The 72,089-nt window shown below is 36.2% G+C and overlaps 2 protein-coding genes across 2 annotated transcripts; one reads left to right on the top strand and one right to left on the bottom strand.

Annotated features, from left to right (window-relative positions):
- The first annotated feature begins 11,834 nt into the window (after nucleotides 1–11,834).
- Nucleotides 11,835–55,529, top strand: LOC128202863 (uncharacterized). The gene is made up of 18 exons (XM_052904024.1): nucleotides 11,835–11,993; nucleotides 13,353–13,433; nucleotides 17,428–17,587; nucleotides 20,458–20,549; nucleotides 21,859–21,931; nucleotides 23,753–23,825; nucleotides 28,092–28,185; nucleotides 29,565–29,645; nucleotides 30,024–30,169; nucleotides 35,452–35,489; nucleotides 36,770–36,878; nucleotides 47,585–47,752; nucleotides 49,031–49,151; nucleotides 50,327–50,446; nucleotides 51,798–51,849; nucleotides 52,664–53,152; nucleotides 54,285–54,974; nucleotides 55,012–55,529. Exons 1-18 carry the CDS (start codon nucleotides 11,835–11,837, stop codon nucleotides 55,527–55,529), a joined length of 3,264 nt encoding a protein of 1,087 aa, XP_052759984.1.
- A 236-nt stretch (nucleotides 55,530–55,765) lies between these two features.
- On the bottom strand, nucleotides 55,766–71,292 carry LOC128203003 (cation-dependent mannose-6-phosphate receptor-like). The gene is made up of 6 exons (XM_052904238.1): nucleotides 71,118–71,292; nucleotides 68,365–68,540; nucleotides 66,807–66,928; nucleotides 66,066–66,217; nucleotides 62,102–62,228; nucleotides 55,766–59,642 (listed from the first exon to the last, which is right to left on the bottom strand). Exons 1-6 carry the CDS (start codon nucleotides 71,258–71,260, stop codon nucleotides 59,517–59,519), a joined length of 846 nt encoding a protein of 281 aa, XP_052760198.1. The 5' UTR covers nucleotides 71,261–71,292; the 3' UTR covers nucleotides 55,766–59,516.
- Nucleotides 71,293–72,089: the final 797 nt, after the last annotated feature.

Genomic DNA, 72,089 nt, shown 5'->3' with positions numbered 1-72,089 from the left:
GTTCCGAGATTATTGGAGCATAATCGAATAAACTCCAACGTATTCCGAGATTATTTGAGTATATTTGTATAACATCTGAGATATTCCGAGATTATTTGAGCATTATCGAATAGACTCCGAGGTATTCCGAAATTCCGAAACTCCGATGTGTTCCCACTGCATCCTTTTAGAGTGTAAACTAAACTCCAAGCGTGTTTTAAGCACCGAACCCAATCAAAATGAAGTATTTATAAATTGTAAACTCAACTTTAAGTAAATAATTTGGTCCTTAGAAGTAAGACACTTTACTAAAACTGATGCCGGGTTAATTGTGTAATGGTTGGGAAACCGTCTCGTCCGCTTGTATTAGTAAAACTATTTGATACTCTACTAAAACAAATGAGATAAAAGCTCTGATTATCGTCTTATTATTGTTTCTATAGGAAGAGGCTGTGGGGCCCTTTCTTGGTGGCGATGCATTACAACCGTACCAAGGTGACGCGCATAGAACCTTGTCTGCCTCCTTGTAAACAACGATGATCCCTCTCTCTTCATTCGGTGTTGTAACATGAAGAAGTCCTTCATTAAGAACAACCTTTCGGGGTTAACTTATTATTTCTGTATTTATACCTCAAGTATCAGGGTAATTTCTCCCTTGGCTTTTTATGCCATTTTTAAACTGCATGGGAAATACCTTGAGGTCAAACCAAAATCCAGCCGAAAGATTCGGGCAGACCTTTGAAAACTTTACTTCTAGCTCCCCTTGCAATACAGTTCTCCATACTTCAGCACTTTATTTAATGAACTCATTCCTGAGATTAGTAATTTACATTTCGTGCTGATAATCTCTGCAAATGGAACACAGATTTTTTTATAAATAAAAACATGGAGAAACATTCTCTCTGTAACTGCAGCATTTGCTTTGTATAAACAACAAATACCATGGCTCAAGTTACCCTGAAGGGACCTGTGTGCGTAGGAGATAGCTTGAGCTGTAAAAGCATATTTCCTAGACACAATCTCGTTAATTATGTATCGTTTTGGAACAAAACATGTTTCAATATTTGCCACAGCATTATGATTTATGCATCTAATACGTTTAAGTAGTAATTTTGTGTCTTGCTGTCTATATGTTACGCCCAACGCACCAAAAATCGAACGACCGTCATGTTAATCAACTCAGTTTTCCGAAGTTATTGAGGGGAAGCGTTAACCTCATCACTATTAATTTTGGATCACAATTTACTGCCATTAGTTGCAAGAGCAAAATGCTATTATGTAATTGATCCCACTAAACAAAAAACCGATTCATAACTTAATATTTTCTAATTCATGACAATCTCATTTCGAAATTTAATTTTCTTTGAATGAACGAATTTTTGTGTAAGTCACAATTCCGTCTCTGTTTTTCTTTCGAATTACACTCTTGTAAAAAGAAGCTGTAAAACAGAGAAAAGCAATGTGCGTTATAACAAAACGAAATAAACTAGAGAAATTTTTCAACACATATTCACAAAACAGAATGAACGCCTCATTTCCATTGGTCGGCCAAGACTGAGAAAATATATATATATATATATATATATATATATATATATATATATATATATATATATATATATATATATATATAAAATACACAAACATGTTATCGTTTTGTTTTGTTTTTTAAATTGTATCTAAACGTCTTGTGCTACGCATTCATCAGCAGATAAATAATAAATAAACAATGATAGAAAGGAAGTGATGATAGCGAGATTTCCAGTCCTTCGGTAGAACAGTTGTAAAGCATTCCCTATTAACGCTCAACGCAAGACTGTCGGATTTCCATACATTCGATGGAGTGACGACTGCCTAGAAATGTGTAGTTTATTATGTTATTATCTAATTGAATATTGTCATAAAATATTCATGAAACTCTTATGTGTGCATCAAAAGAATAATGTAAATTAAACTGTTTTACTAACTCAAATGGAAACTACATTTAAGATGACAATATTCCAACGCAGTTGCATCAGGAATTTTCATTTGTGTAGACTGCAATGCTTCAATCATTCCCAAACAAAAAGAACACGACTTTGCTTTTATAATTCGAAATAATTTCTGTTTAATGGCTGTCAGTACGAAATATATAGCAATATTTTCAAATACAGATATTGGTTGCGATTTTTTTTGCCTAGATAGACGAGCACTTTGTTGAAATGATTACCGCAAAGAAGCAATTACTATAACCGAGTATTTACTGAAGGTTTGCTGAAGATTCCTAGGGTACAATACATAAACCATCATGCTCTTTGTAATTTGAATCAAGTAGTTAAACACGCCATGTGATGTCTAGATGTTATTTTGACTGACTGAAAAAGGACAAGTGTTTTGCTGGCAAGACAAGAAACAGTTCTACGTGTTATTTATTTCAGACGCCGATACTACATTTTCGCCTACTCTCATCGATTTGTCGATTTGCCACTCGAATCTACATTATTTTGTGACAATGCACCTAAAACCTCAGAAGTCAGGAGCAACAATTGTATAACAACAAAAAAGCAACAAATAAAATGCTGTGTTATGATATCGACATGTTTTTTTTAACACTTGGAGATTATTTATAGTATGCAGTTTTTATGTTTTCATCAAATTTATACTGGCTTCGATGAGGCTTTCCTATCATTTTACTTTACCTTATCCATACATGTATGCACACATCTGAGATTGTAGTGAATGAACACTGGAGATCAAACACCTTTACAAAACAGCAATAATTATTAATGAAACGTAAATAATGCCACAAAGATCCCAATTTGTGTTCATGGACTGTCAGGAGCCTGCTTTATCATACAATCTTTGTTCAAGGAAATCGAGGAGCCTGTTTACGATACAGTCTGTGTTCAGGGACACTCAGGAACCTGTTTTACAATACAATCTGTGTTCATGGAATGCCATAATCCTGTTTTACACTACAATATGTATTCATACTGCCATGAGCCTGTATTACAAAACAATTTGTGTTCACTACAGGGAGCCTGATTTTCAATATAGGCGGTGGTCATGGACTGCCAGGAAGTTTTTTACAATACAACCTGTGTTCATGGAATGCCATAAGCCTGTTTTTCAATACAATTTGTGTTCACGGACTACCAGGGTTCCTGTTTTACAACACAATATGTGTTCTTTGAATGCCAGAAGCCTGTTTTACAGCATAATCTGGTGCATTGACTGCCAGGAGCCTGTTTTACGATACAATCTTTGGTCATGAGCTGCAAGGAGCCTGTTTTATAATATAATGTGTGGTCTTGAACAGCCAAGGGGACTGTTCTACAATACAATTTGTGTTCATGGACTGACAGTAGCCTGTTTCAATACAATATGTGTTCGTTGACCGCCAAAAGCCTGTTGTTGTGCATATACCGCCATGAGTCTTTTGTTGTTCATAAACTACCATTCGCCTGTTTTTTAATACAATCTTTTTTCATGGACTGCCAAATAACAGTCAACAGACTCACCTTGACTAGCCCTGTGAAATAGATAAGTTGATCAATGGAATACCGCAATAGTGTGTGTGATGACACTTTACCTGAAATTTCATCCCTGAGGACCTTCTGCTTTATTTCTTGGAAGAAAGCAATGTGCGTTATTACAACAAAAAGATACTTAAGAATATAATAAGGAGAGTTCGTCACAACAAAGTACGGTGTCTGCCCTTTAAACACAGCACTAAACAAATACGTACATAATGTCGGTGCTTATTTCAATTGTTGTTAACAATGACTATATATGTAATACAAAAATAGTCAATTACATTAACATTTTTGTTTAAAAGAAAGATGTCTACCGTTCCTGATATATGTTTATAGCAACCAGTTTAAATATTTGAATATATCAAGACACCGTTTTCGACTTTCAGGACAAACTAAATCCATTCCTGGCAAAAAAGGTACATATTGACAGATTGAATTAACGCACATTCCATGCAAATTATGGTGTTTAGAAAGAAATCGATAATCTTTAAAATGCCCTGATGTGATCCTCGAAATATTAAATAGTATAGCCGTAAATAATAAGGCTAGATTCTTCGTCGTGTTTCCTATAAATTTGTAATGAATCCCTTGTCAGATTGTTTTTCTTTTGCGTCAATAATTTAGACGAAGTAAGTTTACGATAATGGTATATGGAATTATATTGTTTTAGTATTCGATAAAAGATTAACACTGCTCAATTTACAGTCTTGAATGGTTCGAACAAGTTAATAGCATAACATTGTTGGAATTATATTCCCTCATCGATTATGTTGATATATAGTTTTGCAGAACTGTAATTAAAGCCTGATAGTTGCATTATAATTGATGTTCAAGGACAACTCCTATAGTTGCATAGAGTAATATATCCAGGTACTGACACACGGTCAATTTGGCTTTTATTATGCATCAGTCAATTGTTACCACGTCCCCCCAGGTCCGGAGAATAGCGGGGACTTTGACTTTCCGTCCAGCAAAGTCCGTGTAAAATCCCCGCCCTGTTGGAGCGAACTGCTGGTAAAATCCCCGCCAAATGCCCCCGCACCCCAGGGACCCTAGATAAGGCACATTCACTGCTATTTTTTGGCGCGAGACAAAACCACCGCATTTACCTGGCACTGCAGGGCCACCTGGAAGGTAAAAACACGGCCCATTTCCCCGGCTATCTCCGGACCTGTTAAATGGAAGGAACAGAACTTGCATTGGACGGCGAATCACTCTTAAGATTAACTTGCATAAATATGCAAGCCGAGATCATAAGATATCAACAGAGTCTGACCTGACTTTTCGCTCAAACAATATAGGTGTAAAGTTTCCCTTTTATACTTTTAAAAATATAGCACTTCGAAAGCAGTGCTGTGAGGGCAGCCCATAATGTCTGCAACGCCGGTGGACATTAACAACGCCAAAACCACCTCTATCTTACATCGCCGGATATGAGCTGGTTGTTTTTAGAAACGCAATACCATAAAAAGTTCCGTCATTGCTCTTAAAGCACAAACTAACAAATATATTTAAAGAACTGTTTGTAAGGGTCATTTTTGTCGACCAATAGTATGAAAATACAATATATAGACATACAAGACCGCGTGCGATTGACACTATACCTGCCGTTTTATTAACGAGTCATTCGAACAACATTCATTTGTACTTGCTTATTGTAACTCTGTTACCATTTCGAAGCACAAAAAAATCAATAAAATATTATCATTTAAATGCAAGTTTTGTTTACTTTTTGTTCTGTCACAATTTAGACATTTGTATTACAGCTAAGTTGGGTTCATTTGAGTGTTCATTTTCTGCATTTGGTGAAACAATCCTAGTGACTCAAGGTTACATTCAACTATTATTTTTAAAAAAACGTATTTTAACAGAAAAAAAATACATTAATCTGTTTAAAATTGAGTCTTGTCTTGGCTTTAACTGTTTTTTGGTTGAATTTGCATTATGTCTGTCATTGCCTGTATTAAGTATTTCTTTTACCTTTTCGATTGCCTTAGATAAAGTATAAAGAAGCCTTTCAGATACCAATAGAACTACATTTAATTTAGTTTCTTTTATGCGGCCCTAAAATTGTTTTCAGGGGTATAAATGGATATACTCAGCGCGTTTTTGTTAGTCATTAACTGGTTTCGGTTTTATAACGGTTTTATATCGGTTTCACAAACTGGGTATTTGTTGTTACAGTTTTAAATAAAACCCAAACCAGTTTTATCGTATTTTTTTTATCGAAAACCGAAACCGGTTTTTAAAACTATCGAAACCCCTACCGGAGGCGGTTTCATCGGTTCGTTCCATCCGAAAACTAGTTCACTTTAAAAAAACAACATGGTGGACAGTGCTCCAACACGTGTGTTGAAACACCTTTTATATAAAACATGCACACGACCATCTGCTGTATCATTGTTTTGAAGAAGTCCAGATATAATGGCTACATGCAGTAGCGCTGCCATGTTGTTGAAACTGTACACCAAACCATGCATTTGTTACTTCAAGCAAAACTATCAAAACAGGTTTCGAAACTGCTGAAACTATTGAAACCAAGACTGAAACTGGTTTGGTATCAACAAAAACGCCCTAAATAGAAAACCCACCGGGTTGTACAGTATTATCATACATAGGGAATAAGATTGTTGTCGAGGATAAAAAAGAAACAAGATCTTTTTTAAGGACAGCTGATACAAACATTAAAAAGATTGACAATCTGTGATGCCCAAATAGTAATATTTAAAATATAAAAAATGATCATAGTGAGTAATATTCTTTCGAAAAGAATTATGTCTAATGTGAAGGCAATTAAGCTCAGAAGACAAAAATGACAGGGTTTAAAAAGACAGCTGGGGCTAATATTTAGAAGAATATTTAAAAAAAAATACTCATAATTTATGATCTTGGTCGTTCAAAGAAAATTAATATGATAATTAGCTTATTACGACTAATTTTTGGACGCAAAAAGGAAATGATATTAAAGTGAATGAGATATTGGTGCGCACGTGCGTCCCGATATGGAAACATATTGCGCAGTTACGTGCTGAAAAGGAGAGTCTAAGATTGGACGTATAAATCAGGTATAGAATAATTGATATCAATAACTTGGGTCGTTCAAATTGTTTCACTATTTGCAATGTGAACAGAGGGTCATAGAATTCGTACAATTCAATATAATGAACTTGGATGTCTCTGAACAATACTGTACAAATGATGAAACGTGCGTACTTAAGTCAAGTAACCAACAATCTTCAATGAGTCTGCTTAAAGTCACAAGGCTTACATTATTGCCACTAAACGAGAGATAGAAAACGTAGAACAAACAGGGACAGACAGACCTACTTTACATGAGTGTTTAATAAGAACTATGGATAATCTATCGATAACTTAAAAAACCCAAATGTCTGTCAATCAAAGGTTCTCAGAGGACATGGGGCATTCCATACCAAAATGAAATAACAGCGGGGAGTTCGGAAAATTGACATCAACCCAAATAGTTGCAGAAAAAAATAAGTCTATTAAGTCTTCGCAGGTATCTTTGTTTTGTTTTCCTCGAAATGCTTTAATGATATAATTGCTTAGCTTAATGTAATTAAACACACAAGAGATGCTCTGTAAGACATTTTGAAAGGAAAGATACCAATATATCAACACATGAAAACACTGGCGGGTTGAGCACGGGGCGAACCCGGCGCGCGCCCCCTCTAAAATCGTCCAAGTTTACCTTTTATGACAATATCGGAGAAAAAATAATCAGATTCGCTCATAATGCCTAATTTGCGACTACAAATTGTTAAGAAAAATTTGATGGAGTAACTTCTAATCCCCCTGCAAACAGTTTATGTCATATACTTTTGGTTCTGAGGGGGGCGCTTGGCAAACGGTTGCGCCCCTAAGCTACGCCCACTCTAACGACAATTCCTGGAGTTGCCCCTGAAAATAACCCATAAAATGTTCAATTTACAACCTAATATCATATCTGATATAGTGAAGAACTCATGAGTTAATAACCGCTTTGTGGTACACGAGTTTCAAGTTAAAGACGCAGGAGGTCATGCGAGTAAAAATGCGATCAATCGTAAATAGTTATTCATACCGATTAAACGTTAGAACTTTTTGCAGCTGAGTCTATCTATATCTTTCTATTTATTATTGTAAAAGTAAGGTCACCGACAGCATACTTGTGTATGGAAGGATAGCCGTAAATTGTAACGCCAGATGTCATTGGTTAAATGACATCGCGCTCATCCAGTCAAGACTCAATATAGAATGTAAAATTAAAAATGACAACATAAACCCACGCGGGTATGCAGCTTATGCAATACGAATGTCATGTTTGTCTCTATGCAATAGAATTGATGCATGTTAATATACAGAAATGCATGTTATAGACTATTGCTTTAAGTATGCATCTGCGTGAATTTACAAACGAAAAAAATAACTACAGTCGAACCCCGTTGGCTCGAACTCCTAGGGTTCCGGGGAAAATACCTCGAGCCTCGGAAAATTCGAGCCAAGCGGGATTGCTTACATTCAGTAAAAAGAAATGCTAATGAGGAATTTCTGGCCAAGCGAGTTCGAGCCAACGGGTTTCGACTGTAGAATATAATCAGTCTATGTTTGCTTTTTTAAACTGCGTGTTATTATTTGTCATTCTCATAAGGTTAATGATGTTTTCTGTCACAATTAAGTTTTCTCCATGTAACAGATTTGATGAATGTTAATATTTTATATTAATATGTTAAAAGTTTGCATCTCCGTGAATTTATTAACGAAGGTATGAACTAAACCAATCTATGCGTGTTTGTTTGATAATTGCGTGTAATTAATTGTCCTTCTCATAATGTTAATTCTGCCATATTATATCGCAATCAAATAAACGCAAAAAAGACGAACATAATTGTCATCTCACTCAGTATAAGTAAGTCAATGTTATTACAACTATCTTTAGTATGTGTAAATATGCCATACTGTTTCTCCGACTTTATTATTACTTCTAGCTTTTAAAGCTTTTACAAAAGCCCCGAGAAGACATGACACCGGCATCTTAAATTAACGTAATTTAATGTCTTCATTATAACAAACAGCCTACACGATTGCTTCGCGATAATCAAAAGATCTGCGTTCCTACGGCAACGATTACCTAGCGACCCGTTGAATTTTGCGTTCTCTGGCCCCCGGGCGCCGAACATTGTTTCGGTTCATTTGAGGGTATTGTTTTAATGGCCGACATTCACACATCTGGTTAGAGGGGGACATGTAGATAGGATAGAAGTATTTTGTACATGTTTTAACATCTTTTAAATCGTCGGTAAAAATCAATCGTTGGATACCATTTTACTTAAAATGATTTGGAGTTTTATATAAGAATGGCAAATGGTATTAACGTCAAAATAGTTTGCGGATGTGTGCTTCTTGTTCATGGAATAGGTTTCGCATTTCCCATGGAAGATGGTATGTTGTGTGTAAAAGGATTATTAACATTGTGTTGGTATTTGCATCTATAATTAATATCGCACCTTTAAATGTCACTCTTTAACCTTTAATTATTTTTTTTTTACTTCATATAATCACTTTGATCTAAATTGGCTAATATAGTATTGCATATATCATAGTTTACATACGTACACAATTTTGTCATGATCTCACATAATTGTAAGTTTTGTAGGACAAAATCCTTCCCCCCCCCCGGACAAAATACTGCCACTCATTTTTGTATAGAAGGACATAGCCTCCCTACCCCCCCCCCTCCCCGGGTCTTTTGTAAAATTGATGGAGGTGATTGTATCCGCCTTGTATAAATGGTGGGAGGGATTATGTCCGCCTTGTAAAAATGGTGGGAGGGATTAAGTCCGCCTTGAAAAATGGATGGGGGAATTATGTCCACCTGGACAAAAATGAGCGGGGTGGATTTTGTCCGGGGGAGTTGGGGGTGGGGGGTGGGGGGGTTCCGCCTCCCAATTGCAATTCACAAATAATTTCATGAAGCAAATAGTTATAAGATTACAACTTATATAGTCGACTTGTTTGTGTAATAATTTTTTTTCTTTAAAGCTATCAGCTATCCAGATAAACACATAGAATAAGTAAAACTTACATACAATACCCAACAATTTGTTCACAGAAACAGTATTCGTGCACGCAACACACCCACAGAAGTTGCGCAGAAGAAGATCAAACCTTGACCCCGACATGTTACCCCCGGGCCTTGACATGGAGTTCAACATGGGTCCCGAGGTTGTACAAATGACCCTGGTCCGGTCAGTGCACCCCAACAGAACAACGCCATCTTACATCATAGAGAAGAATGGGGTGAAACATCATCGTAATCTAACACAGGTGAGATACATGTATACATGGAGTCATCTTAACAACGACCGTACGACCAAATGTACTAAAGCTGCACTCTCACAGATGGACCATTTTTTCTTAACTTTTTTATATATTTTTTTGTCTTCGAATGAGCCAAATTTTGCTTAAATGTTTGACAACTAGTTATATAAGACTGCTGACAAAAGATCACTTCTGCGATTATCATATTTAAGTTCGAAAATTTATGTTTAATGCCGAAAGACTCATTTTTTAAAAAAAAAGATTTACCCTTTTAGTCATAAAACTTCAATTTTCGAAGGTAAATTATGTAAACAGCTTCGGTATATATATATAGATAGATAGATATGGTTCCGAGATATTTCCGCCGAAATGGTTTATTTCAAGACAAGAAATAGAAAAGTGTCAAAATGGACAATCTGTGAGAGTGCAGTCTTAAGGGTCAAACAATTCAGTTAAGTACGCTCGCATATTATGGGATGTCACAAATCAAAATGATAAAAATACTTGTATATTCCCGATTTTTTTTTGCCTAAACTGATCAAATTTAACTCATAGTTCCGGTCGTACAATGCGTGTATTGATTAGATAGCACACTGCTTAGTTACAACCGAATAATATTAGATCCAGTGTGACGAAATTAGCTTATAGGCCAAGCAATTCCGTCTCCGTGGCATTGGGGTTAAGGCGTCCACCGAAGGAGCGGAAGGTGGTGGGTTCGATCCCTGGCCGCGTCATATTAGAAGCAGCTCCCTTGCCTAGCGCTTGGCATTTAAAGAGTAGTACTTGAAAACAGGTTTACTCAGTGCTGGTTTAACCCAGGGTAGTTTTATCCCGTGTATCGGTGCTTTACACCAAGCACGTAAAAGATTCAAGGGGTCTTTTCGAAATAAGAGCTATGGTGTCGCACCTGGACTTCCTTATATCCTACCACTGTCTCTTTCACCTGCTGTCCCTTCAGCAAAAAAAACACACAAAAAACAAAACAAAGAAGGACCCCGTTGGAATGCACTTTCACGGGTGAACCTTAACCGTTACGTTTAAAGAAATACAAACAATACTGATTCATTTCCCTAAACAGTTCAATGTAATCAGGCAACACTTCAGATTGGAAAAAAAACGCGTTATTTACCGTTTCATGTACATGACAACCCAACATATCCCTTAAATTCATTTCTAAACAAATTGATTTAAACAATAACAAAGGTATGTCGCATGTCTCCTAAGAAAACTCCCTTAATTTTAACGGAATCCATGTTGTTGCATCAAACTGGAAGTAGGCGAAGTTCTTGTTCAGCAGAAAATATTAAATCTCTGAGAATTCATGTATTTTTTTCTTTCTGAAGGCAGGTATTGAACTAAATTTAAAGAATAGCAATTATAAAGTATGTGCGTTATTTAGACTGAAACAGATTTCCAATCCTGAAGAAGCATTCTCAATCTTTAACATAGAGAATGCATCCTGGACCACATACGGGTACTTAGACTTAAGTTATAACGGACCAATATAATCCCACTTGAACCTTGTGATAGAGCTGTAACCAGCTCCGGTGTTCGTGTTCAAACACTGAAAGGCCATGTGGACACGCCGACACTCCATGTTGACACGCCGACACGCCATGTTGACACGCCGACACGCCATGTTGACAAGCTGACACGTCATGTTGACACGCTGACACGTCATTGTGACACGCCGACACGCCATGTGAATACACCGACATGCCATGTAAATAACCCGACACGCCATATTGACATGCCGACACGCCATGGTGACACGCCGACACGCCATGTTAACAAGCTGACACGCCATGTTGGCACGCCGAGATGCCATGTTGACACGCCGACACGCCATGTCGATACGCCGATATGCCATGTTGACACACCGACACGCCATGTTAACGTTCCGATACGTCATGCCGATAAGCCGACACGCTGACACGCCATGTTAACAAGCTGACACGCCATGCTGACAGCCGACACGACATGTCGACACGCTGACATGACATGTTGACACGCCTACACGCCATGTCGATAAGCCGACAAGCCATGTTGACTTACCGACACGCCATGTTGACACGCCGACAAGCCATGTTGACACGCCAACACGCCATGTTGACTTACCGACACGCCATGTTGACACGCCGACACGCCATGATGACACGCCGACAGGAATTGGCACATTGTGTTGGGCTGTGAAGACTTTTAACAACATTTTCAGCATAAGTTTGTTGATTGTTACATTTTTATTCTATCACAACACATAATTAAAATTTAAAAAAAACAGACTAAATACAAGACATTTGCGACGTAGGAAGCACGTGTAATGTGTATCTATATTTGTTCTTTTGAGAATACAATTCTTTGCAGAAGAATATAACATACGATTTATCTTAAAGAGGGACACTTTAGTTTTACACTTGATAGATGCACAAAAGAAATGATTTCATTTAAATGCATTATTTTGTTTAAGTAAATTTAACTTAAATGATCAAAAAGCAAAACAATGTTTATATATTGGGTTTTCAATTCATATCTACAGGGTCACTAATTCCCCTGTTTTAAAAATGCCAAAATATCGCCTCTTTATGTGTACTGCACAACTCCTATGCTTTTTTGTTTTGATCACTAAAATCAAATATAAAATATAGTGTGCTCCTTTCAAATTGATTAAAAATACACCCGATGACTTATAAAGCCTTTGTTAATAGCGCAATAAATAAACGAACACAACAGACAATTAAATGATATTCTTTGAAGGTATCTCGGAGAGTTACTGTCAGCATTATATAGCATGGTGGTGTGTGCTATATTGACTTCTTTATTTAATAAAAGCTTATTATTTCATTAGGCAAAAGTTCTTTGTTATTGGTCTAACGGATGTTGAATTAATGAGGTTTGACAGACATGGCCATTAAGATGTTTTAACTAAATTATAAAAAGAATAAAAGCCACATTTCGCAAGTAAATTGCGGTGGTCAATAAAATATTTATGTTTCATAATTATTATGGCAGTTCGATGGTTCATTAAACATTTGCTATAAAAGCATTTTCGAACGAAATAGATCTGTAACAGTTGTAATTCCAAAAGCAATTATTTGAATTTGTTATAAAAAAACTTACATGTAATAAATATTTTTAAAGATGCACTTACACCCAAAAAAGCAGTACCACAATGATAACTATTGTTTTAATTTTCCGAAAAGGATGACTCAAAATCGAAAACAATGGTTCTTATGAAGGATACCGTGTTGAATTTGAAAGACAGGTGCAGAAAACAGTATTTCTACTTTGAAGTTATGAGATGATCGTTGATCACTGTAAATCATTTAGGACCCACCAGTCATTTAATATTTATGCGTTTTCAGCTATAAATCACCTCAATCACCCGGTTTGAATCCTGTTATCAGTAGTAAATAGTTTCCATAAATGCATAATTTAGTAAGTAGTTAAAGGTTTATTACTCAAACTGTATGCTTGTTATACATTTTTATGTAAAGATTTTATATACGAGAGTCACTTTAATATGTATGTTTTTGTTTTCAGGGTTCTTACGGCGTGTACCAAGATCCGTCTTTGGGGGCTTCCATCATTGTTCGGAACAACGACGAGGGACAATTTCACTTGGTAAAATCAAACATAATTGTTCATTCTAATGTAGTCGATTATTCAGCAAAGTTCGTACAAATCGAATCAATGCCATTATCATATACTCTAAGGCTATTCTTAAATTATTAGGAAATGTTTGTCGTTGTTTAATGTATTTGTATACATCGTTGCTACACGGTAATATTTTGAATGCTATATAATTTTCATTGGCTTTAAACTTCGTTCAATTATGAGGGTTTATCACAAATTTGATTCTTATTTCTTCTTTGAATTGCACGGGGATAAGGTGTTGTCATGTTTTGTCTGAGCCAATGTTAACTAGATTGTTGTAGAAACACTTAAGTGAAACTTCACGCATCTTATCTTAATACTTTAACAATCTAACATACATACACAACAGAAGATAAAAAAACAGTCAGAAAACAAACTTCCGGTGGCAGTGAAAACCTAGGGTCGGGCGTTGAAAAATATGCTCGGCCGGGAAACCGGAAACATACATATTTATTTATTTGTATTGCCTAAGCGGTTTTCAATTTTCTAGAATTATGACATATTTATGGGGTTGGATGGCAGGAAAATAAGCGATTACGCTCGTAGGCTGTGGGCGAACTCCTGCATCTCTCCTATAAGTGTTTCTTGTCACGACCGTTCTTCACGTCCGAATGCGTTGTATCCAAAATGTTTGATTTGTAACCGACATTTATTTAATGTTGATGGGTTTTAGCCTTTCTGCCATTCGTTATGAAGCTACTTTTTTTAGATCACAGACATAATCTTTTTCAAGAACTAGGCTTAGCGTAGGCGGTATAGGCTTAGGAAAACATTTTTTGAATAGTTAAAACATTGAAAAGTGAATTAACAAGGGGTCTGTTTATTTTCAATTAAATTTTATGCATGGCCTGGAATAAAAAAAAAAGTATTTTTCTGTAGCATGTAAATTCATTGTATCTAGACCATCAATACAAATTTTAGAGACAATTTCAAATCAACATAAGTATTTATTTCAATGAAATAAATCATGTGAGAAACATATATTAAAAAGAAATGTCTACAGGGACAAACCCAGTAACCAAACAAGAATAACGGAGATCCTGCAGGGGCTGATCCAGAATTTTACGTCACAGGGGCGTAACCTGACTTGCGCCCCCGTAATTTCTCTGTTTTATCATTGTTTTTTTGTTTTTTTGTTGTTTTTTTTCTCCTATTTGAAATAAAGAGCATACTTGGTCGATTCTGGGGAGGGTGTGCTCCCTGGGTCCGCTGGTAAACAACTTAGTAAATGCACATAACACGCGACATGAAGCAAAAGGCAGACCCCAAAGCACAATTACATTAGTTATAATTGTTCAGATTACAGCCTTAGAGCGGTCAGCGAGACAGGGTGATAAAACTAGTGTATGGGTACTCAACACTTACACTTGACACGTCACATATCAACAAAAACGGTAGCCCATGAAGCATTTGCGTTGGAAGTGATGCATGGTATACTCATACTCCTGAATATTTAACTTTAAACACATAACAGCATGTACTTAATCTATTTTTCTCTTTACTATTGGCGTTTTGTTGGTAATAAACTACATGTACATTTTGTTTTACATCTGTTTCGCGAATTGTGTATTTGATTTTACATCTTCAAATGAAAATCGTTTGTTTTACGAAAATCAACCCGGTTTATTAAACTATCGAAACCCATACCGTAGTCGGTTTCGTCGGATTGTTCCATCCGAAAACTAGTTCACTTTGTTAAAAAAAAAAACGACATGGCGGCCAGTGATCCGAAACGTGTGTTGAAACACCATTAAGTTAAACCAGGCAGTCGGCCATCTACGGTATCATTGTTTTGAAGAATTTCAATAATGGCTATATGCATTCGCTCCACCATATTTTTGAATCTGTGCACAAAACCATACATGTATTACTTCAAGCAAAACTTTCGATATTGAAATGGCGTTTAGGACAAACATGTGTCATATTTCCTGCTATCGTGTTACTCTGATCCCGACAGATGTGAATGGAATTAGAAAGTAAACTTTTTTCTTTAACCTTATGCCACGCCAAATTAATGTTTAGTTCCTCGGATTTTTGCCAAAAGAAATTGGAGCGAGCGAGCGAAAAAAAAATAAAAAATACTTTTGGTCATTTTCATAAAAACCGAAGCGAGCGAAGAAGCGAAAAATATATTTTTCCTTATATTCAATATAAATAAGAAAGATTGTTAAAAATGATTGCCCTTAAACCCATTTTAATGCCATCTTGAACTGAACCTCTAATGGACATTGGGAAAATGTCGGAATACATACTATTTATTCATCCGTGTTTAGTACAAACATTATATGGATAAATCTAATTTCTTATATAATTAAAACTTACTTTAATATGACGTTCATTCATAATAATAAATAACCCTGCTTTTAGTAAAAAGTTTGAAACAACTTATATAAATCTACCTGAATCAGTTTAACATCATATGCAACTGTATTTAGACATAACTAAGGATTGATTTGGGATTTGTAAAAAATGATCACTTACACAGGCATCATCAACCATCAGACTCCATATAACATAGACTAAATTTTGTTTTTATTATCACAGGAAATGCAATGGCATGTGCTTGTTAAAACAAAAAGAACAAGGGTATTTTTCAGAGTCCTTTTTTTTTGGTTATTTAGATGTTTATTTGCACCAGCCAATTGTTTATGCCCCGCCCCCCCCCCAAGTCCGAAATAGCGGGGACTTTGACTTCTGGTCTCTCAAAACCCGGGTAATATACCCGACCTGCAGGGACACACTGCTGGTAAAATCCCTGCCAAATGGCCCCGCAACCCCGAATACCTATGTGAGGACCGTTCCCGACTATTTTCAAAACCACATTCACTAGGCACTGCGGGGCCATCTGATAGGTAAAAACACAGCCCATTGCCTCTGTAACAAGGGCGAGGGGTGGGCGGGGCAATGGTTGCAATTGACAAGTGCATTACAATCCCGGATTGTGCTGCAAATAAAAACAAAATATAAGGTGATAAACTTAGGCTTACTTATGTTGAGGTATATCCAGACCAGAGTTTATATCGCTATTTGTAAAAAGCTAATTGTTCAAAACTGTTGTTTTGTCAGAATTTGATCAAAAATGAGCTTGATACATCAATTTGGACCAAACAATGACTCATATTCCATTTAAGTTGACCTGTCCGATTTCCATTCAAAACGAGTCACTAATTACGCAATATAATCGCTACCAGTCATAGATACACATGCTTTATTGCATAATGATTGCTTTTAATAATGATCCTTTAGTGCATGAGACGATCAACAATGACTTCAAGCATGCTTAAAACATAATTATTTATTGTCAAAAATAAGATTTAATTTCCAAACTTCGAGCCACATTGTTTATACAGGAAGCCGCCATTTTGATTGAATTTATTGAAACCCATGTTAAACCGATCGATATACAGTATAAAAAGACTACGCGTCGGTAACTTCCCTTTACAAAAACACGAAAACTAGTGTAGAAAAATTATACTTGATTATATTTAGCCTTTTAATTAATTATTACCTGAAAAAAAATCTGCTTGGCGATCAAAATGGAGGTGCGGGCGCACAAAAAAAAAAAAAAAAAATTTATATTTTCAAAAAAATAGGAGCGGTAAATCCGCGGAACGAAATATCAATTTGGTGTGGCCTTACTAACGCAATGAAAAATAATTCAACCAGAAGAGTCAATACACAAAGAAATTGTAAATAAGATAAAAATAATCACTCTATTTTTATTATATATAAAGGACACAAATGCTGTTGTTGTTTTTTTGCATAGATAACATAAAAACCTCTTTACGTTTATGATATAAAAAAGCGGTTAAATGTTAAACACAAATTAGACTCAAGCGAATTATATATGATATCAAGCTCACAACATTGTCCGCATTACTCTAGTTATATTTTTCATAATTTAATATGAAAATTGAAATATACAATAGCCAAAAATATATTTATCGAATTTCTTTTCCAGTCCGGAACATTTACCTACAACACCTCCCACTACGAACTCGAACCATTAACCAATCAACTTCGAAATACTCATGCTTCGAACCTCGAAGGGGCTCCACACAGGGTCAAGCGGCAGGAGGCGCCCAGGGGTAATTTTATGGGCGACGAGCTGATTCCACCTGGTATGTAATCAACGCTGAGCATGAAGCCGTATGCTAGTGTCTTACTTGTTCTTAGACACCCAATATAGCATATTTCATACATTCTGCGAAAATAAGGGCACATAAGAAAACGACGTAACGCCAGGAAACACGTGTTTTATTTCAAAACGCTTATGCAAAATGAAAGCAAATTTGATCGTACATATAATTAAGTGCCAATGTTAATATCATTGTATTACCCATTGTTTCGTTTATGCTATCGATAAAAAATATAAGTAAAATAACAACAGCGAAAACATCAATTTGATATTTCCACTTCTAACTTAGAAGTGAAAATATCAACTTTAAAATCTACTTTTAAAATTCACTGTAGTAACTCCCCCTTGATCAAAACTAAAATTTTGAACCAAAAAACGTTGCCAAAAAATAAAGTTAGGAATTAACAAAGGTTATATACGTTTAAATAAATACACTTGTGGAAATAAACAACTAACCATTTAATAGGAAAATTGTAATCGAGTTCTCAAACGTTTTTGTACTTTGAAGCTGAATGTTCGAACATTAATTTTGCTTTCGAACAAAAATTGCAAACGAAAACAACTGCTCGAACATAAATAAGAGGTTATATCGATCAGCGTTCACAACTTTTTTGAACTGTTTGTCGTTGATGTACGTAAAACGAACTTCCCTGAATATTACAGAACAATTAACAGAATAACTGATGAATTTTTTACCCCACCCACCCCTCATAATTTGTCCAAAACTTAGCATGTTCTTTACATTTTACCTTAAAAACGACCTCTCTTCAAGCGAACCAGATTGATCTCTGACAGTGACGGATGACTGAATACCCATGTATCATGACACGAACTTTAAAACTAAGAAATATGTTGGAATCCATTGATTATCCGCATTGTTTTGCTTACACGTTCGGCCTTGCAAATGTTCATTCAATAAATGGCGCTGTAGTAATTCGGTATGTATTCATGCCCTGTTTAATTCAAAATCGATTTCGTTAATTACCTGTTATTATTTTAAACATATATGCATAAATACAAGTTCTCTGATTAGTGTTTATTAAATGATTGCACTTAAAAACGAGTTAATAGTATACTATAGAACGAAATTACCACTCGTGATCATGGAAAAACTATATTTTTACTCGTGGCTTTGCCACTCGTGAAAATATGTTTGTTTATTACACTCATGAAATAAATAGAGGATATTTGTTTATTTCAGTGTAAGATCGTATTTTATTTCACGAGTGTCATAGAAAAACTTATTTTCACGAGTGACGAAGCCACGAGTGAAAATGTAGTTTTTTTATGATCACGAGTGAAATTAGATACGATCTTACACTGAAATAAACAAATTTTCTGTTTCTTTTATGCTTATTTTCGGAGTTTTATTTGTTTTGTTTTTTATTTATTTCTGAATTACCCCCTTTTTTTAAAGGGTTGGCTTTATGCCGCTACCCGTGGGGCGCCCCTTATGCATAATTATAGCTGTCAACTTTTCTACTTTCGGTTTTCTGAGAAATAGTTCTCTGCTATTCATTCTTATAGCTCAATATTCGCTCGTTTTTTATTGCAAAGCTTTATGAACAGTACACAATGAAGTATTATTAGTGCACATATTTTCCCAAAAAAAAATGAAAACACTTTTTATTTTAAGATGGGCATGAATACACAACCAAATTACTACGCCGCTATTTAAAGAATGAAAATTTGGAACGTCAAATGTGTTAGCAATACAAATGTGGATACTCATTGGATGTTAACCATCCTTCTTAGTTTAAGCCAGCATGTACGCGTGTTTTTATATTAAGTTAATATTCAGTCATCTTACTGTCAGAGACCAATCTGTTTCGCTTTAAAATGTTTGCTTTCCAGATGATAAAGAGTAAATGCCACGCGAGTTTGTCGACACATTATGAGTTGTGGGTGGGGTAAAAAATACCGGATCTATCTGTAAATTGTGGTGTGAATTCTCCAGGAAGCCCATCTTACGTACTACAACGGCAAACAGTTCAAAATACATTTGAACGATGATTTAAAATTTTATTTATGTTCGAACAGTTGTTTTTGTCTGTAATTTGTTTGGTATAAAGCAAATGTTCGAACATTCAGCTTCAAAGATCAGTAAAATGTTTGATAAACGGGATAACCGGTAATGAACGGTAAGTTGTTAATTTTCAATTATATATTTATTTAAATTTCTTAAACATTTCTTTATTTATTTTTTTTTAACATTTTTTGACATAATTTACTGAAGTCCAGTGTTCTGTTTTGATCAAGGCAAGTACATGTAACAACATAGGAATTTAAAAGTAGTTCTGAAAGTTGATATTTTCACTGTTGTTATTTCACTGTTAAAACCCCATATTTCATCGTTAAGCATGAAAGAATACACGATCTTTCACAGATATCAACAAATATCCTCTATTTATACTATGCTTTTTGTAATAGATTTAGTTTTGTACGTGAAATAAAAGTGCTTGAAAGTAAAAATATCAACTAGATATTTTTCACTGTTTTGAAGTTTTTGCCTATCGCAGATAAAACGTCAGCGTGCACGGGACTGGAATCGACGTCATTTCCGAAAAGTTATTATGTCCGCATTCAATTTGGCGCGCTTTTCGAAAAAAAAACCAAATATATTTTATCTTTTTATAAGCATATAACAAACAAGGAAAAAATAAACGTTAAGTGAAAGATCGCAAAATACTTTACCTAGTCAATAATAAGCAAAATAGTTCACTCGTTGAAACGTCATTCGTGAAACATAGAAAGTAGTGCTCAAACGATGAAAACATTTCGACCAGAGACACTCAAACAATCCTTTATATCATTACATGAAAATAACTCTTATAATATTATTTTTTATTCAAGGTGAGATGTCTGGTCTTAACAAAGAGGAGAGTCCCCCCTACCCTGGGTTGTATGAAAGAAAGAAAAATGATACGCCGCTTATACGTTTGCAGGTAAATATTCCAGGTCAAGGTCATCTGTACAAACAGCAACATTGGTTTCGCTAACCCGACCGTTCTACTGTATCGTTATTAATCGCCGACTCAAAAGTTTTGTTTGGAATAGAAATGTATCTTATTTTCATTCTTTGTGTTCGCTGATATAATATGCATGTAACATCAAATCAAGATTATAGGCAAATATGTATTAAAAATGCATAATCTACTTGCCCACCGATACCAGAGTGGCATTATTTAGATTATGTTATGATACAGTCATGCCATTAAGAAAATGCCAACACATTTGGTATATACGCCAATGCACGGTTCACTCAGGGTTCTGCTGGACTATTGTCAAAATGAGAAAAATACTACCAATACATTTTCTACGGGCTTTAAGGAAAATGAGCTATCATTTTTACGCCTTAATTTGTTATTTTTGTACAATATTGCGTGATATAGTATAGTACTTTCGTTTCACTCGGAATCGCTGAATATGCCTTAATGATCCAAATGTCTTCAAGAAAGAATACCTCTATTCCGGTGCTAAGGGAAAGGGCCAGAGTTCCACTTATCATTACTGCTCATACTGTTAATGAAGAGTTTCAGTCAATACAAGAATGACAATATTTGCATTAGCGGATTGACACTTCCAACAAGACACCGCCTTTGATGTCCAAGTGAACTTCTAATGTCAATATCGGGAAAACATCAATGATATAACACACGAGAACGCACAGCTTCAGACAAAAAATAGCCAAAATATTCTTGGAGAAACATCCCCGACCCCCCCCCCCCCCCCCCCTCCTACATTCGAAACTATACTTTATTCGATTCCGGAGGAGAAGCGCTCATATAAAGTTACGCCACAAAATTACACCTTGTATGTTTTGCGTGCACCTAAACAATCTGTTTCCCCAAATGCATTAGTTTGTTCTTTACGGTTCGTGCTACTAGATAAGATAAGTATAGCTCTTGTTCCAATCGTCCCTGTAATATCAGTTGAGTAATTATAAGATAGTATATATTTGCGTTTGGTATGAGTCTACAGTCCCGCAAATATCGAGTTCGCTTCAACATCGTTTCTGTAATATTGCTTATTGCCTAAGGGAATATAAATAATGTTTTGCTTTTGGGTGTGCCCCTGTTTGTCAAATAGTGTACTTAAAATGATAGCAATAAACTTTGTGTACGTGTATTAGCATTATTGATAGTATAAGTTTAGTTCAAATAAAGCAACTGAGATAAACCAGAAAGCTTTTATCTTGTTATCATAGTGTCAAATTATCAAGTTCCAATTGTGACACCTTTTATGCGATTTTAGATGGAGAAACCTGACCCTCGACTGATTATCACAACGACTAGTGGTTATACAGACAGTGACATTCTCTACCAAGGTAAGGCCTTGTGATACTACATGTGCTGTTTGCAAATGAAGGTGTTAGTAGTTTATACTCCGGGTCCCGGCGTGAGCACATTGACGGGTCCCAGAGTGACAGTTCAACCACCGTACACATATCCTGGGCAGACTATCTGGCGGTTGACCAGTACTAGGTGCCTTCACTTCTGCAATGAACTGACAATTTCTGTACATGCCAGGGACAGTGGTACAGTGCGAATGGTCGTAAAAAGGATTTCATTATTATTATTATTATTATTATTATTATTATTATTATTATTATTATTATTATTATTATTTACCAAACTTATATAGCGCCCTTTTCATATACACGTTCAAAGGCGCTTTACAACGATATAATCTGATAGCTAACTACAAGCAATATCATTAAAATACTAGACAGCTTTTGAACAATAAATGTACAACATACTAAAAAATATGAAACACAATAAAATGAAATGTGGTATTTAACTGGTCGTCTGAATTAAAAACAATAAATATCAATATCATACGATAAAAAAATAGTCTAGCGAAACTTTGAAAAAAAAAATGATATTAATATAATTTACGCCTGACATCTAACTTGCATTTATATATTGTATCAATAGTCTAAAACAGTTTACATAGGATATGTAACTGTACTAAAAGATCATGGTAGAATTAAAACAGGTTGTAAAATTATGTTTAAAATCACATAATGGTCACACAGTCTTCGTGAATCACTGTCACAGATCATTCCTGGTAAAAATGCTACTCATACGCCTGTTTGAAATAGTGTGTTTTAAGTGCACGTTTGAAAGAACGCAATGAACTTGAGTCTCTCACACCGGATGGTAAGCATCATTGCAAATCCCAACAGAAGTGACCTGGTACGCCCGGGAATCGAACCCGTGTTGTTTGATTCACAGTCCAACGCTCTACCGATTGAGCTAACCGAGTGGCTAATGAAGTTGGTGGTGTGTAAGCTTATTTGTACTCGCACTCGGCTTTGCCCATTCGGCGAGTGCTCCGATAGAATTGATGGTAATTTAAGGTCTACGGAATATAGTGCCCAGAATGTAACACTGGTCAGAGCTACCCTGGTCCTTTAAAGTGCACGTGTGTATAGGACCGTCACATGGGACACCCCAATTAACGTCCCTCCTGGAAGACGATTAGTATTGTAAGTGGTACGGCGGGGAATCGAACCACTAGACACGGATCCGCCACTTTTTGCAAATGAACATAGTATTCCAAGTTTTTGCAGCGTTGAATAATCAGGACTTTAAGTCCGCCAAAATCTGTCAAGTGAATTTTAATATCTATATCGTGTCGATACATCCCATGTTAAAGACACTGACTGCAGACGGTAATGATATGGCGTATACTTTGACCTATCACCCAAAACTAGCTACTGGAGAGGCGGGCTCATACCCCCGCAAAGCGCCACTACATGAACACTTTTCACTGGATTCACATCAACTGGCCAATGGAATTGTAGCTTTAAATTCCTTGTGCAAGAACGTTACGATGACAAACGGAACTCACTGAAGTGCCACAAACTAAATGTTCGAAACGGCCTTTAAAGCAGTATACATTGACTGTTTCTTCGATGCAAAATGGCATTGTGATCTTGTTTTTTAATCGCTGGACTAGTTCCTTTGGCTTTGTTTATTTTTTGCAAACAAAGGGACTTTTTCACATATGTATTGTTTTGATTCAAAGGACAAACTCATACTAGCGCTTTGATTTTTGAAAATGAACCGTAAAATAAATCAAATTAAAAGACAATATTGTGACACACCATAAATCATTGTCAACTGGTAAATGTTTGTTTCAGGTCGAAAGAAGCGTCAGTCTGAAACGTTGTACGTGGAATATATGGTTGTTATTGACTACAAAAACTTGGAAAGGTAAAACTAACTCCATAGTTTTATATATACTTATTCTATTAACCCGACTGTGACGGAAGTGGACAGATTAGTGAATCGCTCTCACATCCATTTACTTAGTAAAACAATTTCGTCTATCACGATTCTATCTTTATCAATGTTCTTTACAGTCGGCCCATTGTTTGTTGTCATGCTTGTTAATGTTAATGTTAATGTTGTTAATGGCCGTGTTAACTAGTTCAAGCCCTAGTAGACTCATGGCATAGTGAATCTCATTCTCATACAGTCATAGTAGACTCATGGCATAGTGAACCTCATTCTCATACAGTCCCTCGCCTTGTGCCTCTAAACATGGTTTAGTTTTAAACTTTCGACATCTGTTTTTGTCCCTGTAGTTTTCACTGTACTACTTGATAACAAATATAAGAGGGAGAGAGAAGCAGAGAGATCGACACTCTTCATGCGAACATTAAACTTGCAATATCAGAGATGTATCACAAATGATGATTCCCAATTTATCTTATACTTACTGAACAATTTTATCTAACATTTGCCACCATTGTATTATAAGAGTGAGTATATTCATTCCATGCCCATTTCGGAAAATTATGAGCCTGCATTTTAATCAAGAAAATTGTTAAACAAATTGTTATTTGCTATTTGCTTTTTTAAATGAATGAAGTCACTGTTTCGCCTGAGAGCTAATAAAGGTGTAGTGGTTGTTATAACCAGCCATACCTATAAGTGGTTATAATGGCAAAAAACTCATACAACAATGTTATTGACAACCGGTAAACATGCCAAACACATCATATATTCACCCTACACGTCATCAAGTTCACAATAACACGCATTTAACAAAGCAACGGTTGTTCCCAAGTGAATACAAATAAGTGTTTGTGCGTGGCATGGACCTGTTAATGGTTCTCACTTTCCCTTTGTGTTTTACATGTATTCAGTGAATGACAATAATTGGGTTAAGTTAGTAAGTATACGTAGTGAATATATTAAGAAACAGACCAGAAATGATGGTATATTAAGACTAATTATGAAAACACATCATCTTAGTACATATATGGAAAAATCTATTCTTGTCACGTCTTGTGTAGACATAAATTTCATACTTTAAATAAATAAACGCCATGTTCTAATGTTAAATATTACAGATAGATACCATGTTTATTATTTTGTATGAGATTGATAACTTGATCACATTCAGTTGTATTATAAGTAATTGTATTACGTATGTTTTCACATATTTACATTTTTTTCATTATTTTGTTCTTATAAGATCAGATTTAAGTACAGATGGACTAACATAGAAATACTGTAAGATATAAGTTTTTAGGAAAATAACATCGACAAATACAAATTAGGGCGTTTTTGTTGATACCAAACCAGTTTCAGTTTTGGTGTCAATGATTTCAGCAGTTTCGAACTCGGTTTTGATAGATTGGCTTGAAGTAACATATGCATGGTTTTGTTTACAGTTTAAACAACATGGCGGAGCTACTGCATGTAGCCATTATTTCCAATTATAAATATAATCTTTATCATTTAGCTCATTTGCCCATTGTAAGGCATTGTTATCAAAAGGATTGAGTTTCAACAAACGTGGTTGATCACTTTCCACCATGTTGGTTTCAAAGTAAACTAGTTTTCGGATGGAACGAACCGATGAAACCGCCTCCGGTAGGGGTTTCAATAGTTTCATAAAACCGGTTTCGGTTTTCGTTAAAAAAAACGATAAAAATGGTTTTGGTTTTATTCGAAAATGTAACAACAAATGCACAGTTCGTGAAACCGAAATAAAACCGAAACCAGTTTATAACTAACAAAAACGCCCTATATAAGTGATATTCATATTGCGTAACATCCTGTTTGTATTCTGAACGGCTGAACAGAAACCCTCAATAAGACTGATATCTGCAAATCAGACCTGCGTGATGAAATCTCATACTCGTTGAAATACTGCAAACATAGTTTAGCACGTGTTTGTAAAATATTTAATTGGTGTTCATATCGGACAATTGAATTACGTTAATTAGGAGGAAGACGTAAATATGTTTATTCACTTGTGCGAGAATCCCCAATTCACCTTGATTTTTTTTTATTCCTGGCATCTATGTGCGTCTGTTTTTGAATTGAGACATTACTCTCGTGCGCTGTGAGTCAGCATAATCGCAGATCGTATAACCAGTGCATTGCAGTCATTTATTTAAAGTGACACTCGTATTAATAACATACACATATAGACACAAACATAATTTTAAGTGATAAACCTATAACAACATACGAAATAATGCTTTTATGCAATAGCAAATGACTGGCGCTAAAAGATATACAGTGATAAACTCAACGTTCGCCTTATAAGTTAGAAATACCATGTTTTCTGCACCTTTCTTCCAAATTAAACACAGTATCCTTCACAGAAACCATTCTTTTCTTCATATTTATTCTTTCATTTTGGTATATTAAAACAAATGTATTAATTGTGGGACATTATATTTGGGAGTAAGAGTGCATCTTTAAATTTTTTAAAAATTATTAGAAAAATTGAAATAAGCCTTCTCTGTGGGTTGAAGTGAAAACTGTTCTCAATTGCTGTATGCGCATATAAACGCAATGTAGTATCTGTATTTCCTCAAGACTCCGATAAAGCAAGTCTGAGATCGCAGTGTAGATATTTATGTTGCTGTCCTTTACTATCATTGCAAAAGATTCTTGAAAACAGAGCACATACAGCTTTTAGTTTGTAGCAGATAGTTTTAATCAAACGATATTGCTGTTTCTCCCACCTCAGATAAGTAGATCCAATAATTTAACCATGCTAGAAATTCTTATCTTGCCCACGGGCGAAGATAAAATGCCCGTATGAAACTCCTTTTTAATGGTCACCACATTGTAATTACCTCCCTTGTTGAAGAATGTCGTCTGTTGCATCATGGAAACCTCATCTTGTTGCAATATTTAGAACGCTAATTAATTATTTCTCGCTTCAAATGTCACCATAAAACAGTTTTCATGCACCTTTCAAGAAATAATGCTACAATCTCCTTAAAACTATTTAAAGACCGATTTGATAATTAACATAATCTAAATCACTGCGCGCATATCCATGACAACCACGAATTATCGCATATCCATACGCAATTATTTTCACTAAGCCCACAAGAGTTCCAGCAAAAAATACATTTTTGCTCAATTTTGTTTAACTGAGGTGAGAGAAAAAGCATCTACCATAGCCGCTCGTGTAAGATATGTTCATCCCGAACCTCGCGCAGTGTGTTTTGCGGAAACTTGGTAAACCTCGTTTCCGTAAAACACCCTACGCTCGGGTCGGAATGAACATATCTTACACTCTCGGCCATGGAAGATACTTATATTCCGTACCGGCGATGGCAGATGTGTTTCAGAAGCATAGGTAATAGAATCGGTTCGGGATGTCGGTATATATGCAGTAACGTTTTACCTTCCATTGTTGTTCCTCCCCACCCAGACTGATACTATTACCTATGGTTCGGAAAAACAACGTAAATCTAAAGAAGAAATCAGCAGACACGAGTAAATGAAATTGCCCGCGACCTGTAGCACCAGCTTATATTATAGAACAGAGATAACCGAATAAATGTCTTATATATTCTATCGTCAATTGACAAATTTTCACGCGAAATAACATTGATATCTAGTGTTTCATGATCCAAACATCATATTTGGGAAGAAAGGAAGAAAGTTCCACTTGGGTACTATACATATAACAACGTCAGAAAAGGGTTTCGATTCAAATAAGAAAAATAAAATTGGATTAACGTAACCACTGTGTATTCGATAAAATGACAACACCCTGTGAAGTTTTTTAAATTACAAACAAATCAGGCTCAAAGCCTACAAAGATGAAAAGTAACCAATGGTCTGAGATGGTTTAACTATGCTTTGATTCACTGGCGTGTGTTATAAAAATAAAACAAAAACATGAAGACTAAGTAGTAATCCCCGAATTGATGTAATTGCCCTTTAATATCATACATTTTTGCTCACAAGTATTTTTTTATAAAACAAGTTCCTTTTATTGAGTGGTACTGTCGTCTCTTTTTCTGAATGATCCTTACTAAAAAAATGTAAAATATATCCTACGTCAAAACATTTGCTTAAACGATTAGAAGTGCGGTTTATAAAATGTGTGTTAAGTGTTCTGAATTAATGGGTAAAGAACTTAGTTATGGTACAGAAAAAAATACAAACATCATAATTATGTTTATTTTTTCCTTTCTATACAACTGTATTCAGGTGGAAGTCCAGGGTGGGCGGCGATACTGACCAGCAGAGGGTGGACAATGCGTTTGAGGCCATGCACGAGTTCTACCTGTTTGTTGTTAATGGGGTAAGACATGTGTTAGTAATTCATATTGTTTGTTCTTGAGGCATTTGTGTAGAAAAAGAACATCTTGTTGTAGGATTTGTATTTTGTTATGACCCCAGAACCATCCGATATGCTTAACGATGATAACACACTGAATTACGTTTTTGACTAGTCGTATAAGAAATTTATACTTAAGTATACTAACTTTTTAAAATGACGCATCATTTTATATAACAAACTCTGCTTAGTTGTTTTAATTACACATACAGCGACACTTTATATCCCTTAAACAGTTATATATTTTCAAAGCGAAAACCTGGCAATATTTGAGTTGTATATAATATTAGTTATATTCAAATATAGTTCACTTGTATATTAAACAGTTCACTAGCACACTTGTTGTGATAATATATCACTGCCTTTTTGTTTTCTTTTTGGCACTCTCTAATTGGTTGAAGAATAAGTTAAAATTGACTCAAAAGCTTCGTAACACCAAAGTCAGTCCAGATAAATAGACGAATGCTTGCACACTACGGGGCATGTTTCAAATAAGTATTATATTCCTAGCTATAATTATCTGGGGCAATATCAATAACTTTATCATTAATCTTATTGAGCTTAAAGACATCAAATATGTAGCAACAAAAAAGCGTTGAGAATAAGACAATTCAATTAACGACTTGAATCGACTTACATTTTACTGAAACGCACCCCCTCCTCCTCCCCAATGCAAAGATCAGCAGCTCTTTGTCACTCGCCTTTTCGTAGAACATAAGGAAAGGCTACTTACGGTGTTCCTGTGTTTTAAAATTGTATAATTATGTTATTCGCCCAGAGTATATTTCTGTTCGTTTTTACTGCTTTTGAAGAGTCTTTGATAACTTATTATCGTTTGAGTTTGTTGTTTTACTTGAGATAGCTCCGTATTTCCTTCTACATTCGGAATCATTCGGCCATTTTCTATTGAAAACAACCTCGGACTTATGCCGGTACATCAGTAGAATTAGCTCAAAGTTTTAACTCATTATCAATGAAGTGAGTGACTGCATAACTAATTAAGATTCCCTTCATTATGTTTAACTACAAAATTGAAATTACAACGCGATCTACTTACAGCGTAGTTAAAATGTAAAGATTTCTCACATTGTAAACCGTCCATATACATCTCGATGGAAAAAATGCAGAGGATTCGGAATGTTGCTTCTCCTTGATATTTAGATTGAATTAAGTTGTCTTTAGTTAACCCTAGAGCAAAACCTAATAGCATTTTAAGTAACAATTATGGCAAAATATGAACACATATTCATAGAAACAAATGAGCTGTTTACCAATTAAATACACATTACAAAACCATTAACAACTACATGGATATAATATGGATAGTTATGTACTTTCTTTAGATGGACATTAGGTTCCAGACAGCAACTGGTTCAGATGGTCCACCGCTCAGGGTGTCACTGGCCTCCCTCCTTGTTTCCACGGTAAAAATTGTGTTATTAGCCAGTCGGTTTTCTTTGAGAATGACATTTGATGGAAACTCAGGAATTATAATGCTAATTTGGAATACAAAACGGTCATATAGAAATACTGTGAATGTCGTTATCGATGCTTTTTTTACTTTACTTTAAACGATTGTTGAATAACATCCATAATTGATCCCTTTTCGCCTTAAGAAATATTAACCTATATAAGTTATAACCATCTTCACTGTTGTTGTTTTTCTCAGAATGATTTTCCTAAGGCATGTTATAAAACCATACCGAACGTTATGCATTCAATAAGATGCGAAAATAATAGATACGTTGAGTCTCCTGACATTGCCCCGTTTCTCCACTAACATTGTTGAAATACTCTCGCAGGAGGAGGCGACATCACCATGGTTACACAACAACATGCTTAGCGACAATACTGTAGACGACGCCGGTGTGCTCCTAGATTTCGCCATGTGGAAGAGCTCCGTTAACCAGTATCTACCTGGTCACGATCATGCGGGGCTTTTTACGGGGTAATGTTGTTGTATTTGCTCTTGATGCTCTTTAATTTATCTTCATTTAAAAAACCCATGTAGATGTAATCATGTCACATTAAATTATTGTCTTAGTTGAAACAATAATGGTTATTAAACGGATTGTGGGGAAAATACTAAAAAAAAATACTATTCCACTGTTTGAAACAGTGAAATATCACTTTTATTTCACTGATTAATCTCTAAAAACCAGCATAAATAATAAAATGCAAGAATTAGTTGTATTACACGCGAAACAAGGAACGCCATGTAATTAAAGCATTTGAGTTGGCTAAAGGACATTGGACAATCATTGTATCTCTCCAAAGTTCAGATCCAGGAATGTGTATGATGTGTTGTTTTCAATTATCACCATGCTGACAAAAACTAGATTGTTCCAGCTGTATGCCTTGAATTCCATTGTTATCGTGTTAAGACACAATTATATGGATTCACAATGTTAATGTAAGAATCCTTACAATATATAACATTCCCATTTATATTTTGTATGACATCTGTAAGTTAATTTCGTCGAGTTAATACATTTTATTACAATCAACACCCACACTGTCTGGGAGTTAGCATGCTGACCGTCCTGACAGAAAATTGAATGCCTTGATCGTCACTATCATTCTTTTAAGAGACACTTGATAATGGTTTCACACAGTTCTTTCAATGTATACTTACCCAGTGTGTGTATACCACGTGATAAATTACATCATATATGCTACGTCGAAAGGCAACATTTGGCTTAAAATGAACACTTAAAACAATGATAGCTTTTCTTTTACTACACCATTTAAATAGAACAAATGGCAATTTAACGCCGCTTTATGAGCCAAGCCTCCGTTGTATTATTGGACATTGATAGTGTGATTAGTTTCATCAAATACTTCGACAAACCTGTTTGCAAAGTAATGTTTTGACAGTGGTACGTCAGACGGCCGTATTGTGAAAATGTTTGTGAAAGTGTTTTAAGAAACAAAACTCTCAATCAAAGGCTGGTAAAAGACAGGTGGGGCTCCGTAAGCGGCATAGACTGCGCTATGTTTCATTTAAAATGGTGAAGAAATAGGAAAGTTATCTTTGTGTAAAGTCTTCATTCGAATCAAAATATTGCCTTTCGACGTAGCATTTATGACGCAATTTATCACGTGGTATACACACACTGTTACCCTATATCTTGTATTACATCTGCACTTTTGTCGAGTTTACATAACTTTTTTTATAATTTTAGTAGCACACACTCACTGAATATTCAACATTCAATAACAGAAAATCAAGAAGGCAATATTCGATGAGGCTAAGTTAATATATATCACAGGGTTAACAATACATATAAATTATTGTACTAAAGCGTTCGCATTGCATTTCTCGGCTAATTCCGACTCGATTTATTTATTGTAATAGTAAGATGACATGAATTAAAATATATTTTATTAAGAATTGGTGGAGCGAGAGAGTAGCAAACGAGCCCTTCTAAATCATTAAGATTCATTTCAGGTTATCTAAATGATTTAGAACTCATTGGCTGACACATTGTAAACGCAAAATCTGACGCAGGGATCTGCGATTTCATTGGCTGTAAATGTAGGTTGTATTCTAAATCAGGTTGTGTTTGTCTGTGGTCGTTAATTTATTAGTGGATATGATGTTGTTGATTTAAACTTCATTTCTTCAAGTTTGTCATAGCTTCGATGAGGATTATATGTTAGAATTGCACGGACTGGTAAATGTTGGGGCAAATGTGGGGTAAAGCGCTCGTAAAATCATTCAGTTCTTACTAAGTCATCACTGAGTAGCTAGTTTAAACCCCCGGTGAGTTCATACTAAGTCTTCACTTATCGTGCCAGTTTAAACCCCAAGTGAGTTCTTACTTAATCTTCCTTGACCGTGTCAGTTTACACCCCCCTTCCTGTGAGTTCTTACTTAGTCTTCCTTGACCGTTCAAGTTTAACCCCAAGTGAGATCTTACCTAATCCTACCTGACCGTTCCAGTTTAACCCCAAGTGAGTAATTACTTAGTCCTCCCTGCCGTCCCAGTTTAACCCCAAGTGAAATATTAGCTAGTCATCCCTGACCGTTCCAGTTCAACCCCAAGTGTGTTCTTACCTAGTCATCCCTGACCGTTCCAGTTCAACCCCAAGTGTGTTCTTACCTAGTCCTCCCTGACCGATCCAGTTTAACCCCAAGTGTGTTCTTACCTAGTCCTCTCTGACCGTTCCAGTATAACCCCAAGTTTGTTCTTACCTAGTCCTCCCTGACCGTTCCAGTTCAACCCCAAGTGAGTTCTTACTAAGTCTTACCTGACCGTTCCAGTTCAACCCCAAGTGCGTTCTTACCTAGTCCTCCCTGACCGTTCCAGTTCAACCCCAAGTGAGTTCTTACTTAATCTTCCCTGACCGTTCCAGTTCAACCCCAAGTGAGTTCTTACCTAGTACTCTCTGACCGTTCCAGTTTAACCCCAAGTGTGTTCTTACTTAGTCCTCCCTGACCGTTCCAGTTCAACCCCAAGTGAGTTCTTACCTAGTCCTCTCTGACCGTTCCAGTTTAACCCCAAGTGTGTTCTTACCTAGTCCTCTCTGACCGTTCCAGTTAAATCCAAGTTTGTTCTTACCTAGTCCTCCCTGACCGTTCCAGTTCAACCCCAAGTGAGTCATTACCTAGTCCTCCCTGGCCGTTCCAGTTTAACTCCAAGTGTGTTCTTACCTAGTCCTCTCTGACCGTTCCAGTTTAACTCCAAGTTTGTTCTTACCTAGTCCTCCCTGACCGTTCCAGTTCAACCCCAAGTGAGTTCTTACTAAGTCTTACCTGACCGTTCCAGTTCAACCCCAAGTGAGTTCTTACTTAATCCTCCCTGACCGTTCCAGTTCAACCCCAAGTGAGTTCTTACTTAATCTTTCCTGACCGTGTCAGTTTACACCCACCCCCTCCTGTGAGTTCTTACTTAGTCTTCCCTGACCGTTCAAGTTAAACCCCAAGTGAGATCTTACCTAATCCTACCTGACCGTTCCAGTTTAACCCCAAGTGAGTTCTTACCTAGTCCTCCCTGGCCTTCCAGTTTAACCCCAGGTGAGTTCTTACTTAGTCCTCCCTGACCGTTCCAGTGTAACCCCAAGTGAGTAATTACTTAGTCCTCCCTGACCGTTCCAGTTTAACCCCAAGTGAAATATTACCTAGTCATCCCTGACCGTTCCAGTTCAACCCCAAGTGTGTTCTTACCTAGTCTTACCTGACCGTTCCAGTTCAACCCCAAGTGTGTTCTTACCTAGTCCTCTCTGACCGTTCCAGTTTAACCCCAAGTGTGTTCTTACTTAGTCCTCCCTGACCGTTCCAGTTCAACCCCAAGTGAGTTCTTACCTAGTCCTCTCTGACCGTTCCAGTTTAACCCCAAGTTTGTTCTTACCTAGTCCTCCCTGGCCGTTCCAGTTTAACCCCAAGTTTGTTCTTACCTAGTCCTCCCTGACCGTTCCATTTTAACCCCAAGTGAGTTCTTACCAAGTCCTCCCTGACCGTTCCAGTTCAACCCCAAGTGAGTTATTACCTAGTCCTCCCTGGCCGTTCCAGTTTAACCCCAAGTGAGTTCTTACTTAGTCCTCCCTGACCGTTCCAGTTTAACCCCAAGTTTGTTCTTACTTAGTCCTCCCTGACCGTTCCAGTTTAACCCCAAGTGTGTTCTTACTTAGTCCTCCCTGACCGTTCCAGTTTAACCCCAAGTGTGTTCTTATTAGCCCTCTCTGACCGTTCCAGTTTTACCCCAAGTTTGTTCTTACCTAGTCCTCCCTGACCGTTCCAGTTTAACCCCAAGTTTGTTCTTACCTAGTCCTCCCTGACCGTTCCAGTTTAACCCCAAGTGAGATCTTGCCTAGTCCTCTCTGACCGTTCCAGTTTAACACCAAGTGAGATCTTACCTAGTCCTCCCTGGCCGTTCCAGTTTAACCCCAAGTGAAATATTATCTAGTCCTCCCTGACCGTTCCAGTTTAACCTCAAGTGCAATATTACCTAGTCCTCCCTGACCATTCCAGTTTAACCCCAAGTGAGATCTTACCTAGTCCTCCCTGACCGTTCCAGTTCAACCCTAAGTGAGTTCTTACTAGTCCTCCCTGGCCGTTTCAGTTTAACCCCAAGTGAGTTCTTACTTTTTCCTCCCTGACCGTTCCAGTTTAACCCCAAGTGTGTTCTTACCTAGTCCTCCCTGACCGTTCCAGTTTAACCCCAAGTTTGTTCTTACCTAGTCCTCCCGGGCCGTTCCAGTTTAACCCCAAGTGAGATCTTACCTAGTCCTCCCTGACCGATCCAGTTTAACCCCAAGTGTGTTCTTACCTAGTCCTCCCGGACCGTTCCAGTTTAACCCCAATCGAGATCTTACCTAGTCCTCCCTGACCGTTCCAGTTTACCTCCAAGTTTGTTCTTACCTAGTCCTCCCTGACCGTTCCAGTTCAACCCCAAGTGAGTTCTTACTTAGTCCTCCCTGACCATTCCAGTTAAACCCCAAGTGAGATCTTACTTAGTCCTCCCTGACCGTTCCAGTTTAACCCCAAGTGAGTTCTTACTTAATCCTCCCTGACCGTTCCAGTTCAACCCCAAGTGAGTTCTTACCTAGTCCTCCCTGACCGTTCCAGTTCAACCCCAAGTGAGGTCTTACCTAGTCCTCCCTGACCGTTCCAGTTCAACCCCAAGTGAGTTCTTACTTAGTCCTCCCTGACCGTTCCAGTTTAACCCCAAGTGAAATATTACCACCGCTCCAGTTTAACCCCAAGTGAAATATTACCTAGTCCTCCCTGACCGTTCCAGTTTAGTAGCCGTAGTCGTTTCATCATTTAAGAAGTTTCTATAACTCTTTTAGTGCAGTTTCGTTTTAAGACGTACAGAGATACGGATGTCGGTTAATATAACTATTGTTATAGAACAATTGTTGTAGCTATCGTGTCCACAAAAAGATTTATAAAAGCAGCACAAACTTACATTTCAATGAGTAATGTACTTCACCTTCAAATCGCAGGTCTTATTAAACCTATCTTTTTTTATAAAATCTTTTTTGATTTACGTATGTAGTTTGATTTACGTATGTAGATGTTATATATTCGATATAAAGGGTTATTTTGGGTGATTTGGTTATTTAGTATTGTATATGCATCGATTTATCTAAAAACACTACATTGTATAGTTATTTGTCAACCTAGGCTATTACAATTTGAATAATATGCAAATAAATATATAGGTAGGTGAAAGCAATTATGGTTAAAGTACTTAGCATTTTTCTTTCGCATTTTATTTGCAGATTTGATATTTCCACGTCGACCTCGACCAATCCAATAGGTAAAGCTGACTTTCTTCTACATTAGTAAACAAGTAATCATAAAAGGACTTTTTCTGGCAATTTGGACCTTGACTTTGCTTTTTTAACCATTCAAACACCCTAAATTGAGAAAATAGTCCAAAATTGCATCGCTTCGTACCAAGGCGGCCGGGTTAGATTCCCAGCCAATGCGCATGTGAGTATAAAGTGATCACCAAGTCGGACAAGTGGGTTTTCTGCGGGTACCCCGGTTTCATCCACAACACAAGACCACACTCTCGCGCAGCATTGTGCCAAAGAGAGTGACTTAGTTTAAGTTAATATGATAACTTTCTTCACAATCGTAAAATTTATAAAGTTTTAACTTTACACTTAAATCACATGACTGTCGTGACTGAGAAGTGTGCAAATGCTTAAGAAACGTTTCTATTGGGAATGCATTGTCATATTCTGACCCGTGAAGTAAAAGGCATGCAGCTTAAAAGATAAATATAACAACTAAAAACTTTCTTAAAAAGAATCATAACTTTTCAATATTTTGCGGCCATTATACATAGTGTTTCATACAAGCCGTAGTAAGTCTAAATCTCTACAGACAGTTGAATTTATAACGAAACGTTGTTTCTCATTTACTTTTTCTGTATGAATGAAAATCTGCCAGGCCCCAATATCACAAAATACTTAAATCTCAAACTCAGTCTCAACACATTTTACCACACAGCATCAAAGCCTTATAAAAAATCGTAAATTTCACACCATTTAAGAGCTCATTCTTTCATAGACTATGTTGATTAAAAACCTTGATCAAGATTCCGAAGAAGAATTGTTCTTCATAAAAAAACATAAACTGTAATTGAGTACATCTCAATGTTTTAAGCTCAAAAATACTTTTTGCTCTAGAACAGGTTTCTTTGAAACATTGACAATACAATATATCAGGAAATGGACTTTAGTGAAAGTAAAAACATACAAGACTTTGTAATATACTATGCTTTTATATGGTAAAATGAGTTGAGACTGAAATTGAGATTTGACCTAAATATTTTTGTGATGTTGGGCCAGGTTTCGAACTTAAACGACAGAGGAGTGTGGATGGTGTTCCTGTTCAAATTTTTGTTTCTTAAGTATGTCTAATTTTCATATAGAATAAAGCATGCATGCACAATATCATAGTTTGGCAAATTTTAGGTTGCACTTGAAATGTACAGCTTTAGGCTACACCAAAAAAATCGTATTGTATTCATTTTTGTTAGATGTTGCTGTTCTCCATTGTAATACATTAGTATCTACCTCGTTTCAGGTATGGGTTATCTCAACTCGATTTGCCACGAGTCCTGGGCTGTGTCAGAGATAGAGGAGACATACAATGCCATTTCTATCCACATTGCCGCTCACGAACTTGGCCACAAGTAAGACACTTTGAATAAGTATTTGCCTAAACACTTGATTACAAGAATAGAAATATAGAGTTAATTCTCAAAAAGGTATGACACTGTCTTTTTAACGATGCTAGAAAAGTTACAAACTTAGCTGCTAGGAAGGCAATTACATTATTAGTAGTATTTCGTCCGGTTAGCACCGTGGTAAGCCCACTCGTTTTAATCCATAGGCGACCCGGGTTTGATTCTCGGCCTGTGCGCATGTGAGTTTGGTTTGTGCTCACCAAGCCGGACACGATAGTTTTCTTTTGGTTCCGATATCGACTTGGTGAAAGTTAATATAGCTGTCTTTACAGTCGTAAAATAAATGGTGTTCAAACTAAAAACCTAAGTAATTTCTAAGCCATAGGTTTAGTAGCGATGGGTATCCCTTATTATTGTACAATTAAAGAAACTTATAATTACTTGCTAGGGGTCGTCCCTGTATCCTCAGTTCTAATATTGAAAACTAAAAGACAAAATGTTTTTAACAACCATGGTAATACATGTACAATGAAAACTTAGTTCACAAGCCAAAAAACGCCCACTGAAATCTTGTTAGTTCAGCACCATGATCACACGCAAAAATACAAACAAATGTCAAAATCAATATACAGACTATATAACAACTATCATCTCAAACACACACATTGAGAAAGTATTGACGTTGTTGCCTCAGAACGGTCAACACACAGCAGAATCCATTTTGGAATAAAGCCGATTCGTTCAAGATATGTTGAAGCCTTTTTAAGTGACCTTTCCCCCATACCACTTAATAGGGGGTATTGCACAATGCGGTTTATTGGTCCTTGCGTAAATTGCCGTCTGGTGTACGTTATCAGATTTCATTATATATTGATATGTAAAAGCATAACCTATGCAAACCCTTTTCTCTGAACACAGCAGTAAATGGTATTTGCCAATATACAATGCACAGGAAGTTTGGCACCTTGCTGCGACACCTAGGCAATAACTGGGGGGGGGGGTGAAAAGTTGACGTGTTGATTACCTTTAACAAGGCATTTAAGCGCCCAATGACACACACACAGAATTATTTAGAGGACAAACAGATTCAGGACACAAATTTACAAAGGAATTGCAAAACTACCTGAACTCGAAAAAACTCTACGATCAAATGTATATTCTGCAGATAAATTAATCCGCCCGAATATCCGCCCGAAGGAACACGACGGCTTTCGGTTACATATCAATGCTGAACTACTTATGACGGTGTATTTCGTAGACACACTTGGTCATATCTTTAAAACACTCAGTAACATGTGGTCACTAGAGGGGCAATTGGATTTACATATGGGCTCAGTCAGAGGTGATAACTCTTGACAGCACTTTGTGTTTAAAACGGTTGTTGGCGTCCTTTTGGCCATTCCGATCAAACAATGCTGCAAAAACTAAACTCTTTAGCAAATCTAACTTATTCACCAAAACTAAACACACCACGAAGCTTAACTATCAAGCCAAATTTTATTATTCAACAAAACTAAACTCAGTAAGACATAACAACCATGCAAACCATAGATGTACAGACAAACTATTCAGTAGAAAATCCTTCTAAGAGATAAATACTGAGACAGTTTTACCTTTTAGAACGCAATACTTTGCCTCTTTTCAGGGAAACCTTTTTTTCTTAAATAAGCATATGTCCCTTGGCATTGACATATGTTGGGTTTCATTTAATGAGCTATTCCGCTCTAACGGCCAAATGTACATTAAGAATGTACCACTGAGCAGGAATAATTAACAGTCATTGACTTTGAATGTTTGAGGTGTGTTTCTTTTCCAGGGTGATTTTATGTAAGTTACGTCGAAACGAACAGACAAATGGTCTGAGATGCTTATTGCTTGTCCGGTTAGAGCACTCGCTTCTCACCAAGGCGACCCGGGTTCGATTCCCGGCCTGGGCGCATGTGAGTTTGGTTAGTGGTCACCAAGCAGGACAAATGGGTTTTCTCCGGGTACTACGTTTTTCCCCACAACACAAGACCACACTCTCGCGCAACATCGTGCCAACGAGAGTGATTAATATAAGTTGCAATAGATTGTTTCACAATCGTTCTAAAATTAAATAAGTTTAAACTAAATGGTCTGAGATAAATTGAATGTGAAAATGAGCATCAAACATTCGTTTACTTAGGGAAATGCAGATACCGCACCCAAGATTAAGTCCCTATTCTAAAGTAAAGTGTACAAAGGAGTCCAGTCCAGACACAAACACAAAACAATATTCATACAACAGGGTTTCAGCTAAGTTTGGGAATGAGCCAATTTTTGCATTAATGTCAGTTTTGACAGTTTTGTAAACAATTGAGACATGTTCTTTAGTGAGTTGTCTTATTTAACTGAATTAAAGGTATTGATGTCAAAATCATCTGATTCTGAGACAAGTAAATAAAGGTCAAAACTGACCATCTCTGAGAGTATGAGCTGTGCAGTTTTTGCATTAAGCAGTTGAATTAACGTGTACTTGGCCTATTGATATAATAATAAGCTAGAGTCTCTTTCCTTCCGTCGTTACATACATTACACACAATCATAGAATGAAATTCGTTCTCTTAAGTGACACTCTTATTCAAAATCAATACATACACATGTATAACGAACATAAATTTTGAGTGATAAACCTTTAACTACTTACTAAATAATGCATTCATGGAAATATTAATTACTGATAACAATATTGAAACCGTGTATTCAATAGCTGAAAACACCAAAAAATTAAATGATTGGTGAATGCTAAAAGACTTACTGTGATTTACTATCGTGTATAGGGTAGAAATACCGTGTTCTATGCACCTTAAGTTGGTATCCTTCATAAGAACCATTGTTTTTGACATTTTTACATCCTTTTGAATAAACTTAAACTATTGTATTAATAATTGTAAATCTTATTTGGGAGTAAGAGTGCATCTTTAATAAATTACATTATATAGTTCACTTTTTCTATCTTGTCTCGCTACACCTGATAATATACCTCTCCCATTCTTTTTTATTTATGTGAGGATAACCTTAATTTCGATATAGCTAGTCTTTGCTTAAGTTCTCTAACACAGTCAAATAATCACTTATTTTAATGTTAAACTTCAGTTCACGAAACAATGTTAATCCGCTTGACGTGTTAACGGCTTCTCTCCACTGGGTAATGTAAAAGTCTTTAAGCCTGACTATAAATTGGGAAATAATCATTCACATTAATAACAGAGTCTCTAAACATCCATTGATAATAATTATGTCATTCCTATTCATTTGGTTTAGATTTCTCTGACCACTGTGCCAGTTTATAATATGGTTTATAATATTGGGGGCACTAAAACACGACATGATTCCCATATTATTTCCTCATATTGGGGGCACTAAAACACGACATGATTCCCATATTATTTCCTCTTATTGGGGGCACTAAAACACGACATGATTCCCATATTATTTCCTCATATTGGGGGCACTAAAACACGACATGATTCCCATTTTCAGGAACTTACACATCATCACATCTTTAACAAATACAGACTTTTTTTTGTCTTCGTGCTATAAATTATTATGTTTTCCCAGTTCTATATTGTATTTATAATTTGAACCTATGAAACTCGCTAGTGCCTGTCTTATCTTAAAAATGGTCAATTTATGTGTGTGTTTTCAGAGAGAAACAGATATTTAAGATGTGTGTAAGTGTCGCACCAACATGACTAATATAATTTATTATCTATATTTTTGGGCATGTTTTGTGTCATGCAAACAGTTACACGCTGTTTGAAAGAACACACGAACATATGAACATCGCAAGCCAAAGAGACCTGGTCATACCCTTAACCGACCCGAAAAACAAATGTTTTACGCTAGTTGCAATTGTTCACCTATACATAACTATTTCAGCAGCATATGGCAATTATGGGTATCTATGGTTTGGCTTCTGTAATACATTTTATCGATATTTGATGTTTAGAAAATTCTACCTTTGAATGCACCATATTACAGACTGGAATTTACTCTACCTCAAAAATATGTTTACAAACTTTGAATGCACCATTTTCTAGACTCATATTCGTCTATGGGGTAACCACACTATCTCGTTTGAATGAATCCGGATATGTCAAATAACCGAACCTTTTTTCATTGTTCTATGGTGAATAGTGGCTTTGCCTATAGCTTTATGTAATTAAAAGCCCATGTAAGAATTCACAGATACAGTATTAACCTGTTAACCATTAATAAAACCATTTCGTCATAACGTATCTTCCCGCCATTCGTACAGACAATTATTTCTGTAGTCTTGAATGCCAGTATCCTGAATTAAGCAAGATATGGCATTGAGTTGTAACTTGAGTATTTGCTGTATCTGCGCAATTTGCCGCAGCGTCCGTGTATATAAGACTGAAAATTTCTGGGATATTATCGGTTATTAAAATACAATTTCTGCAATTGCCCCTTAGCTGTTGATGTAACCAGAAAAAAATATCATCGGTGAATTGAGATCCCCCTGACTGATGCCTACATGGTTGGGTAAAGATAATTATTTTACCAATTACATGTGCGCGAAGTTTCGAATGTTATCATTCTTACCATAAGATTGGAGAACGAGTGGTCGAAACGAACAAAGATTTGGCTACTTGGTTTTGAAATATATTTCTGAACCATACTGTGTACGCAGTATAAATAAGCGACCACCGTTTAACCTGATTTAACATAATTCAGTAATACCATTACTCTCCACCCATGTGCATATACGGTCAATTCTAATGCCAGTAAATATCTTAATCATTATCATTACAGTGATAAACGACAAACCTCTAGACGGACCACCCATGTGCATATACGGTCAATTCTAATGCCAGTAAATATCTTAATCATTATCATTACAGTGATAAACGACAAACCTCTAGACGGACCACCCATGTGCATATACGGTCAATTCTAATGCCAGTAAATATCTTAATCATTATCATTACAGTGATAAACGACAAACCTCTAGACGGACCACCCATGTGGATATATGGTCAATTCTAATGCCAGTAAATATCTTAATCATTATCATTACAGTGATAAACGACAAACCTCTAGACGGACCACCCATGCGCATATACGGTCAATTCTAATGCCAGTAAATATCTTAATCATTATCATTACAGTGATAAACGACAAACCTCTAGACGGACCACCCATGCGCATATACGGTCAATTCTAATGCCAGTGAATATCTTAATCATTATCATTACAGTGATAAACGACAAACCTCTAGACGGACCACCCATGCGCATATACGGTCAATTCTAATGCCAGTAAATATCTTAATCATTATCATTACAGTGATAAACGACAAACCTCTAGACGGACCACCCATGCGCATATACGGTCAATTCTAATGCCAGTAAATATCTTAATCATTATCATTACAGTGATAAACGACAAACCTCTAGACGGACCACCCATGTGCATATACGATCAATTCTAATGCCAGTAAATATCTTAATCATTATCATTACAATGATAAACGACAAACCTCTAGACGGACCACCCATGCGCATATACGGTCAATTCTAATGCCAGTAAATATCTTAATCATTATCATTACAGTGATAAACGACAAACCTCTAGACGGACCCCGTTTATAATCACATTTAAGTGGGAACTATAAAACATGCATTTTAAGTGTCTCGAGCATAACCCGTTCCAAGCGATCAATGGAATAGCCTATTCAACACTTGAATACTTGACTGCGGTGTGTTCTTATAATTTTTTACCCCTGGTCCATTCTTACCATGTGATATAGCTATTTTTAACTTCATTATCCTATTCGGTATTGTATACTTTAAATTCATCAATTGATGTAGCCAAGGATGATTTAAATGGTCGTTCACATTAAATATAGCGTTGTGTCTAACACAGTTAGTTGATAATTTCTACTGACAATAGAATCTCCTCGTGTATTTGTACAGTAAAGGTTTTTAGTAAATTGCCCTCTCACTTGCCGGCTCGATTTAATAGTTTTAAAACCTTTAATAGTCATCAAAACGTTTTAGCATGACCCCAATCTAGATCACAATATTGCAACGCCTTATTTCGCTTACAAGTCATTATTATTGAATTACATTCCAGGGAGCCGTTCCAATCTTTATCCAAGTTAGTCGTAGACTGAAATTATCTTAGTGCCATAGTTTCATTATTAAGCTACATATTTGCGTGAATCAAATCATAGCCAACATGGCTCAAGAATTCATGTACAAAACGATGTATTGCCTTTTGTACCCTTTGTATGGCCGCCAGATAATTGAAGTCACGACGAATATCCTTTATTAAAACGTCCCTCAGTTAATTTAGGTATCGACCAAAATCCTTAAAGTTTATGAAAACGGTCCCCAGACTGTTGAAGTGACGACTAAAATCCTTTATCAAAACGACCGCCAGATAATTGAAGTTACGGCTAAAAATCTTTTATTTAAACGTCCCTCAGTTAATTGAAGTAACGACTAAATACTTTATCAAAACGACCGCCAGATAATTGAAGCCACGAATTCAATATTTTATCAAATGTCGCCAGATAATTGAATTCACGATTAAAACCCATTACCAAACTGCCGCATGATAATTGAATTTACGGCTAAAAATCCTTTATTAAAACGGCCAAAGATAATTTAAGTTACGACTAAAATCCTTTACTAAAACGGCCACCAGATAATTGAAGTTACGACTAAAATCCTTTATTAAAACGGCCGCCAGATAAATGAAGCTACGATTAAAATCCTTTATCAAAACGGCCGCCAGATAATTGAAGTTACGACTAACATCCATTATTAAAACGGCCGCCAGATAATTTAAGTTACGACCAAAATCCTTTATTAAAACGGCCGCCAGATAATTTAAGTTACGACTAAAATCCTTTATTAAAACGGCCGCCAGATAATTTAAGTTACGACTAACATGTTTATTTAAAACCGCCAGAGAATTGAAGTTACGACTAAAATTCATATCAAAACGACCGCCAGATAATTGAGGTCACGACTAAAATCCATATCAAAACGGCCGCCGGAAAATTGAAGTCACGACTAAAATCCATATCGAAACGGTCGCCAGATAATTGAAGTCTCGACTAAAATCCATATCAAAACGGCCGCCAGATAATTGAAGTCACGACCAAAATCCATATCAAAACGGCCGCCGGATAATTGAAGTCAAGACTAAAAACCATATCAAAACGGCCGCCGGATAATTGAAGTCACGACTAAAAACCATATCAAAACGGCCGCCAGATAATTGAAGTCACGACTAAAATCCATATCAAAATGGCCGCCGGATAATTGAAGTCACGACTAAAATCCATATCAAAACGGCCGCCGGATAATTGAAGTCAAGACTAAAGTCCATATCGAAACGGCCGCCGGATAATTGAAGTCACGACTAAAATCCATATCAAAACGGCCGCCGGATAATTGAAGTCACGACTAAAATCCATATCAAAACGGCCGCCGGATAATTGAAGTCACGACTAAAATCCATATCAAAACGGCCGCCGGATAATTGAAGTCACGACTAAAATCCATATCGAAACGGCCGCCGGATAATTGAAGTCACGACTAAAATCCATATCAAAACGGCCGCCGGATATTGTCACGACTAAAAACCATATCAAAACGGCCGCCAGATATTTGAAGTTTCGACTAAAATCCTTCATCAAAAATGCCGCCAGATAATTAAAGTTTCTGCTAAAATCCATACCAAAACGACCGCCAGATAATTGAGGTTATGACTAAAAATCCTTTATCAAAAAACGACTGCCAGATAATTGAAGTCATGATTAAAATCCTTTATCAAAACGGCCGCCAGAAAATTGAAGTTACGACTAAAATCCATTTCAAAACAGCCGCGAGATAATTGAAGTCACAACTAAAATCCATTTCAAAACAGCCGCGAGCTAATTGAAGTCACAACTAAAATCCATATCAAAACGGTCGCCAGATAATTGAAGTCACAATTAAAATCCTATATCAAAACGGCCGCCAGATAATTTAAGTTACGGCTAAAAATCCTATAACAAAACGGCCGCCAGATAATTGAAGTCACGACTTCGATTTTTTATTAAAACGGCCGCCAGATAATTAAAGTTACGGTTAAAAATCCTATATCAAAACGGCCGCCAGATAATTGAAGTCACGACTTCGATTTTTTATTAAAACGGCCGTCAGATAATTGTATCAATGCATCAGCCAGTGAATATAGTGTCACGGCATCTCTCCGCGTACGTTGGTGGTATTGTTTTAGTGTATATTCAGTATTCAGCTTTTTTCAAGAATGTATATACAGTGAAACTGCGTTCCCTCAAACAAGCGGTCGTTCGAGAACCGGCGTTCCCTCGAGGTCGGAGCTTGGTCCCGAACTTTTTCCTTCTATTTTCATATAAAATATACCCACGCTGCATCGAAACCTAATTATGTCGAGCAGTCGAGCAATATCCTCGGTCCCAAGTACACAAATCGTGCACAAACCTTATGGCTCCCTCGAGGACATAATTTCACACTTTTTCCCGAACGCGTATTCCAAAATAAACAAACAATTGCTAGGTGTTCAAATTTTTGCAAGTTGTAAAAATTGCAATGACAGTTGAAAGGCAATTTGATAAGGTGTGAAAACCCGTTTTTCAATGTTAACGCATGACCGATATAAGTTGAAATGGGCATTTGAGATGATAATTATGAGAAGTTAATGACGAGAAGTTAACGCTTTAGATGTGGTCAGAAGGTTCTTTGAATTCACTGCCGATGCTGACCGTGATCTTCAGACGCTCTGTACGCTGTCACGTCACATTACGATTGAACAGTTTCGCGAGACCGACAAGATGCGCCAATCAACAATCTTTGATTTTGCGAAACTTAAATCTGACTAATGCCACAATATGTACTGTCATTCAAATGTTGCTTGTTACGAAAATGTGCTTTTTTGTTAAAAATAAACATTTCTATTTATTCATTTATTGTTGTGTTTTTTTCTTTTGCGTTATTAAGTTTACGTCAACTTTGGAACATATTAGCGATTTCCACAACGCAACACATAATCGGTGTATTAGTAAACAACATGTTTGACGACTTCAAATTTAAAATACACTGAAAGATATTTCATATCAAACTGGAAAAATAAAAATCGGGTCATTAGAAACATCGGTTCCCTCGAGGTTTTGGCGACCTCGAGCGATCGCAGTTTTACTGTATTGTATTAAATATGATAATTCAAATAAGAACTTAAGCCCTTTAAAGATTCCATCATGCATTGTAGGTCATTTAGAGATCATTTTTGTATTTCAGTAATACTTAACTAACCAGGTATACTAAACTATTCAGTGCAAATAAAACTATTTAGTTTAACATTATTAAGCTATTTAACAAAACTAAACTATCCAGCATAACTATGTCTTCTTATTCAGCATATGTCATATCATATCTTGGAATATACTCCGTGAACTAGTAAAACTCGCCACATATTGCCTGGATGAGTTTAGTTTAGATAACGGCACTTAAATAAGCAACATTTAGCTTCATTCTGATTGAAATAACGTCCACATATTTTCTACAAACATAGCTATTGCAGTCCTTCAATGGGATAAATACTGCGGCAACTTTACCTTTTAGGACGGAATACTTTTGTCTCTTTGCAGTGAAAAATTTAATTCTTAAATTACCAAATGTCCCTTTGCATGGACATATGTTGGGTTTCATTTAATACGCGTTGCCGCTCTAACAGCCGAATGCACATTACGAATGCACCACTGAACAGGAATAATTAGCTGTCATTGACTTCAAGTCTTTGATGTGTGTTTCTATTTCTAAGCTATTTATGTATAATTCTAGTTAAAGGCCTAGTTTAAGGAATGTTTGCATGATAATCCCCTGCTGTGGATCTCCTGCTAGTTGCACTGATGTCACAGTAGGGGCCGATTTCCTGTGTTACGTCAAAACGAATAAACCATGGTCTGAGATACATTGCATATGACAAAATGTGCATCAAACATTTGTTTGCTCGGGGAAATCACGATACAAGGTTAAATATCCGAACGTGCATGACATTTTTTTTTGAAAACTGGCATTTTTGTTTCACGGTCGGGCAATATATTTACAAAGGATTCGCGATCGGGAAAAACTCAACGCGAATCCTCATTGTATTCTGTTAGTGAAATTTCCTCAACTGTACACCGAGGAAGTATCAAATTTCATAGTTATTTTTTGCTTTGCATTTGTGGTCATATACTTCGTTATTTGAACAGTGCATATTATTTTCAACAAATTCATTTTGTGCTCCTTCATTTTAACATTCGGAACACCTCGGCCATTGTCCATCAAAAACAACCGGATGTATATGGACGGTTTACTATTTCAGAAATCTTAACAGTTTAACTACGCTGCAAGTAGATCGCATGGTCATTTCAATAGAGCAGTTAAACTTAATGACTTAACTCTTGAGAATCTTAAATATTTATGCAATAATACACCTTACTGACAATTAATTTAAACTTAGATATACAGAATACACGTTAAAACACTACCATTTATTAATACTATTATTCAAACTTTTACGAACTACTTCTACTGTCTTATGTACCGGCATACATTGTAAACCTTACATATACATCCGAGGTTGTTTTTTTTTATTGAAAATGGTCGAGGTATTCCGAATGACCACGACCCCCGCCATGTTTTTAGCATAGGCACGCGTCACGATGGCAGCGGAAACTCATGTGCGAGCTCCTCCCTGTACCTGATGGCGCCCCGCCTACCGATCATCACAAACTCCGCCCTTAGGACCAACCCCTGGACCTTCTCACAGTGTTCTCAATCCTCCATCAAGACCTTCATAGCGGGCCTCGGCAGGTAATTTGCAATAAATAACACGGTTACAATCTTCTTATCAGTTATTACAATTTTCCATAGCTGCATTATTTAGTAAGAAGTTAAAGGTTTATTACTCAAAATTTATGTATATACATTTGTTTATATTGATTTTAAATACGAGTATAACTTTAAGTAAACAGTCTGATGCCACATATTCCTTATGCAATCAAGGACATGTTTTTGTTTTGTATTTTTGATGGATGCCAACCGTTTACGCCTTAAAGGGACTGTACACCAGATTGGCACCCAAAAAAAGTTTTTTTTCTCGAACGAATCTAAGGACAATTATTTAATAAAATGTTTTACTCTTTGATATCATAATTGTAAAAAAAAATACCAAAATGTAAAACAAAATGGAGTTGGAGACCGGATTCGAACCTTAATAAAATGTTTCACTCTTTGATATCATAATTGTAAAAAAATACCAAAATGTAAAAAAAAAATCGAGTTGGAGACCGGATTCGAACCGGGGTCGCCAAGTCCAGTGTTGTATCCACTGTGCTACGAAGGCTTTCCTTTAACGGATGGACTATTTCAGCTATATACCTAACTTGGTAATATCACGTGAAAACATCGACTAGCCAATCACGCATAAGGAATGAACATACCTTGTAATCTTTTTTAATGGAAAAAAAATGCGAAAAATAAATTAATTGTAAACTATGTGGTACTTCATTTAATAAGTTTCAATACATTGTACACATCGATACCAAGTTTTTGTCAGTTTTCGACAATTTTCTTTTCTTTTCTTTGCGCTATTTCATCATACGGTGTATAGCCCCTTTAAGTTTGTGTTATAATAACATAATGTCCATATCTCCCAAACCAACGCGTGTCGTTTCTCAGTTCTGATGTAAAACTTCAAGTTCAAGGTTTGAACTTGATTTCAGATAGTACGATGACGTCAAGCAAATATTTTTTTACGATCTAATGACAATACCATTCAGTAAGATTTACTTTTCATTAGCTACATCTACTTGCTGTATTTGTGCGACCACTTGCTCGCCTTAGAAATTTCCTCAATCTAAAGATGTTTTCAACATGCTTAAAATATCATCTTAACTGGAAAAGTTTAATATTTATCTGCAAATATTCATATGATCTTTTCAAATAGTATCTGCATACACGAACCGTGGCATTTCTCTGTATTTTTAAAGCATTTGTTCTATAAATAGGTATTTAGGGGAGAGTTTTAAAATGCAAATTTATATCTATTTTAACGAATAGTAAATAAAATATCCTTTTCTCTATTCACAGTGACAGTTGCCTGACCAACCTGCCTGAAGTGTCCAGTTTAACCGACCAGATGCCGGGCCTCATATACTCAGCCGACCAGCAGTGTAACATGACCTATGGCAACGACGCCGTTGTCTGCAGGGTAAATTTCTATCCATCCATCCAACCAATCACCCGCCATGCTTGTCAGTAAATAACAGAATAATAATCAGAGCTCAGACCTGTTTTGGCGGGTTCTATCATAGAAATAATACGATCTTATATAACAAGCATAAATGTTGTCAAATGCACAACCCTTTATAAATTTATTCAAATTCAGCAAATGAATTTACTTTTTAACACAACGTAAATTTCGGAGGGAACTGAATGAAAGTTGATGAATCAATATTTAACATTGATCACGTGTGTGTACTACTAGAGCTATATACCTTTGTGTCCCAACATGCCTCCCTTGATATGAACAAAAATGATTCAGTTCTAAAGTTATATACTAGTACTATACTTTATATTGAAAGAAATGAATGGACATTGAAAGGACGGTTAATATCAATTTAATTTTGCACCCATCCACTGTTGTTCCAAAATTGCCTCCCTTGACAATCAATGTGTTAGTGATTATCACCCGAATGATGATAGTTTACTTTATTCTTAGTTCATTATGCATAAAATAGTAGTATATAAATCGATTTAAATGATGAAACATTTCAATATTCCATGGAATAACGCACATGACTTTGAACATACCTAAAGGGCAAATAACACCATTTCAGAAGTAGTATAACATGATTTTTGTTTTTATCTATTGACACATGCTAGTGAATCAAAGCATCATACCATCTCAGACTATTGGCTTCTTTCCACCCTTTTTGGGGGGTAGAAGCTGATAGTTCGTTGTTATTTTTTAAACTTGCTCAACATGCTGGATCTACTTAATCTACATTTTTATTGTTTATATTGTTTACATTTTCACGCCACTGTTTGTACTACTAAGTGAAATTGCGCAACTTTATGGATACAACGTGTTTACGTTATGTTTTTCGTATAAGAAACTTTTTTTCCAAAGTTGATTAAAATTTAGCGCAAAAATGGAGAAACCATTTTTATTTATGTGAACATCGGTAAATTAACTATAGGATATATAGGAAATTTATTTAGAGGTCTATAACCTAAATTGCACCCTCAGTCAAAGATACTGTCACTCGTGGCCCTATCACATTCGTTGATGGCTCTAGTTATGTATCGCCCGAAAGATTAGGATAACTTTTTTTTATTATTCCTATACGTATTATTATTAATTATGATTATTTTCTTCTCCAGGAGTCCCTGTACAGTGATTGGGATTCAGTGTGCTACGCCATGAAGTGCAGTGTCGAGGGACAGTCGTCCTGTTTGGGCCAGTTCTTCCCATTTGATGGAACAGTGTGCGGGGACAAGATGGTTAGTTATATATACCATTTAGAAATATTGCGTAAATAGTGGTCAATTAAAGGTTTTGATGTCGAATACATAATAATAACTAATATTTGATGAAATAAATGTTCAACCAAAATGAGTGACTGGCGTAAAAGTTAAATTGAAATCTGATTAAGTACACGCTTTTTCCAAGGTATTACTTAAATGCACGATATACCTTAGGTATGAATAAAGTGCACGATGTTACTGAGGTGAGACTTAAATGCACGATTTTACTGATGTTGATTAAAGTATACGATCTTACTTAAGTGTGACTTAAGTGCACGATCTTACTTAGGTGTGATTCAAGTGCACGATCTTACTAAAGTGTGACTAAAGTGCACGATCTTACTTAAGTGTGACTAAAGTGCACGATCTTACTTAAGTGTGACTAAAGTGCACGATCTTACTTAAGTGTGACTAAAGTGCACGATCTTACTTAAGTGTGACTAAAGTGCACGATCTTACTTAAGTGTGACTAAAGTGCACGATCTTACTTAAGTGTGACTAAAGTGCACGATCTTACTTAAGTGTGACTAAAGTGCACGATCTTACTAAAGTGTGACTAAAGTGCACGATCTTACTTAAGTGTGACTAAAGTGCACGATCTTACTTAAGTGTGACTAAATGCACGATCTTTCTAAAGTGTGACTAAAGTGCACGATCTTACTTAAGTGTGACTAAAGTGCACGATCTTACTTAAGTGTGAAAAAAGTGCACGATCTTACTTAAGTGTGACTAAAGTGCACTATCTTACTAAAGTGTGACTTAAGTGCACGATCTTACTAAAGTGTGACTAAAGTGCACGATCTTACTTAAGTGTGACTAAAGTGCACGATCTTACTAAAGTGTGACTAAAGTGCACGATCTTACTTAAGTGTGACTAAAGTGCACGATCTTACTAAAGTGTGACTAAAGTGCACGATCTTACTAAAGTGTGACTTAAGTGCACGATCTTACTTAAGTGTGACTCAAGGGCACGATCTTTCTTAGGTAATTGGATAGCGTATTGAGGATAGCATTTAAATTAGATTGAGTAGTAATACACAGCTCTGAATGGTACAATAATTCAATCGAAATAATGCTATATTATGAATATATAAAAGTACGATTGTGAGGCTGTAAACAACTTTTTCGTAGGAAGATAAACATATAAACCATTCTTTCTTTTTTTCAAAACAAAATATATCAGATTTGTTCCCATTGCTAAAAAGCGTTTTATGAATTGTATATCAGTTTTCCCCTGGCTATAAAACTCGATTTTAACGAAATTGAAACCTTTCAGGTGTTTTTGTCTCAGCCGACATGAATTAGTATGTTTTTATTTTATTTCCAGTGGTGTCTGTCAGGGTCGTGTGTTTATTCAGAGGACGCTCCTTCGCTCGATGGTAAGGTCAAACATTCATTGAGGCTTAATTGACGGAGTACTTATGTCGTTGGAGATACATTGAACATGTTTTGGTGTTGAAAGAGACTTTAATTGTACGATAGATGGTAGTATAATTGTTCAACTGATTTAACGACCAACGGTCTTAAATCTTTGCCATTGTCAGAAAAAAAAATGTATTTAGTTAATCTATAAAACATAAACTTAGGTTTTTTATGTTGTTTCAATTCCCAGTCAGGGAATTCGGCAGCCTTGAAACAGAGCATGTTTGTAAATATCGACTACGGGCTTGTCCTTGTTGTCGGGATTGTTAGGATAAGAGTGAGGTTTGTGCACATAAACTGGTTTAAACCCACAGTAAATTTACATTTTACTGACCGTTCCAAGGCGGTACCTAACAATTCTTGATAAACATACCTAGTTTTTTTATATACAGTATACATGCACTGTGCTGCTTGTGGAGCTTTGTGGTGTTCTTTCATGTTTCTTGTTTGTGATTTTATGTTCTATGTCTTTGGGGTTTACCTAGTGCCATTAAACCGGGTTTATATTAAAACATTTTGCTACTGAGCTTGTTTCTGTAGCTTTTCGCATAAATATTCATTCCAATAATAAAGGTAGCAAACTATCGAACTATCAATTACACAATAAAAAAAGGACAACACACTTGAGTCAGAGTTTTATAAGAAAATTGCGTATATGGAGGCACACGGATTGGACCCAAAAGTTACTGAACTAGAGGCGCATAACGTACATAAAACACTGACACACCAAAGGTAATTACATACATAACTTATGTATACTTTCTGCCTTAGGAACTTGCATCTTTGGTGACGATCCTTCCGTTGACTGTGCAGCTGCAAACGCCTGTGATGAGAGCGACTTCTTCAGCAGTAAAGTACGTTGCTGTGGCACTTGCAACGCATTAGGTGTCACATCTACAACTTCACAATTTACATCGTCAAACACCCCAACGGCTACTACACAGTCAACAACTAGACATACAACGTTGACAGATTCTACAGTAACAACTACTGTTTCGACACAAACAACATCTGAAAAGGTTACCCCAGTAACCAGCACTACAACATTTCCACAAAGCACGACTACAGGCACGCAAAACACTGCAACGTCTTCAAACAGTCCAGCCAAGCAGTCAACTCCTTCTACGACCACTCTATCAACTACTACTCCTATTTCATCCACCGAAGATTCTACATCTCAGACAAGGACTTCAACAGAGTCCACATCTCAAACAAGGGCTTCTACGGAATCCAGTTCCCCTTCTATGTCTACAAAAACTAGTACTGAGACAATGACGACCTCTACACCAAAACCTAAAGTGGATTTGGCATTCGATTTACAAACAATGATCTCCTTATTTGTTTCAACAGCAATTCTTATTTGACAATAGCTGGTGCATATTTGACTGAAGAGTAATCTAGATTTCTTGAATCTGTTAAAATATTGACATTAAGACTTAGAACCAACGATTATAAGATTTGTTTAACAAGTGTTCCTTTAATGGATTATACAGTACAAAGTATGTCTTTTGTTCATTGACATAAAATGTAAGGTTATATTAAATGAATTAATAAAATGCAAAAGTTGTGACTGTTGAAAATAAAACGAAGAATGAATTTGGTTGTCCGGTTATTGCAGTAGTTAACGAACTCGCTTATCGCCAAGGCGACCCGGGTTCGTTTCCCGGCCAGGACGCATGTGAGTTTAGTTAGTAATCATCAAGCCAGACATGTTGGTTTCCCCCGATTACCCCGCCTTCCCCCACAAGACAAGCACTGCAATGTTCAGTCATATCTTGACAGGCGCGTAGCTGCATGTCTTTACGCGAGTACGCGGCTGAATCCACATGATTCTGACAAAATAAAAAGTTGCAGTACGCGTACTTACCTACATGATACTAAAACTGATCATTTTTCAGTACCAAATAAAGCACCTCAGAACGCTCAGAATGCACCAGATTGCAACATGGTTTCCAAAATTTACCGAGGGGGCATGCCCCCGACCCCCACCCTCCCCCCGAGCACAATTACGAATCCACATGAATAGAGCTACGTCCCTGATAGATATCAGCATTGTTGATTAAAACAGAGAGGTATACGCATATATATCAGCATTGTTGATTAAAACAGAGAGGTATACGCATATATATCAGCATTGTTGATTAAAACAGAGAAGTATACGCATAGATATCAGCATTGTTGATTAAAACAGAGAAGTATACGCATATATATCAGCATTATTGATTAAAATAGAGAGGTATACGCATATATATCAGCACTGTTGATTAAAACAGAGAGGTATACGCATATATATCAGCATTGTTGATTAAAACAGAGAGGTATACAAGGAGATCCGGCTGCGATACCTTTGCTCTTTCGATACACTGGAGACAACTTTCCTGGGATTTACCAGTACGGAGTACTGCCGAGTTCTCCAGTACTGCCGAGTTCTCCAGTGCTGCCGAGTTCTCCAGTGCTGCCGAGTTCTCCAGTGCTGCCGAGTTCTCCAGTGCTGCCGAGTTCTCCAGTGCTGCCGAGTTCTCCAGTGCTGCCGAGTTCTCCAGTGCTGGCGAGTTCTCCAGTGCTGCCGAGTTCTCCAGTGCTGGCGAGTTCTCCAGTGCTGCCGAGTTCTCCAGTGCTGGCGAGTTCTCCAGTGCTGCCGAGTTCTCCAGTGCTGCCGAGTTCTCCAGTGCTGGCGAGTTCTCCAGTGCTGCCGAGTTCTCCAGTGCTGCCGAGTTCTCCAGTGCTGCCGAGTTCTCCAGTGCTGGCGAGTTCTCCAGTGCTGCCGAGTTCTCCAGTGCTGCCGAGTTCTCCAGTGCTGCCGAGTTCTCCAGTGCTGCCGAGTTCTCCAGTGCTGCCGAGTTCTCCAGTGCTGCCGAGTTCTCCAGTGCTGCCGAGTTCTCCAGTGCTGCCGAGTTCTCCAGTGCTGCCGAGTTCTCCAGTGCTGCCGAGTTCTCCAGTGCTGCCGAGTTCTCCAGTGCTGCCGAGTTCTCCAGTGCTGCCGAGTTCTCCAGTGCTGCCGAGTTCTCCAGTGCTGCCGAGTTCTCCAGTGCTGCCGAGTTCTCCAGTGCTGCCGAGTTCTCCAGTGCTGCCGAGTTCTCCAGTGCTGCCGAGTTCTCCAGTGCTGCCGAGTTCTCCAGAGTTCTCCAGTGCTGCCGAGTTCTCCAGTGCTGCCGAGTTCTCCAGTGCTGCCGAGTTCTCCAGTGCTGCCGAGTTCTCCAGTGCTGCCGAGTTCTCCAGTGCTGCCGAGTTCTCCAGTGCTGCCGAGTTCTCCAGTGCTGCCGAGTTCTCCAGTGCTGCCGAGTTCTCCAGTGCTGCCGAGTTCTCCAGTGCTGCCGAGTTCTCCAGTGCTGCCGAGTTCTCCAGTGCTGCCGAGTTCTCCAGTGCTGCCGAGTTCTCCAGTGCTGCCGAGTTCTCCAGTGCTGCCGAGTTCTCCAGTGCTGCCGAGTTCTCCAGTGCTGCCGAGTTCTCCAGTGCTGCCGAGTTCTCCAGTGCTGCCGAGTTCTCCAGTGCTGCCGAGTTCTCCAGTGCTGCCGAGTTCTCCAGTGCTGCCGAGTTCTCCAGTACTGCCGAGTTCTCCAGTACTGCCGAGCGTCAGGCGGAGGCTGAACCACTGAACTTTCGGGAAGGTTATGCAGTACATTGTCGTCATTTATAAGTGGCCTTAGTTTTTATCGGAATAAGATGTTGCCAAAAACTGTTACAAATCAGGCAAGTGGATTTCTTATAAATAGAAGATTATACTTCATAAATATGTAGGCTCTATGGAGATCAATACTCATCAATACAATATCTTAAATCAATATCTTAAATCAATTTGGCTGACGATCGAGCCCGAACAATACACCAGCACCATACTATCTCCGATATAAACTTAAAAAAGACATTTTCATTTTGAGTATTTATTGAAATAAATCTATAATATAATAAGAACCACTCATTTTTTTAACAATTACAAACATAGCTGAATCTCTCATAAATTAAAGCAACATAAATCAACAACTTCAAAAAAATAAATTTTAAAATAGTAACATTTGTTCCTGGCGTATATTATCATTCATACTTCAACAGATATGACTAACATTCTTATTCAAACATGAATATACCTTAAAACAAACGTGAAATGAAGTTAACTTACTAATACACCCTCTTAGAAACCCCAACAAGTGGTATATGAATTTAAATATATAAAAAACCGAACATAAATATTCCCCATGTGTCTGTCATGCGTTGCAGGCAGCACAAAAATGAAAAAAAGGAAGATTACCCCCAAAAAAGAAGAAGCTTGGAGTGTTTTGAAATAGAAACCCTTTTTTGTATTCTTAGTTCCCAAAGAACACATAGCAGAAGAAGAATGTTTTTTTTTGTATTTAAAAAGCCATACAGCTCATGCGGACACTAACATAAACATTTTATTATTATAGAGAATTTTTCCAAAAGCAGATTGTCAAAAAGCTTTGAGCGTTTTATAATAGAATCCCTTATTTGTATTTTTAATACCCAAAAAAAAACATTTATTACTAAATACTTTTTTTCAAAAGCAGATTGTGCAGCTATACAGGTTTAGTTCTTGTTTTTTGTTTTCTAAAAAATATGCCATGTGCTGGCATAAACAAATCCCAAACAATTAAAAGTACAATTAGCTTAAAATATTTAATGTAAAGAAGTGGAATTTGAAAAAACAACACCACACAACTAAGAAAGCAAGCGATTTGGCAGACAGTTTTGGTTTATCAGCATTATGCAAGTTATTTTCAATATGATTTATGAAATTTTTACAGCACTTCACAGAGACAGGTTATTACATGGTTCTGTTTTATAGAATGTGTCAATTAAAGACAAATGGCACTACAAGATAGATGAGGGAAATTATAAACTGTAACTAAATAGAGAGAGAGAGCAATTGAAAACAAAGCAAGATATGGTTAACAAATACAAGTTTGGAATGTCTATATCCAATTTAGGCATTTGTTAGAAATCATTTTCCAGGGGTTCCAACAGGTGATAATTCATTAATTGTGTATCCTGGAAAATAGCCTGCTGTCTGTTCAAGGATGAGAGAGTCATTCTCAAAGCAGGGTAAAGGGGCTTAGTTTAATTTTTATTTTTTCCATAATTATTCATGTGCATTATCAAAGAACTTCCTCCTCTTTTGATGCAACTGTCCGAAGAAAATTAATTTTTACACCTGGCCCCAATTTCTGGAAACTTCTTAAGCTTAACAGGCTAAGTTGCTTATTTCAATTAGCCAAAATACATACTTAAATGGGACTTTGCTTAATAAAAATGGTTTATTGTAATTATCATAAAGATAATTTCTATATAAAGTGTAAACAATCTTAAAAAAGAAATATTAAGCAAATTATTAAAAGACAAAACTAGTGAGCTTAGCTTAATCCTGTTATAAGGGACTTAAGAAGTTTCGAGAAATTGGGCTCTGTACATTAGTTTAAAGTTAATAGCTCTCAATCCTTGTTTCAGTATTCATCCTGAACTTTAGAAACCCTGAATTTAAGAACTTGGTGTCAATTTTCTGAGGTTGTATTCAATAAACAGCTTCGATTGATCTCAATCTAAGGAACAAAGTTTAAGTGCTTTCATTGGCCAATTAATCCTATAGTCCAATCAAAACAGCCAGATATCTCTTTATCTTTAAGTTCAATCTAAGATGCTAAATTGAATATGGCCTCAGGTTTTAATGAACAAAGATCCTCTACCCATCCCACAAGAACCACAGACACACATACACAACAAACACCTAAACAATGGCTTAGATTGGATTTTTTTCTTCTAGAATTAACAGCCAATAATTAAATGTTAGAACTCCTGCATTTGTCTTCAAAGTAAGTGAGCAAAAATAGGAAAATGATATTGCACAAAATCAAACAATGAAATATAAGTATGATACAACAATTAATTCACAATCAAATACATCTTATTAACTGATAAAATTAAAATGTTCCATATAGTATCCACTACAAAGAGGTCCACTATATTGTATCAAACTTTCAAACTATCATAAAAAAAAATATAATTGGAATGTTTAAATGGTGGAGTGTTATACACAGTGCTGGTTATATTGTGTTCATGCCTTGATTTCCATAAAAAAGAAATCCTCCAAAAAATGGTGATAGAAATAAAATAAGAATTACAAAAAATAGAATATTATAATAATTCATTTGTTTACAAATGAATATTACGTAAGACTGACCTGATAAAAATATTTCTTTAACTTATGCTTGTACATTCTTCCAAATTGGAATGTGATTGTTTAAATAGAAGTCTTCAGTTCACCTTTATATTAAAAACAAAACAAATAATAAGCTTGTACTCTTGAGAATTTCGTAATGGTCAAGTTTTATTTCCAAAAAAATCACTATCACGTGGTATACACACACTGAAATATAACATATAAGTTAAGGGCTGTTCAACCATGTTACACTAGTTTTTAACAGAACAGAACATTTATTTTGACTTAAGCATAACAAGCTCATGGTCATAACACAAAGGACAGAACAGAAACACTACAGAAGTCCAAATAGTCCGATACACATACAGAACATGTACTTATATTTCAAGATTGAGATACTCAAACATCTATCTTTAAATAAACGATTTCAGCATATATATGATTTTAGCATATATATAATTATCTTCATGAACATGTATACAACTTAAAAGCTGTACCAGGCGCACAATGTAGGTCAATGCAAAATATATATTTTTTATTCTAATGCATTATCATGTTTTACAGATATAAGCCTATATAAATATTTTTTTTAAAAGCTGTGTGGCCAAAAGTTCTCGTGTTAAAAAAAGCACCAAAATATTGCTATTTTTTTATCTGTACCTATATATATTGTGCACCTTTAAGCATTAATACAAGCTTTAACATAAAGTATTTAGGCCTTATTCATTTCTCAAAATGCTTAAACTTCAGGCATCGGATTTCAAAATCAGCTTGTCAATTTTATGAGTCATTGAGCGATAATGATAAATTTTGATGGTCAATGAACACTTATAAAATTGATATCATTAGGAACGAAATTGCTGGCTGATTATTAATTAGCAAAAAGAACTGAGCAAAAAAGTCATTATAGGAAAAATTATACCAAAATTACATTTTTGTACTTTATTTCAACTGGAATTGAACACAAAATAACCATTTTGTAATCTTTTAAGGTCAAAAGAGTTTGCTTATAATAGTTTTAGTATTGTTAATTACTTTTATTTTCCCTACTTATAAGACCCTATAAAATAGTACCAAAATTATATGTGGTCACCAGGCGTCCCAAAATTATACAACTACTGGTATACATCAGATTCCTTAATACAAACTAACTGATGAAATGGTCAATGGTACCAGCTGGTTTTAACTATCCAAAATATGAATGTAGTTTTATATGTAATTTCCATGTACATAGTATATTGATATCCCAGTATATAGACTTCACTTTTTCTTTAACCACAACAAACCTTGGAACTCACACAACATTGTCTAGCTATGCTGGGTCATGTCACTAAAATATAGCCATTTAAATAATTGAATTAGACCATCATCAGCCGATTGGTTCATCATTGATTATCTTTCCTGCCTTGAGCCCCTTGCTCCTCCCTAAACCCCTATCAAACCCCTATTAGGGTTTTACATGGGTAGAAGACCATCGTCCGGAGACTGGAAATCTGCCTCCCCAAGCTGTTCATCTCCGATCCCTTTGTATTCCCGTGGGCCTCTTCGCTTGCTGCACCTGCACACCAAATCACAGCCATCCTGTAACAAATGTGATTGCTTTCGGATAAATACGTATGATAAACTGGGTGGGTTGTACAGAACTTTGTTAAAATTAATGTCGTTGTTTATTCATTGTTGTTGACTGTCGTATCTTCATTGCTCTCTAAGTATATGGATACGTTTGTGATCTGCAGTATTTCCAATAAGATTATAGACAGCTGTTTCAGATGTGCCTATTTTATTTGAATACCTAAGCACATCATAAAATAGTTCACCTTTAAAAGTTAACAACCATCTCAATAATCATATTGTCAACTTTAACAATAATTTGAACAATCGGTCCCACTGATGCGTCATATTTTTTCACATTGCTAACAGCAGAACTTACGGTGTTGGCCAGATTTTAAAAAGGGAATGTGCTGCAAAAGAGGGCCATGGTGCTAAAGGAGAAAATGGCTCATTGTTTCAGGCCGAGTTGAATCTGACCAGTATGAATTTGAAAGAAAATGTTGGGAATTGTGCAGAACTCGAGCAATATCAAGTTTCAACTGCCAAATAAGTAAAGTTTATATTTTATCATATAATAACAGATTGTGATATTAGTTATATGTTTGAAAGAAAACAAATTTTTTTAATTTCCTAAAGCATTTACTTCTATGAAGGCAGAAGGATGCACATTCATAACTTTTTAGCTTAAGGCCTACATTAGAACTTGGCAACCTGAACAAATAAAGCAACTAAGCTTTTTGATGAACAAATAGTAATTGCAGTTTAAATCCTGGGCAAACATGAAAATAAAGCATATATTAGATGATATCAAAGCTGGACAATTACACGATCATTGATTTAAACTATATATAACATTAAGAGCTATTTTCATGAATAATATGCCATATTCTTCTTTCTTAATATAAGATCATGTATTATTTGCAATGTAACTTTCCACTTTACTGCATTTTCACACTGTTAGAACTATGCTATACTATTCCAAACTGTACTGTACTATATTGTTCTATAATGGACTGTTCCATACTGTACTGTACTATATTGTTCTATAATGGACTGTTCCATACTTTACTGTACTATATTGTTCTATAATGGACTGTTCCATACTTTACTGTACTATATTGTTCTATAATGGACTGTTCCATAATGTACTGTACTATATTGTTCTATAATGGACTGTTCCATACTGTACTATATTGTTCTATAATGGACTGTTCCATACTTTACTGTACTATATTGTTCTATAATGGACTGTTCCATACTGTACTGTACTATATTGTTATATAATGGACTGTTCCATACTTTACTGTACTATATTGTTCTATAATGAACTGTTCCATACTGTACTGTACTATATTGTTCTATAATGAACTGTTCCATACTGTACTGTACTATATTGTTATATAATGGAATGTTCCATAATGTACTGTACTATATTGTTATATAATGGACTGTTCCATAATGTACTGTACTATATTGTTATATAATGGACTGTTCCATACTTTACTGTACTATATTGTTATATAATGGACTGTTCCATACTTTACTGTACTACAATGTATATTGTTATATAATGGACTGTTCCATAATGTACTGTACTATATTGTTATATAATGGACTGTTCCATACTTTACTGTACTATATTGTTATATAATAGACTGTTCCATAATGTACTGTCCTATATTTTTCAGTGACGGTCTGTACTTTAATAGACACCTATACTGTACTGTTCTTTATTGTACTGTATGGTTCTGCACTGTACTATGTACATATTCTACTGTTCGTTACTGTTCTCTACTGTTTTTCACTGTATACTGTACTATACTCTTCTGTTCTAAACTGTTTGATACTGTACCATACTGTACTGTTTTGTTCTATTACACAGGCCCCAGTTTCTTGAAACTTCTTAAGGTCCTTATAACAGGATTTAGCTAATCTCACTATTTTTCTTCGTCTTTAATTCATGTAATATCAACTTCAGTACGAGTTATTAGACTTCGAATAGGAATTACTATTATGGTTATCCCAATAAATCATATTTTATTTATCAAAATCACATTTAAGTATGTGTTTTGTTTAATTGATTTACTGAACATGTCATCATTGTAATTCAGTGGGGGTTTTTTGTTGCAATTTACTGCCTTCTAAATGCTGTTTCCCCCTTGCGAAAAAATGCCAATTTTTCACAAAATTTTATATTTTTTTTCCAATTTGATTAATGTAGATTACATAAAAGAATAAAAAAGGAATGAATATATTGAAATACATTCAAAATCTTGACAATACTTACTCTTTCACAGCATAATGTATGCATACAAAAGTTAGAACATGTATATTTTCCATTATATGAGCTATTATGGCCTGATTTTGTATTTTTCCAAAGGTCAACTTTTTTCCCCTATTTGCAAGGCACAGGCGTTTAAAACAATTAAAAAAAAATCACTGTTTAAATTAATCTTCATTGTACAAGTTATCGCATTATACTAACTTACAGCTTCTAGATTTCCGAAGTCCTTCCAGAAGTCAATGTTTGGTATCTGTTCTAGTCCTTTTGCTTTCAGGGTGATTCTCTTGTACAATACACCAGCTAGAAGATAAAATGCTGCTACACACACAAGCCTGGAAAACAAGGTATAGTTAAATAAACCTTAATGCCATTTAGATAACATTAAAGCTGCACTCTAAATGATTAACCTTTCTTTTTCTTGGAATGACCCAATTTTTGCGTAAGTATCTAAAAACCAGTGATATAAGACTGCTGACAGAAGATCAGATTGCAGTTTTTCATATATTTGTTTGAAAATAAATGTTTTATGGCTAAAACCTTAACAAGCGTTTTAAGAAAAATGCATTATAAATTATTTTTGAACTTAAATATGAAAAACTGTGATCTGATCTTTTATCAGCAGCCTTTTATCATTGGATTCCATCCATTTTTTTTGCCAAAAATTGCTCGTTCCCAGACAAAAAAATAAAAAAAGTTGTCAAAACGTTCAATCTGTGAGAGTGCAGCTTTAATCAACTTGCAATAAAGACATGTATACATCTCAAACAAGCACATCAAAAACAAGCCCACAACCTTTGTGTTAACATCTTGTATGTTTTTTGAGTTATGGCAAAGATCTAATGTTTCCACACACCAACAAAGACCAGATGAAGGTTATGACAATAAAATATTTCACAATCTTCTAACTAAACAATGATAAGCTCGCATCCATGGCATCTTTTACTCGAGACTGAGCATCGCAGTACAAGTAGAACATATATGATCATTTAGAAAGTATTTTCTAGCACACCGGTTAGGCATTTCCAGTGAATTCAGCCGTGCTGGAAAACTAATTCTGGCATCCCCCATGCTAGATGAGCCTGTTAGCATACTTATGATATTTCAAAAGATCATTTCAATAAACATAAACTTTACAAAAATATAGATTCAAAACAAAACTAGAGATTGCTTTTTTGAAAAAGCGCATGTCTCCCCCATTGTGTGGTCGTAGGTGAGAAATAATCAATGATGGATCCCAAAATCAATAGGGGCCATCAACTAGTCATGACTAACTGGCATACCAAGTATGAAGTTCCTGGGTGTAAACGTTCTTGAGTTATTGAGCAGAAACCGGTTCTTCACCTCAAGGTCAGTGACCTTGACCTTTGACCAACTGATTGCAAAATCAACTAGACATCATGACCAACCTCACTTCAAAGTTTGGTGAACCTAGATCAAAGCATTCTCCTGATATTGCACGGAAATATTTTTTTACATTAGAGGTCACAGCGACGTTGACCTTTGACCTTGTGACCCCCCAAAATATAGGAGTTTTCTAAACCTCATGATCAACCTCCCTACCAAGTTTGGTGAACCTAGGTCAAACCATTCTCAAGATATTGAGCGGAAATGTTTTTTACATTGGGGGTCGCCGCGACCTTGACCTTTGACCTAGTGACCCCAAAAACAATAGGGATCTTCTACACCTCATGACCAACCTCCCTACCAAGTTTGGTGAACCTAGGTCAAACCGTTCTCAAGATTTTGAGCAGAAATGTTTTTTATATTGGGGGTCGCCGCGACCTTGACCTTTGACCTAGTGACCCCAAAAACAATAGGGATCCTCTACACCTCACGACCAACCTCCCTACCAAGTTTGGTGAACCTAGGTCAAACCATTCTCAAGATATTGAGCGGAAATGTTTTTTACATTGGGGGTCGCCGCGACCTTGACCTTTGACCTAGTGACCCCAAAAACAATAGGGATCCTCTACACCTCACGACCAACCTCCCTACCAAGTTTGGTGAACCTAGGTCAAACCATTCTCAAGATATTGAGCGGAAATGTTTTTTACATTGGGGGTCGCCGCGACCTTGACCTTTGACCTAGTGACCCCAAAAACAATAGGGATCCTCTACACCTCACGACCAACCCCCCTACCAAGTTTGGTGAACCTAGGTCAAACCATTCTCAAGATATTGAGCGGAAATGTTTTTTACATTGGGGGTCGCCGCGACCTTGACCTTTGACCTAGTGACCCCAAAAACAATAGGGATCTTCTACACCTCATGACCAACCTCCCTACCAAGTTTGGTGAACCTAGGTCAAACCGTTCTCAAGATTTTGAGCAGAAATGTTTTTTATATTGGGGGTCGCCGCGACCTTGACCTTTGACCTAGTGACCCCAAAAACAATAGGGATCCTCTACACCTCACGACCAACCTCCCTACCAAGTTTGGTGAACCTAGGTCAAACCATTCTCAAGATATTGAGCGGAAATGTTTTTTACATTGGGGGTCGCCGCGACCTTGACCTTTGACCTAGTGACCCCAAAAACAATAGGGATCCTCTACACCTCACGACCAACCTCCCTACCAAGTTTGGTGAACCTAGGTCAAACCATTCTCAAGATATTGAGCGGAAATGTTTTTTACATTGGGGGTCGCCGCGACCTTGACCTTTGACCTAGTGACCCCAAAAACAAAAGGGATCCTCTACACCTCACGACCAACCTCCCTACCAAGTTTGGTGAACCTAGGTCAAACCATTCTCAAGATATTGAGCGGAAATGTTTTTTACATTGGGGGTCGCCGCGACCTTGACCTTTGACCTAGTGACCCCAAAAACAATAGGGATCCTCTACACCTCACGACCAACCTCCCTACCAAGTTTGGTGAACCTAGGTCAAACCATTGTCAAGATATTGAGCGGAAATGTTTTTTACATTGGGGGTCGCCGCGACCTTGACCTTTGACCTAGTGACCCCAAAAACAATAGGGATCTTCTACACCTCACGACCAACCTCCCTACCAAGTTTGGTGATCCTAGGTCATGCGGTTTTCCAGTTATCGATCGGAAACGAAGTGTGACGTACGGACGGACTGACGGACTACCGGACTGACGGACAGGGCAAAAACAATATGTCTCCCCCAGAGAGGGGGAGACATAAATACCTAGTAACCATCAAAAAGACGTTATATTGAAGGAACTTCTTGACGTATTCAGTGAAAAGAATTACTGTGCATCACGACTTCAGTACACGTCATCTCATGCTCTTTTTGGTGAAATTTACAAAAATCTGCTTTTCTATGTCAGTTTTTCCCCAAAAAAGTAATTTAAGGTATGCTAGAAAAAAAATCAGTCAAGTGTGTTCGGTCCAGATAGAAAAATACAACCCTCAAGCATGCTGGGTGGCTGGTAACTTGGCACAGTCTGTACGAAAGTTCGTCGGACCTCGGCTCCCGCCGGTAATAAATGGCGAGGTAATATTAATCATTTGCAAGACATGATCTAAATGTCTTTTTATCAATTAAAGTCAAGAGCAATTAACACCCGCAATGACAACTGATTATCGATCTGGAATCTAATCGGTTTCCATGTTAATTAGCAGCACTCAAACTCAATGACGTGATAACTCCGCCCATTATGCAAATTAACGGATACCTTCTGCTTTTTCACTTGGTACGATGGTTTAAAAAACAACAATGCTTAAATATATTTTGTATTAGTTTCTTAAACCATGTCTATATCAGTTTAAAAAATGTATATATGTATTAGTTTTTAATAGATAATCATGTACCTTGCAATGCCATCATACGACAGATGAAAACTATAATTAAGAAGTAAGACCATGTATTTAGAAAAACACGGACAATGACACTTGAAGATCTGATTTTGACTCTTGAAAATCAGATTTTAAGAGTCATTGACCATTGGGTTTAGACCCTGTTGAAAGCCCTGACTTTCACAAAAATGTACATAAAATGTTTGGTCCTGCAAAAACTGGTCCGGTCCTGCAATGTAGACTGTATTGCAGGACCTCGTGTCCTGTAATGTGATAATGACTTTCGTACAGACCGACTTGGCAAGCCTCTTTACCAGGCAGCATTTGGATTTTTCTATCTGGATCATACACACATCACAGTTATTATCAGTGTTAAAGCTACATTACATAATACACCATTCTTACACAATGAGGAGAATGGATCCTGTGCTCATTCCAATAGAAATAAGTGGCCGGAGCTTGCATACGGCTGCTGTGTTGATCTCAAACAAGTAATAACATTCCTCAAACTTATCGTTCACCTCATCGACCACATTCGGCAGGAGGGCTGTGACATCCTAGACAGAAAATGTGAGGTATTTTATACACTGAAAAGATCACAACATCTACTTTAAAACAAGACAACAATTATTTTATCCCCTAATGATGGGCTTTCACAGCTGGACGGACATGATGATGATGCCGATTCAAAGTTGATTCCTTACTTCAATGAATTCCAAATAAACATTATGCTGCTTGTCAATCAACAGTTGTATTGACTTATAAAAAAGTCATACTCCATTTGTGAATAACACATTGTTTCATAGTCAGGTAATGGATTTAAAGGCATCTGACAAAATCCGGCAAGTATGTGAGGTTAGTTATTCCTACGCCCACAAAAGCGATAATTGTATATAATACTTAATGCTGATCCAAACAATTTTATAATTTACAATCAGTTCAGTCAAACGTTACGAAGATGACTGACTATTTAACGCCTTAAACCACAGTGTAGAACTAATAACACGCCACCTACTGGACATTACCTCCAATCAAGGAAAATAATTTTAAACATTAAATTTCCCAAATTGGATCCATTGTAACATACATGTACATATATGCTTATCAAATCAATTGGGTACATCTAAATGTTTAAAGACAGCTTACCGTGCTGGCAGGGTCACAAATAAACATGATTCTAGCCTTGCGCTGTTCTGGTTCCCCGGTGGACTTCATGCAGTGTGAATGATACGACTCACCACTTCCATATATCAGCATTAACCAGTCAGCTGAAAAAAGAATATGCGAACATATAGCCATACATGTACATGCAGTTCATACAAATAAGCAAATGCATACATATAGTACTTAGTAATTAGCAGTGAAATTGCTTTTAAAACATACATGTACATTTATATAGACAAATTGCCATGTGTTCTTGAATTGCCTCGAAATTGATTATTACAAAAGGCTGTTAGCTATAGTGACCACAGTGACACTCAGGAAATGGTTGACATGAGTTCAACTAGACTACTTTACTGGAAATAAATTATATAATCTTATTATTGGGACTTAAAATAAACCTTAAATTTTCCATTTCAGGGGAGATCACTGGGCCATGGCAAAGTACCTTGTTTAGTATTGTTAGTGAGTATTTGTGTGGAAAACATAAAATCAAATCAATGTATTGCTTTTGTTTAATTTTGGATTTGAATCTGAATTTTTAATGTATTAACCTTAACAAGGAGAAATGGCTCTTATTCTGAATTGTCAGTTAATTATTCACATCATGTCATTTAACATATGAGCCTCATCAAATGATTTAGGGCCTTCGGACACACATTTGCTATTATTTTATTTTATTGGGTATTAAATCCTATTGGAATTAAATGACATTTTAAGAAGTAAAACTGAAAATTTCACGATGATATCACTTATATTGCGTTAGATGCGTTTTTATAAGTGAGGCCATTCATTGCGCACTTGAATATGAAATTTGATATCAACCACATGACCGTCATTACGAAAGTACATTACTGAAAGGAATTTCAACATTAACTTATCAATATTACAACTAGCTAATGATTTTAGTTGTTTTCATAACAAAGAATCTTTATACAATATAAATGATGATTCAATTTTGTACTTTTAATCGATTGGGCTAATTAAAACACAGACTATGAATGCAGTCAAAATTAGTTGGGACGAAATCTGTAGTTACAATAGAAAGTTGAGTGAAGTAATAGTTAATCCTTTAGAAAAAAATGTGCCCATGACAATCTTTTAAAAGAAAGAAGTTCTAAAATAATTGAATATACATAGAAAAAATCATTATCTGGGACATGTTTTATCAATGATTATTTCGTTCGTAATAATTATGTCCGAAGGCCCTATGTTTTGCATGAAATGAACTCTAAATAACCTTAGGAGTATATATGACATTTAAGACTCGTCAAACAATGGTTGCCATAATTCTATTTACAGTCGTGAACAGCACACTATGACATCATATTTCCCTGCATACGTCATATCTACTATGAGACTAGTTTTTGACGAATCTTGTTTTGGCGACTCTACGCATCATTAAATTAACAAAATGAATGTGACCTAGTAGCTCCTTTCAACAATAAACCCCCAGTTACGAAATGTTAAAAAAGTTCCCTTTATGCGCATAGGCTGTTAAAATCAACTCTGCTTGCTGTTGTTCCTATGTGTGTTGACATACTTCCTGATATGATGTCGGCATCACTGATAAGCCCAACTATGTGTGTAGTATTGGGGACAACGTGTCCATCCTTCATCTCTTGTTGCAAAACTCCCACACCAGTCTGACTGCCTGGGATTGGCTCGCATATTGCAATATCATAACGGTATTTGCCATCATTATCCATTACCCTGAAGCTAAAAACAGGCACATATAACACTGATGTACCTTGAGAAGAAAATGAACCATAGGAAATATTATTGGAATAGGTATATATGAGCCATAATATGGAGTCCGGGAATTTGCGTTACATCACAAACACTGTGGTGTCCTCTTTTTTAATATTTGCGTTTGTCAAATTTTATGCTGTATTAGGATAGAACAATATCTAAAGCAATTATATTTGAAATGGCATAACACTTCTAGCTTTAAATACAAAGTAATGTGGATTTTAAGTTTTATTGTTAGTAACACTGGACACCATATTACATTTAGCATTCTTATGAAGTCCAGTTGATTGTTTTCACTTATTTAGACCACTTACATCAATCAATAGCTTTATTTGAATTGCTTTAAATACAGAATCATGTATTTAGTTAAATATTTAGCAGTTTGTTACCTAGTTGAAGATTGATGTAACAAGACACAAAGTGAGATGTAACTGGACACAATTTGTGTAACAGGACACCAAAAACTGCACAAATTGTGTAACAGGACACCAAAAACTGCACAAATTGTGTAACAGGACACCAAAATCCACACTGGTGTCTTTGTTATGCACAAACAAAGTTGGAGTAATCACAATGCATCTCATGTATTTTATTATAAATTGTTTTCCATTCAGAAGTATATATAGATTCACTTATGCAAACACATTATTTTTGCGTATACATCATCTATATCGCCGTAGACGGTTGTCATATGCCATGAACGTAATACGGGACACGACTTTCTTCAGTCAATACTAAATAAAAGGTTATTTCTGTTGAATTAAATAATTGTAAAGGGTTTCCATACATCACTGATCACTTTGCTAAATAAAAGGACGTATTATGATACATTCTTGGCGACCAGTGAATGCCGCGATTTGTTGCCGACGTAATTTTTTTTTGAAGTCTTTCCTCGTTCATATTTGAGGTTGCCATGCTCGTCTTGTACCGTAAAAAGGCAACGAAAATACCGAAAATTGGTGAAACAGTTATGGATGTCGTAAACAGAACTGATAATACCGCGTTTCCGAGGTGTTGCACTAAGTATTTGTTACTAATATAAAAATAATGCGACGTAACAAAAAAGACACAACTTTCGCACCCGATAGTTGACTTCCCTGTCATTATAATCCGACGTTTTCCAGAACCACCAGTTTACGACATTATCAAAGTTCACGATCGATCACGTTGTTATCATGCTGCGCGAAGATGCATCGATGTCAAGGTCATGAGTTATAATGCTTTTTTCTGTGACGTAACAAGGTGGACACATTTGGTTACGTCGCATTACATGGTTTTATTTTGGAAAATAATAGTATTACCGCTGCTGAAATAAAACTGAAATTAGTAAATATTTATACAAATAAAATGTCCACGTTTTTATTTCACACAAATAAGCCTACAAGGATTACATAAAAAGAAATCACATTTAGTTTGTATTTTGAACAACCCCTCCTGAAAATGTCCGCACAGGACACCTGGAAAATGGATGATAAATGTATGATTTAAATGAAGTAACAGTTGCTTGAAAGGTCAACATCATATCAATAAAGACAGTTATTTGTCTTGAAAATTTTCTTTAATTTTACAAATCTGTATATCACATGTATTTCTCCAGATACATACGATTAAACTGAAATTTCTGTGATGTAACGCAAAATCCCGGACTCCATATTATGGCTCATATAGTAATATTAGTCTAAAATAATAGACGTGTTATACGGGATTCTTCCAATCATTAACGTCTAAACGAGTTGGTTCAAAAACTGGGGGTGTTTAAAAATATTGAAATTGTATTAAGTGAAGTATTTTATGGTTGACATTGATCATAAAGGTTTATATTCTTATTTTACCATGTAAGTTAAAAGTTATTTTGCACAAAACAAGCATTTAATGCATTAAAACACATTGTTTACCTTTCCAATAAAACGAAAGTTGACTGACACAGACAACAATTAATGCCAAGGGGAACAACTCGATCCAATCATAATAACTCGGCCACCTCTGACCAGCTTCGAGATAGACCTCGTTAATACAATCGTAACAACTCGGCCATGGCCGAAATGTTCCGATTGTTTTAAAATTGTGCCCGGAAGCCTTGCTGGTGCCCTTCATGTATATATCGTATGTTTTGACAGAATGAAATGAAGAAAACCTGTCAAACTCATAATTAGAAGTTGGATATTATTTTTTTTGTGTATGGAACTAATATAAAATAACATTATCTGGTAACATTTCTTGTTTTTATGATATTTTATAGATGCAATATGCTTTAACCCGGAATCCCGATCAGAATAACTACCCACTTTTGATACTAAACAATTTGTTCGTGAAGGATTTGCCATATCAAAAAAAATCCATCAACATACAATTATTTGGACTAATAGTAATATGTTTCATATATTTAGTCTATGGTTAAAAAGTCTAGAATAGGTTAGTTTCAACCAGGTTTGAAAATGTGACAAATATGTACATTTCGCTCACACTGGTAAAGCTTGCCATATCGAAACATGCTCTTTTTGATTATCCGAAATTATTCGCGTCCGAACATTGCGCAATAATTACCTGTGCCCTTTTAGAACGTCAAGCTGTTTCACAACATCGCTTGGTTCCTCTTTGTGTTTTGTAAATGTGCATCCGGAGTTATCACAAGCAACCGTAGCAAGAGTCAAAATAAAAATGTTCAGAAATAAGATTATTTTCGCCATCTTCGTATCTATATAGTTCCGCGTAACGAACGGGGCAGTCAACAGGTTCACAGAAAGGTTTATAGTTACTTTGTACCCTGATCATATCGTACCCTCCGATTTTTGGTTATTTCGTACCCTTTAGGTAGTAATTTTGTACCCGACCTGATTTTTGTATATATATGTGTTCTATGTCTTTGGCTTTTATCCTGTGTAATTATCGGTGCTCACATTACCTCAAGTTAATGCATACTTACATAAGATTTAACATTTACGTTTTTGCTTTATTCGGGATTGTTGGGATAAAAAGTGAGGTTGTGCACACAAACTGGTTTACCCCCCGTAACCCAGTAAATTTACATTTTACTGACCGTTCCAAGGCGGTACATAACAATCCTTGCTAAACATGCCTAGTTTTTTATATAGTATATATGCACTGTGCTGTTTGTGGAGTTTTGTGCTGATGTTCTATGTTTCTTGTTTGTGAGTTTTGATTATGTCTTTGGCGTTTACCTTGTGTCATTTTAAACGGGGTTAATGTTTAAACTTTTGACTACTGAGCTTATTTCTGTAGTTTTTTACATAAGTATTAAAATTATAACCTTGACCGTCTTCCATAGTTTTAATATTTACAAAACGAGCCTTTTGATTAATATGACTGTTAACATGTCTATGGAAATCGCAAATGGTAAATATGGTGCTAAACGAGGGTCATCGGCTAAATAAAGTTTTGTTCGAATTTTAAATGTCTGTGAGGACTTTTCACAGGCTTAAGACAAATGTATAACCTTTCGCAAAATACACATGTGAAGGAATTTGTTTGATCTCAAATACTAAATTGACTAGCCTA

The sequence above is a fragment of the Mya arenaria genome, chromosome 9 (genome assembly GCF_026914265.1).
Source record: "Mya arenaria isolate MELC-2E11 chromosome 9, ASM2691426v1".
NCBI lineage: Eukaryota > Metazoa > Mollusca > Bivalvia > Myida > Myidae > Mya > Mya arenaria.
Note: the sequence above shows the minus strand (reverse complement) of the source record. Positions and strands in the feature narration are given on the sequence as shown.

Excerpts from the sequence above, each read along its gene's own strand:
- LOC128203003 (XM_052904238.1), bottom strand. The coding sequence starts at position 71,260 with ATGGCGAAAATAATCTTATTTCTGAACATTTTTATTTTGACTCTTGCT. Across the intron at positions 62,229-66,065 it reads GGATCCATTCTCCTCATTGT|GCTTGTGTGTGTAGCAGCAT; the intron begins GTAAGAATGGTG and ends CTTGTTTTCCAG. Across the intron at positions 59,643-62,101 it reads ACTTCGGAAATCTAGAAGCT|GATGGCTGTGATTTGGTGTG; the intron begins GTAAGTTAGTAT and ends CATTTGTTACAG.
- LOC128202863 (XM_052904024.1), top strand. The coding sequence starts at position 11,835 with ATGTCGATAAGCCGACAAGCCATGTTGACTTACCGACACGCCATGTTG. Across the intron at positions 51,850-52,663 it reads GGACGCTCCTTCGCTCGATG|GAACTTGCATCTTTGGTGAC; the intron begins GTAAGGTCAAAC and ends TTTCTGCCTTAG. Across the intron at positions 53,153-54,284 it reads TTCTATGTCTACAAAAACTA|TACGGAGTACTGCCGAGTTC; the intron begins GTACTGAGACAA and ends GGGATTTACCAG.